General features: G+C 35.4%; 5 protein-coding genes and 1 pseudogene across 7 annotated transcripts in view; 4 read left to right on the top strand and 2 right to left on the bottom strand.

The window, feature by feature from the left end:
* The first annotated feature begins 22925 nt into the window (after positions 1-22925).
* LOC113765386 lies at positions 22926-30344 on the top strand. Of its 3 annotated transcripts, none has more exons than XM_027309545.1 (6): positions 22926-23152; positions 24063-24507; positions 26029-26339; positions 26438-26494; positions 27668-28140; positions 29565-30344. In XM_027309545.1, exons 2-6 carry the CDS (start codon positions 24134-24136, stop codon positions 29880-29882), a joined length of 1533 nt encoding a protein of 510 aa, XP_027165346.1. In that variant the 5' UTR covers positions 22926-23152; positions 24063-24133; the 3' UTR covers positions 29883-30344. The 3 variants fall into 3 exon arrangements, with proteins under 3 accessions (XP_027165346.1, XP_027165344.1, XP_027165345.1); XM_027309543.1 differs by having other exon boundaries at positions 26435-26494; XM_027309544.1 differs by lacking the exon at positions 22926-23152 and having other exon boundaries at positions 23715-24507; positions 26435-26494.
* Positions 30345-32982: 2638 nt separating this feature from the next.
* Positions 32983-35860, top strand: LOC113766883. The gene is made up of 2 exons (XM_027311048.1): positions 32983-33104; positions 35189-35860. Exons 1-2 carry the CDS (start codon positions 33073-33075, stop codon positions 35718-35720), a joined length of 564 nt encoding a protein of 187 aa, XP_027166849.1. The 5' UTR covers positions 32983-33072; the 3' UTR covers positions 35721-35860.
* A 9212-nt stretch (positions 35861-45072) lies between these two features.
* Positions 45073-50730, top strand: LOC113765351 (protein IQ-DOMAIN 14). Its single transcript, XM_027309493.1, has 6 exons — positions 45073-45513; positions 46733-46839; positions 47378-47845; positions 48505-48741; positions 49161-49292; positions 49818-50730. Exons 2-6 carry the CDS (start codon positions 46765-46767, stop codon positions 50538-50540), a joined length of 1635 nt encoding a protein of 544 aa, XP_027165294.1. The 5' UTR covers positions 45073-45513; positions 46733-46764; the 3' UTR covers positions 50541-50730.
* A 1629-nt stretch (positions 50731-52359) lies between these two features.
* Positions 52360-53208, bottom strand: LOC113764562 (annotated as a pseudogene).
* Positions 53209-62019: 8811 nt separating this feature from the next.
* On the bottom strand, positions 62020-63155 carry LOC113765185 (basic endochitinase-like). Its single transcript, XM_027309272.1, has one exon. It carries the CDS (start codon positions 63094-63096, stop codon positions 62191-62193), a length of 906 nt encoding a protein of 301 aa, XP_027165073.1. The 5' UTR covers positions 63097-63155; the 3' UTR covers positions 62020-62190.
* An 8518-nt stretch (positions 63156-71673) lies between these two features.
* Positions 71674-72089, top strand: part of LOC113766938 — a 734-nt gene continuing 318 nt past the window's right edge. Inside the window, exon 1 of the mRNA XM_027311095.1 lies at positions 71674-72089. This exon is cut by the window's right edge and continues 318 nt beyond it. Coding sequence (XP_027166896.1) covers positions 71699-72089 — 391 coding nt within the window. The 5' untranslated portion in view covers positions 71674-71698.

Genomic DNA, 72089 nt, shown 5'->3' with positions numbered 1-72089 from the left:
AAGACAGTTAAGGCCTAGGATCTGAGCATCTTGCCGGATGGTACACCAAAAGTACTCGAAGAGTATGGCCTTTTTGGCCAACATCCGATAGCCAATATGGACTCCACATAGTCCCTCATTTATTTTGCGGAGGACGTGTTCTTTTTCCTTTGTCGTGATGTATCATAGTCAGGGTCCGAAATAAGATCGTTTATATAATTCTACTTCCCGGAGTGCATATCGAGTAATTTTGCGTTGTATCTTCCTTGCCTCGACTTGATTTTCGGGAATGATTCCTTGACTTAAGAATAGGATGAGTGAACTCATCCACGTGTTCGCCGAGTGCATAGGGTAAGTCTTTTTTTCCAAATACCCCGACTCGGTAAGGTTCTTCACTAGAACCGTTTTATTGAGAGTTGAAAACGAAGTGGAGGCCAACCGAGACAAGGTATCAGCCCGCCTGTTTTGCGACCGAGTTATTTTTTGGATTTCAAATGATTCGAAATAAGCAGCAAGTTGATGAACTTTAGAGAGGTACCGTTGCATAGTTTCCTCCTTGGCTTCATATTCACCAAACACTTGACATATCACGAGTTGGGAGTTACTGTTAACTTGAATTCGCCGAGCACCAAGTTTGCGGACTAATTGCAGTCCCGCAATCAAAACCTCATACTCGACTTCATTGTTGGTTGCTGAAAAATCAAACCGCAGGGTATAGGAGCAAGCCTCTCTGTGGGGATCTTCAAGGAGCAGCCCTGCTCCGCTACCATCATTGTTGGAAGACCCGTCAACATATAATGTCCATTTTGACGGATTGGATGTATTCGAGGTGGCGTCTTAGCTCAACGAGAACGTGAGCTCGGCCAAGAAATATGCCAAAACTTGGGATTTGATAGCTATCCGAGACTCATATGACAGATTGTATTCTCCCAATTCGACAACCCATTTGGTAAGACGCCTTGAAACCTCGAGACGTATAAGGATTTGTTGAATCGGTTGATCTATCCTTATGGATATGGGATGAGCCAAGAAGTAAGGTTTCAACCGTTGGACAGCACGCACCAATCTTAGCACGAGCTTCTCCACTTGGGGTGTACCTAGTTTCCGATCCACGTAGGACCCTGCTGATATAGTAGACAGGTATCTGAATACCTTCGTCTCAAATTAGTACAACACTGACTGTTTCGTCAGCCGTGGACAGGTAGAGGTATAGTTTCTCCTCGATCCGTGTTGGCACTCTTCAACCCAAGAGAACTGGTTCGTCTTCTTTAACACTTTGAAAAAAAGTAACGCCCTCTTGGCGGATTGAGACAAGAACCGGTTCAAGGTGGCTAGGCGACCTGTTAATTTCTGGACTTTTCGGGGATTCCGGGGAGATGACATGTCTTGGATGGCTTTCACCTTGTCGGGATTAGCTTCTATGCCTCGGCATGATACAAGGTATCCGTGAAATTTTTTCGATGTGACTAGGGATGGCAACGGGGTGGGGTTGGGGCGGGGGACCCCTCCCCCACCTCCCACCCCGTTGCCTATTAATTCCTCCCAACCCTCGCCCCATCCCCCGCCTCCCACTCCCTCCGGCCCGCCCGGCTTCGCCCCATTTCCCCCGCGGGGGCACCCGTGGGGTTACTAAAATTGTTCTCGCGGGATTAATAAAATTTTATTATTGTTAAATTTTAATAAATAATCAAGTACTAAAATATCAACACATCATCAAGTTATTATTCATTGTAATTTTATAATTGAAACTCATAAAAATAATCAAACAAAAGTTATTTGAATACAATCCAATATGATGAAATAAATATAACTAAAATAGTCAAATTTTCACTTTTGGTACAAATACAATCACTAATTCATTATTGTGTTTGTACTTTTTTTTTTAAAAAAAGTGTTATTCTATTAAATGTAATTAGAAATTTAGTATAAATGTATTAGTAAATTTAGTATAACTAATTAATAAATTCTATTAGTAGACATGTCTAATTATTCATATAATTGATAATATCAATTATATTACATACACTAATATACATTATATAATACATCTAACTAATAATATCATTATCATAAATTTATAACTAATTAAATTACATATTATACTCCCCCGTCCCCCGCCCTGTTTCTAAACGGGGGAAAAAAATTTCCCCCGACCCCCGCCCCGTTTCTAAATGGGGGGGAAAAATTTCCCCCCGCCCCGAGAGCCCCCCGCGGGGCGGCTACCATTGCCATCCCTAGAAGTGACGTCGCTCATTCCTATCTGGTGATATCCCTTAAATACGTCAAGAAAGTAGAGGATCTCATGTCCCATTACCGAATCGACTAGGGCATTTATTCTCGGTAACGGGTAGCAGTCCTTGGGGCAAGTCTTATTAAAATCGGTGAAATCTACACACATTCTCTACCCACCGGTGTCTTTCTTGACCATGACATGATTGGATAGCCAAGCCGGAAATTGGATTTCTCGGATCATTTTGGCTAGCAAAAGTTTATCAATTTCGAGCTAATTACTTTCAACTCATGCTCCAAAATCCTTTTTAGAGATTGAAAACTCAAAATCACTTTCGAACTAATTAATTAATTTCAAAAGTTAATTATATACTGAAACCGAATCAAAATCGATTTCGTTGAAATCAGTTCACCAATTTTAGTTAAATTTGATTAACTGAATTCATGCTCATAATTGTTATGTGTATCAGAAGCGTGTCTATCTACCTCAAAAAATTAGAAAAAGAAAAAGGCCACCAGAAACCGTAAACTACTTCTATTAGTTTCATTTTTTTTGTTGTATTTGCAGATGTCTCGTGTGTTTCCACAAATAAGGTACTATTTGGCAAAGTAAATAGAAAGAAATTCAACATTTATGCAACACTCTTCCGACTTGCTAGATAAACCCTACAGATCTTCACCACCAATAACTAACTTCGGATACCACAAAAGATCTCAAAATCAACAATTGCTGGAAAAACAAAAATTGATGCTCAATATTAAGACCATGAGAGTGAATATGACTGGGATCGAAAAGCATGGGTATAAGGTGCCTTTGGATAAGAATTAAAATGACATTTGCTTTGAAAGAAAAGGAAAACTTAAATGGATCTGTCACAATCTTTATCTAATTAACAAGATTTATAATTTGACTGAGGGACTACTATATATATATATATCTCTCTATCTGTCCAGAAACTATTGAAGGTTCGGCTAAATCATCAAAATTTAGTGAAAATCACTTGCCTACTTGTGCCAAACCATGAATGTCAAGAGGTTTGGCTAATAAGGAAAAAAGAAATCACTTTAGGGCAAAAGAGAGGCCTATTCACTAATAATAATTGTATACTATATACTATGTAAGTCGACCCTAATCAAACTTAATCAGTAGCCTAGGCGCTACATATAAATGACTCTAACCAATCTTAATTAATTTTATTAGTACTACTTATAATTATTTGACAACCATCCAAAAAAGAAAATTCATGAAAATGTACAATGGCTGATAGCTGTAATTGGAAACAAGCAAAACTGAGCCATTGGTGGATGTGATGCGGGCTCAAATCAGAGAAAATTAATATTTTGCTGCAAAAAAGTGGCTTTTTCATGTGGTTTGTCTGGTTTACATAAACTGTTTTTCGACAGTTACAGTAGAAGACCAGCAAAAGACTCAGTTAACAGGCTTTTCTGAAGTTCTGCAAGTTTATTGCCGTTGCAATTGTTGACTTAACTCTAAAGTCTTTTCGTCTTTTCTTCTCCTTCATCTGAAGTACTCCAATAACCTCTGAACTCTGAACTTTGAAGTACTCCAACAACCTCATCGGCTGTTCAGGTGAAGACATCTCGGTGTTCTATTAGAAGGTTAATCATCTCTTCTTTGAGGGGCGAAAGTAAACTTGTTTCCACTCGAACAACTTGGCCTGGCTTATGAGCATCTAAGATTACTTTTTCGACCTCATTTTCGGTTTCAAACCTTCCATGATTCCCGGTCTCATGAGCATCAATACAATCTATAGAGAGAATATTTGACTTTTTCACCACGGTCTTTGGTTCGGCGCCTGGATTGGCCACGGCCTACATGGTGGCAAGGTAACATTCTCATGCAACACATACGTCGCTGCTCACTTCAATTATGTCAGTCGGAGAAGAAAATTTAAAATTCAGATGATAGGTGAAGTACACGGCCTTTAGAGCATTAAGCGTGGGTCGACCTATCAGCAAATTGTATGGAGAATCAGCCTTAACAACAGCAAAATTGACAGGAATAGTTCGACAGTGGGAGTGACGGCCAACGGTTACCATTAAAGTGACTATCCCCTCCGGGTAGATGACATACCCCTCGAACCCCATGAGATAAGTTCTTACGGGAGAAGCTGCTTCCTAGTAAGTTTCAACCTCTCGAAAGTTTGGTAGTACATGATATCTACCGAACTGTCAGAGTCCACATACACTTTCTTCACAATATAGTTATTGACCAAAACTTCTATCACCAGAGTTTCATGATTGCTAGAGGCAGCTGGAACTAGGTCGCTGGGTCCATAAGTGATGACCTCCAACAACCTGGAACTCGGTTAGGCTCGATCCAGGTTGGCTTGTTGGAAGGTCCTCTTTCGGGAGTTCTGACCGTTTCCTCCCGTCGGACCACCTTCGATGTATTGATGACTCCAGTTATATTCAGCCCTTAGTCAGGTGATCCATCTCGGAGAGGTATTCCATACTCCTTAGGGTCCCCGGGGGCTTGGCTATGCCACTTTCGCTCCCGTCGATCTTTCTGACGTTGATCTCTTCTATTGTCACGGCGAGAGTCACTCCGGTTAAAACCCCTTTCCCTTTGAAAGAACTACCTCAGGCATCCTTGCTTGATCAAATTTTTGATCTCATTTTTCAGATCATTGCAATCTTCATCTCGTGCCCAATATCCCGATGATATGTACAAAAAATGCTGGCGTACATCTTCTCTCTCTTTTCGATCATTTTCTGAGAAGTGCGATCGAGATAATTTTGTTCCATCACAGCAATAATGTGGGATCGACTGGCATTGAGGAGGGTAAGCTCAGAATCAGGGATAGGTTGTTTCTCTTTTGTAATTCTGTCGAAAACATTGCGGCGATCCCGTAAAAGATTTGGGAGTCCGCTGTTAGGATCTTGATCACCTCGACCGGATTCTTTCTTCCTCCTGAAATCCTAACCTACATGCGTAGTTTGAGCCTCCCTTTTCATGCGATTCATCTTTGCCCTGTATGCCTTTGTCAACTTTTTACTAGAGTTTTTGAAGTGTTCGAGAATATTTCCTGTGCACTTCGGTATTAAACACACCGGCCATCAGTCCTGTAGACACCAAATTTTTACTCGTTTTTGTTTTAATTATCTCAAAATTTTATCTTAGACATTTTTCAAGCATTTTGGACATCAAATCTTTTAATTTTATTCATTTTTGCTTATTTGTCTGTTAATTCTAAGATTTTTTGAAAAAAAAGAGAATTGCTCACAAAAAAAAACATTCTTTAAATTTTTAGATTCAAATTAGGAAGGTTTGTTGTTTATTTTGTTAAAAAAAAGAAAAAAAGGGAAACCCGATAGCGGGTTTTGGGCTGTTCTGAAGGGAAAAAAAAGAAGGGAAAAAAAGAAGAAAAATGAACGAAAAAAGGAAAAAAGATAGTTTCTGCGGTTTCTGACATTTGGCCTATTTTCATTACTGCGTTGTCTGGCTCCGTTAAGATGAGGTAAGTACAGGCCATCTAAGGGCTCCTATTCAAAACCATGATCAATGGTTAGGAGGGGGGCCGGGTGCTGGAATCATTTAGGGCCATCAAGATGAGTTTTGAGGGTTTTAGGGACTTGAGGTTCCCATATAAAAGGCAAAGGGATACGGCAAGAGGCACTTAGTGACGGCTGCGAGGGAGAACGAAAAAAAAGAACAAAACAAGAGAGCTGGACGGCTGATGAAAGAAAAAAGGGACTACGGCTGAAGGAGAGAAAGACCGAGAGAACCAGAAAACAGCGCGAAAAGCAGAGAGAGGTGACGGCAGAGAGTTGGGACGAGTGAAAACAGCGGGGAAGCATCGAGTGACGAAAAAAAGAAAAGATCCGAAAAGGAGAAGTAGGAGAATCTGGGAAAAACAGCAACGGGGGAGAACTGAGGTTTTAGCAAGGGCTAAGAGCGGAAGTCTGAGGATAGTTGACGGCTGGGAGCAAAAAGGTATTGAGGGCTGAGAGAAGGGGTAGGTTTTTTACGGCTGGAAGAGAAAACAGAGGGAAGGTCGGCTGTGAGAAAAAGGCTAGAGTTTTGAGAGAGGTAAAAGCTGAGGAAAAATGGAGAGCTGGGAGGAACCTGTTGACGGCTGAGTGAAAAAAGGCTGAGGGAGAATCTGGAAAATAAAAGAAACCAAGGAGGGAAGTGAAGAGAGCTTCAGGTCAAACCAAAAGAAGGAGAGGAGCTACTGGAGTCCTTTTTCATATTCGCTGCCAACTTCCATCGAAATAGCATTGTAAGATTTCTTTTTAGCTTTTCCTATAGATAGTTTCTATGAGAATCATGGGTTGTTTGTTGTTTCTAATGGTTATGTGTTTGAGTAGTTGTGCTATCTTGTTCGGCGATGAGTCTGCAAGTAGGGCGAAAAGATTTGCAGTAGCCATTTTCCTTATCATTATAGCTTAAAGCTGTTGCCTTTTGTTGATTATTTTGTATGACAAGTTTGTTAGGGTTCCAAATCTGTTTGGTGTTGTTAATTTCATTCTCAAGCTGTAGTTTAGTAGTAAAGATGTTAACTTTGAAAAGAAAATAACATTTCCTTGACTGATTCATTCGATCCTGCGTCTGAAGTCATATGTTGGATAGTTGTGAAGGTTCCGAGTTTGTACGTGTTTTCTATTCTGATGTTCATGCTGAAATCTCAATGTTTCACGTTCGCAAAGTAGGAAGAATGTTTGAAGATTGTGTCGCCTGGATTCAGATGGTGTTTAACTGATTTTTGCGCATAAAAAGAAATCTGCTGCAACAAGCTTGAAGCTTTCGGCTTGTTGCAGCAGCGTTAGTGAAGCTCAATTTTGGGATGGCTGAGGTTTTGGTTTGGCGTGAATTTGTTGATTAGGTCTGTTTTGCTATTGAATGGTGAGTTATAATATCTGTTTGCTGCCATTTAAAAGCAGAAATGTGTGGCATAATATCAGGCCGCAATACAGGCATTGTCTACAACTTTTTTGAAAAGAGTTAGTTGTTTTTCTTCTGTATTGGTTATCATTTGTTTGGCCGCAAGGTTTGATCCGCTGAAATTTTGTGTTTTGGCCAATAGCTCTGGGTTCATTTGAAGTGTTCAGTGTTAAGGGGCGTTCGGGGGATAGTTTAGTTGGTTCTGTTTGGAAGCTTCACATGAGCTTTCTGCATCAGAAATCGCAGAGAGTATTTGTTGTTCAAAATAAAGTTTATTCGTTGCTTTGTTATGGGTTTTTCTTTTCCAAAAGAATTCTGCACTTTGCTTGTGGTTTGCATGTGAACGGCTGGATTCATACCAGGTTTCCTCTGGCGGAACAGGCTTGCAGTTTGCCATTGTTGTTCATTTCTGCATTTTTGAATGAAAGTTGTCAGTTTGTCCCATCCGAAAATCTGGAGAGATGTTTGCTGTGAATGCTGAGTTTTTGTTTGTTCTTGTTTGCAAGATTATGGTTGAAATCTTAGGTTCTTATCTTGTGAATTGGTTTTGAAGTTTGGCAGAGATTTAAGACATTTTATGTTATGTTTTGGTAAGCTACAAGTTAGCAAAAACAGGAAAAAACATTGCAGAGGCAATGAAAACTTCGAATAGCTAGCAGCTCTCGTGTGCATGCATGGAAAACAAAAGGAAAAATTGCACTCTGACCCCTTGGCTTCTAACTCATGCTGCTATGACCCAGTCAATTGAATAATTTCCTCAATTTGGTCCTTGGCAGTTTTAATTCTACAACTTCATTGCTTGTTTGTTTCAATTAATTACTATGCTTTGTTTCAATTGCACTTAAGTCATGACTTTAGGGGCTTTATGACCAAGTGAGCTTGTGTTTGCCTATTTTCTTTAATTTTCCCAAATAAATTGGTACCTTGACCATTTCTTTTATTTTGGAGGATAAATAAGTGATTTCACTCTATTTAAGGCATCAACTCAAGAGAGGTATAACTTCTTTTATCTTTTTTGTCTCTCTCTTATGTGATCCAACGTGCTAAGTGAGAATTGCATGTCTACTTTGCTTACCTTGTTTTTTCCTTAATTCCTTTTATTCATTTCATTTACTTTTACTTTTATTAAGTTATTCTTTTATGGGGTATGTGTACACCTCTTGGCTTGTAATAGATGGGGCTTGGAGAGCATTTTTATTCACTTTTTCCCTTCCCCATTTGTTTTAGTTAGCCAACGTAATAGGTTCATTAGCTTGATTGCTTGCTTTTGTTGCTACGTGTTAATTTGCTTTATTAGGCTCTTGCATTTAGTCAAGCATGCTAAGTGTTATGTGCTACGTGTTTATAAGTGATTGGCATGTCTACTTGCTTTCTATAGTCGTAGATGAATGTGATGGATGAACGCGTCACCGTGGCTAGTTCAACGCTGGCCATGGTCTTTTCCCTCGAGCTCTCGCAAGTCCAATGCTTGTGAGAGAATTTTAGAAAAGGGCTAGTCCAATGCTAGACCCAATAGGCCGTCCCCTCTCGTTAGCACATACTTGCATGTTTCACTACATTTCATACATTTTTCTTAGTTTTCTAGCATTTGGCATGCTCCCCAATCCTTTCCCCTTCATCTTAGGTTTTTGCATCCTCATGCTAGTTATAGGGTACATTTGCTTGAGAGTCCCCTTTCGGTAAGGGAAACGAGCGAGTGTGGCTACAAAATAGCCTTAGCACGCTAGTTTTTCCTTCTAATCAAAGGGAAAATTAAAATCATGAAGTTAGGAGTCATTCCCGTACCCGACTTGATGCATTCCTCTAGGTTCATACACTCATTTTTATCATATCACTTCCTCACTTTCTTTATCCACATTTTCTCACTACTTATATTTTTCTCAATCCACATGCCATGTGCGCACATTTTTCTTCTTTTCCTATCACTTATTTATTTTTCTACCTCACAAATTGCACCCAATTGCACTTATATGCATTTACTACCATTATACCTTTATTTTCTCAATTTGCACACATGCACTTTTCTCACATTTGCACACATGCACCTTTCTCACATTTGCACACTTGCACTTACATTTGTGTTTTTATTTCTTTTGCATTCCTCTTACATTTTCACACTTGCACTCATATTTGGGTCTTCATTTGCATTACTCGTGACCTCTATGAGAGTTTTCCTTATTGGCCATCACAACTCATGTGATTGGGACCAAAAAGCCCCATAAGAGACATTTTAGATTTAGGATTGCATTTCTTTTCATATCCATTAGTCACATCCAACATGCAACACATATTTTGGGTAGAAGAATTAGGAAAAGTAGGGCTAAGTCACGCAACTAGCTTTGGCTAGGGTAAGGGAGTGTCTTAGGCTTTGCCTTTGCCTTCTCCCTTATCAAATGTGACCTCCGATCCCTTTTTTTGGTTACGTAGACCTAAAAGTTCTTTAAAAAGGGTTTGTTTGCTTTTCCTTTCAAAAATCACTTTTTCTTGGGTGACTTGGTACACCCTAACTCTATACTTGATCCCACGGCTTTTTATTTTCACTTTCACACACGTTCACATGCATATCCCACACATTACTCTCACACACTCAAAAAATGGGGCGCGACAAGTCCGTTTGTAAAGGCAGTTATGGTTACCTGTTCATTCGGGTCAGGTATTTGTATATTTTTCTCGTGGAACCTCTGCACATATGATCACAGGAATTCTCCTGGAACTTGCTGTATGTTCAGCAGGTAGGCCAAAATTTTTTTCATCGACCGAGATGACACAAAACTGAGAATAAACTTATTCACAAGTTCGCCCAGGGAAGATATGTTCCTAGGTTTTAAGCTCCAGAATCATTTTCGAGCAGTCTCTTACAAGAAGACGAGAAAGGATCGACAAATGATAGAGTCGGGGACGCAGTATAACCGAAAATTCGAGATAAAAGAATAGAGGTGGTTCGCCGAATCAGCTTGTCCATCATATAGCTGCAGGATCGGAAGCATGAAGTTGGGGGGAATCATTTTTCCATTTTATGTCATCAGTGAAAGGTGGGACCCTCATGTAATCTATGGCCAAACCTTCAAGTCGTCTCGGGGCCTCTTCGGACTACCTTCCAAACAGCCCTCGGAAAACGCTTTCGAGATAGAAACAATCTTGGACGTGGTCTTAGATGAGGCACGTTTAGAGTTGCTACGAAGAGAATGCCTGTCATCAGATTCCTCCTCAGAGGGGATTCGACAGACCTAGGGGATTTGACAGACCTCCTCTTGGAGGATTAGGCCTTTTGCTTGCCTTGTTTTTTGAAGTACCTTCTCAGTTCTTCAAAAATATTCAGATTCTTAGCCACAAACTCAATCATTCGGGCGATGACTTCTTCGTTTGCAGGTTTAGTCCTCTGGGACTCTTGCTCTTCAGAGATGTTATCTTGTTGAATGGCTGCACTGGGCTTAGCTCCAGCGAGAGGAAAGCTCCAACTTCTAGAGCGCGTAAATTTCATGTTTCAAGAGTATCTTCGGTTCCCACAGACGACGCCAATTAAAGAGGTGATTTCTGGTTAGGTACTCCTACGAACGATTCTGGCAAGTTAATTAGTTGGGCAGTAAAATCGGAAATGGTCTCAACGATAACGTATTCAAGGTGTATAGTTATCTCCAGACACGGTTTGCCTTCTCTACACAATTCATCAAATTTCTTTTTCATAAACTGTGGCAAATAATTTTATCAATCTGTATTTGAGTGAATGTTTTAAGTACTGGTATTAATTTCAGCACTTGAAATCTTCAAATGAGTTGAATTATCGTCTCCTACTGTTTGATATGGATTGTCAAGGTCTTTTGCTTGTACGTAAATATTGAATGGTATGTAAAAGAGCAACTGTGTTTTATCATGATAAACGCTAACGCTCTTGTAATTCATTTGTACAGTGTATTGTTGCTTCTGCCTGTTTGCGCTAAGCAGTAATGGTTAGTCAAAATAGCGAAGAAAATTGTAGTTGGCGATACACATGGGCTTTTCATTCGAAGAAGATTTATCAAGGTAATTCGCACCTTTTTAAATTTCACCATAATGGAAAAAAAATATGTAGAGAAAGGCTGGAAAAAAGAAAAGAAATGAAAAACTTGAATTCATTACGATGGCAGAATGAAAATGCATTAACAGTACCATATCAAACCAACAGTTCTATGAAACAAAACGACAAAGGCATTAAGATTGAACAGTAACAGTCTGAAATAGCCATATACTGTATGATATATATATTAACCCCCTCCCCCCAATTTTATTTCTCCCCAGAACGAAATAAGGATGCAGGCAGATTCAACTAAAGATACAGAAATAACCCCATGATATATATATCTTACCTTCCCCCTTTATTTTTCCCCGGAACAAACTAAGGATGCAGGTAGATTCAACTAAACATGCAGTAATAAATATATAATATATACATGGTATACCGTATCCATAGTAGTAGTAGTACTATTTCAACGTCGTGCATCCAACTCGTCAGCTGGAAAGCCCAATGATCGAGCTGCAAAGGTGACTTGGTTGTTGTTTTTGCTAAATATTGATGCTAAATATTAAGACCATGAGAGTGAATATAGCCGGGGTCGAAAAGCAAGGGTATAAGATGCCTTTGGATGAGGATTAAAATGGCATTTGCTTTGATAGGAAAGGGAAACTTAAATGGACCTGTCACAATCTTTATCTAATTCACCAGATTTATAATTTGACTGAGAGACTATTATATATATCTCTCTCTCTATCTGTCCAGAAACTACTGAAAGCTCGGCTAAATCATCAATATTTAGTGAAAATCACTTGTCTACTTGTGCCAAACCATGAATGTCAAGAGGTTTGGCTAATGAGGAAAAAAGAAATCATTTTAGAGCAAAAGAGAGGCCTATTCACTAATGATAATTGTATACTATACTACATAAGTCGACCCTAATCAAGCTTAATCATTAGCCTAGGTGCTACATACAAATGACTCTAACCAATCTTAATTAGTTTTATTAGTACTACTTATAATTATTTGACAGCTTTCCAAAAAAGAAAATTCATGAAAAGGTACGATGGCTGATAGCTGTAATTGGAAACAAGCAAAACTGAGTCATAGGTGGATGTGATACGGGCTCAAGTCAGAGAAAATTAATATTTACTGCAAAAAAATGGCTTTTTCATGTGATTTGTCTAGTTTACATAAACTGTTTTTGGACAGTTACATTAGAAGACCAGCAAAAGACTCAGTTAACAGGCTTTTCTGAAGTTCTGCAACTTTGTTGCCGTTGCAATTGTTGACTTAACTCTGAAGGCTTTTTGTCTTTTCTTCTCCTTCATCTGAAGTACTCCAACAACCTCTGAACTCTGAAGTACTCCAACAACCTCATCGGCTGTCCAGGTGAAGACATCTCGGTGTTCTATTAGAAGGTCAATCATCTCTTCCTTGAGGGGCGAAAGGAGACTTGTCCCTACTCGGACAATTTGGCCTGGTTTCTGAGTATCTAAGATTACTTTTTCGACCTCATCTCCGGTCTCAAGCCTTCCATGATTTTCGGTCTCGTGAGCATCAATACAATCTATAAAGAGAACGTTTGACCTTTTCAACTCGATCTTTGGTTCGACGTCTGGATTGGCCGCGGCTTGCATGGTGGTAAGGTAACATTCTCGTACAGAACATACGTCGATGCTCACTTCAATTATGCCAACCGGAGTAGAAAATTTAAAATTCACGTGATAGGTGGAGTACACGGCCTTCAGAGCATTAAACGTGAGCCGGCCTATCAGCAAGTTATATGGAGAATCAGCCTTAACAATAGCAAAATTGATAGGAGCAGTTCGACAGCAGAAGTGACGGCCAACGGTCACCATCAAAGTGATTGTTCCCTCCGGGTAGACGACATAACCCCTGAACCCTATGAGAGGAGTCCTTACGGGAGTAAGCTGCTCCCTAGTAAGTTTCAATCTCTCGAAAGTTTGATAGTACATGACATCTACCGAACTGTCAGGGTCCACATACACTTTCTTCACAATATAGTTATTGATCAAAACTTCTTTCACCAGAGTGTCATGATTGGTAGAGGCAGTCAGAACTGGGTCACTGGTAGAGGCAGTCGGAACTGGGTCACTGGGTCCATAAGTGATGACCTCCAACAACCTGAAATCCGATTTGGCCCGATCCAGGTTGGCTTGTTGGAAGGTCCTCTTTCGGGAGTTCTGACTGTCTTCTCCCGTCGGACCACTTTCGATGGTATTGATGACTTCGGCTATATTCGGTCCGTAGTCAAGAGATCCGTTTCAGGGAGGTCTTTCATACTCCCTAGGGTCCCCGAGGGCTCGGCTATGCCACTTTCGCTCCTGTCGATCTTCCCGACGTTGATCTCCTCTATTGTCACGACAGGAGTCACTCCGGTTAAAACCCCCGTCCCTTCGGACGAACTGTCTCAAGTGCCCTTGTTTGATTAAATTTTCGATCTCATTTTTCAGCTCATTGCAATCCTCCATCTCGTGTCCAATATCCCGATGATATGTACAAAAAAGGCTAGCGTTCCTCTTTTCTCTTTTCGGCCATTTTTTGAAGAGCACGACTGAGGTGATTTTGTTTCATCACAGCAAAAATGTGGGATCGACTGACGTTGAAAGGGGTAAGCTCAAAATCAAGGATAGGCTGTTTTCCCTTTTGTGATTCTGTCGAAAACACTGCGACGATCCCGTAAGAGATTTGGGAGTCCGCTGCTAGGATTTTGATTACCTCGGCCGGATTCTTTCTTCCACCTGGAATTCTGACCTGCATGCGCAGGTTGAACTTCCCTTTTCATGCGATTCAGATCTTCACTCTGTATGCCTTTGTCAACTTTTTATCAGAGTTTTCAAAGTGTTCAGAAATATTTCCTCTGCACTTCGATATTAAACACACCGACCGCGAGTCCGTTTGTAAAGGCAGCGATGGTTACCTGTTCATTCGGGTCAGGTATTTGCATATTTTTCTCGTGGAACCTCTACACATACGATCGCAGGAATTCTCCTAAAATTTGCTGTTTGTTCAGCAGGTAGGCCGAAGTTTTGGTCATCGACCGAGAAGTTCACCCAGAGAAGATATGATCTTAGGTTCTAGGTTTCAAAATCATTTTCGAGCAGTCCCTTGCAAGAAGAAGGGAAAGAATCGGCAAATGATAGAGTCGGGGAAGCAGTATAATCGAAAAGCCGAGTTAAAAGCATGGAGGTGGTTCTCGAGATCAACTCGTCCATCATATAGCTGCAAGACCAGAAGCTTGAAGTTGGGGGGGATCATTTTCCCATTTATGTCATCAGTGAAAATTGGAGCCCTCATATAATCAATGGCCAAACCTTCAGGTCGCCTTGGGGCCTCCTCAGACTGCTTGCCCAACAGCCCTCGGAAAAACGCTTTCGAGTTAGAAACAATCTTGGACGTGGCCTTAGATGAGGTACGTTTAGAGTTGCTACGGAGAGAATGCCTATCATTAGATTCCTCCTCAGAGGAGATTTGGCCGACCTCCTCTTAGAGGATTCGACCTTTTGCTTGCCTTGTCTTTTGAAGTACCTTCCCAGCTCTTCAAAAATATTTGGATTCTTAGCTACAAACTCAGTCATTCGGGCGATGGCTTATTCGTTTGCAGGTTCAGTCCTCTGAGACTCTTATTCTTCAGAGATGTTACCTTGTTGAGTGGCCGCGCTGGGCTCAGCTCCAGTGGGAGGAACCCTCCTGCTCCTAGAGCGCGTAGATTTCATGTTTCAAGCGTATCTTCGATTCCCACAGACAGCACCAATTGAAAAGGTGATTTCTGGTTAGGTACTCCTACGAACGATGCTGGCAAGTTAATTAGCTGGGCAGTGAAATCGGAAATGGCCTCAACGATAACGTATTCAAGGTGTGTAGTTAACTCCAGAAATGGTTTGCCTTCTCCACACAATTCATCAAATTTCTTTTTCATAAACTGTGGCAAATAATTTCGTCAATCTATATTTGAGTGAATGTTTTAAGTACTGGTATTAATTTTAGCACTTGAGATCTTCAAATGAGTTGAATTATCGTCTCCTGTTGTTTGATATGGATTGTCAAGGTCTTTTGCATATACGTAAATATTGAATGGTACGTAAAAGAGCAACAATGCTTTATCATGATAAACGCTAATGCTCTTTTAATTCATTTGTATCGTGTATTGTTGTGTCTGCCCGTTTGCGCTAAGCAGTAATAGTTAGTAAAAATAGTGAAGAAAATTGTAGTTGGCGATACACATAGGCTTTCATTCAAAGAAGATTCATCAAGGTAATTCGCATCTTTTTAAATTTCACCATAATGGGAAAAAAATATGTAGAGAAAGGCTGGAAAAAAGAAAAGAAATGAAAAACTTGAATTCATTACGATGGCAGAATGGAAATGCATTGACAATACCATATCAAACCAACAGCACTACGAAACAAAGCGACAAAAGTATTAAGATCGAACATTAACAGCCCGAAATAGCCATATACTGCATGATATATATATATACATATTTTTTATTTCTCCCCAAAACGAAATAAGGATGCAGACAGATTCAACTAAAGATGCAGAAATAGCCCCATAGATATATATATATCTATCTTACCCCCCTTTATTTTTTCCCGGAACAAACTAAAGATGCAGGTAGATTCAACTAAACATGCAGTAATAAATATATAATATATGCATGGTATACCGTACCCATAGTAGTAGTACTACTATTTCAACATTGTGCATCCAACTCATCAGCTGGAAAGTCCAATAATCGAGCTACAAAGGTGACTTGGTTGTTGTTTTTGCTAAATATTGATGCTAAATATTAAAACCATGAGAGTGAATATGACCGGGGTCGAAAAGCAAGGGTATAAGGTGCCTTTGGATGAGGATTTGGCTGACCTCCTCTTGGAGGATTCAACCTTTTGCTTGCATTGTCTTTTGAAGTACCTTTCTAGTTCTTCAAAAATATTCGGATTCTTAGCCACAAACTCAGCCATTCGGGCGATGGCTTCTTCATTCAGTCCTCTGGGACTCTTGTTCTTTAGAGATGTTATCTTGCTGAGCGGCCGCGCTGGGCTCAACTCTAGTGGGGGAACCCTTTTATTTCTAGAGCGCATAGATTTCATGTTTCAAGAGTATCTTTGGTTCCCATAAATGGTGCCAATTGAAGATGTGATTTCTGGTTAGGTAGCCGAGCTATCCTAATCCGATTCCCTCTTAAGCGAGGTGAGTTTATGTGGTAGATTTTCTGACCGAAGTAAAAGGCGGGGCTTTGTCCCCTAGGATCACTCCGACAATCAAGTCAGTTTAGTGAGAGGAAATAAGAATAATAAGTGATTTGAATGTAATAGTACTCCTACTTGTGTTAGAGGAGGGAGATGCTATTTATAGGGTGCCAGTTCGAGGGAAGGACTAGGATTTCAAGTCTTAGGGACAACAACTTGCACGTACGGCCCTGTCCTAACATGTAGCAGTGGTCTAGGCTCTCTGCCATGTAGGTTCATGGTTTCCCGATAAAGCACGTCCATGTGCCTTCCCGATAAAACAACCTTTATTTTTAACCCGACAGTCGAAATGATGAGGGGTGACCTGGCTTTGACAACATCTGCGTGGTGGCGAGATGACTGACATCGTACAGGAGTTTGGTGTTGTCAGGTACGGGAGTTGAGGTGACATCGGACCGAGATGAGGAAAATAACCGTGGGCTCGGGTTTGTAGGTCGGGGCAATTATCGCTGAGGTGACCGTCCTCAAGATGCATGACACATAATTCGAATTTGAATTTGAAACTCAAATTTTGCAGATGTGTCATATATCCAATCGAGATAGTGTATACATCGTCAGTGTATGTAAGATTTATTCTATTTGTTAATTAATTGATAATCTAGAATCTCACCTAAAATACTATGCAAGAAGGAAATGACTCCACAGTTTGTTACGTGCAAACCACTTCTCTTTCGCTTTTGTTAATTTATGAACAAAGAAGTTTTATATCCATCACATGGTTTTAGATTATTAATAGTTTCATTTTTAGGATTCGGACAAGCAAAGCGAAAGTCACCAACCAATCGTTTGGTTCTAGTCTTATTATTCAGATCAACGTTTTGGTATTGAATTAAAGATATTGACTTTATTTTAGCCAAAATTAAGATGCAGCTGTAAGTGCTTAAATGTTTCAATTTTTTTTTGTAGACAAATGACCCAAATAGTCCTTCAACAATTTTTTTTTTTTACTTTTTACTTAACTAAATTTGGTCCTCCAACTTTAATTTTTATTGTTGACTAATGATATTAACACTCCTCAAAAATAAGATTTTTCTCTTTTACTCTTTTTTATGTCAAAACTACCCTGAAAGATAGTTAAATAACCATCTAGTTCCACAATATCAATTCGTCAATGCTCCATCAGCAGCCAGAATACTCCCTCTCCCTCCAACAGTGGGACTATCACCTCTTTCTTTTTTCCAAATTAAGACTTTTAGTCACCAAATTACTGCCTTTTCTCAACAATTGGTGCATAAATTTTGTTTTGATTTTGAAGAATCAAATACCATTTACTTTTGCTAAAGCAAAGTAGCAACCTAGTGAATTTGTAACTAGTATAGCAAATAATCAAACTGACAATGGCAATATACTAGGATTAAACCCAATTAAACACTATTGAGAATGACAACAAAAAGTCAAACAAAAAATCAGGCAAAAGAACTTTAAAAACTAGAAAATAATTTCAAAACATAGGCAGGAAATTCTTCTCACTTACATTTGAGGTTTTACTTATGCTGCTACCTTGCATCTTTTCTCTCATTATAAAAATCAAGATTTGATTGTGTCATCGTATAAATAAGAATATTTCTGACTATCACTTTCCATGGGATGCAAATCAACAACTAAATTTCAATGTATAAAGTTTAATGAGACAAAAAGGAAGGAAAAATCAATGGACGATTTATAGGCTGAACTTTTATCTCTAAAATTAAAATCCATGAAGTTGGCTCCAAGTTCAAATTCTAGTGTTTTCGGGAAGAGACATGGACCAATAGTTTAAAGGGTTAATCACAATTAATTCCCTTGTGCTCCATTTTTTCACTTTACCCTTAACATTTTCGTTGTGTCACTTTATCTCTTATTGGACAAAATTACCCCTCTATTATTCTAAATTCTTTTTTCTTTTCTTTCTCTCTCTCTCTCTCTCTCTTCTATTTTTTTTCTTTCTCCTTTTTCTCTCCTTTATTTTCTGTCTCCATTTTCGTTCTTTATTTCTTTCTCTTTCCCACAAGAAACTTCATCACAACGATTGAAGCTAAAAAAGGAATTGCAAACATCTATTTTCTCCTCAAATGATCATTAAATATTCAAATTCCTTCCCCAGTATAGCATTTTTTACTTTTCATTTTTTTACTTTTTCCCCTTCTCATCATATTTTCTCATTTTATTTTAAAAAAATCACAAGATGAATTTGTGACTTGATTAATGATCATTAATTGCAATTTATGACACATTACATTGTACGAAAGATTGAAATTTGCTTTTGATGCCTTTCCAATCTTCACCCATACATCCAATTACAAACTCTAAATAAAGTTTTCTATTAGCAAGGATGGAAGAGAGGAAAAAAAAAAGAAAGAGAAAAATTACACTAATTTCAATCCAGGTTTTACTTGTATATTTACATACAATTTAGTGTTACAGTGTATTTTACTGTGTATATTTACATTGCCTATACCAGATATTATTGCAGCTATGATACATGCATATCCAAAAAACATCAGAGCCACAACAGCCACAAGAGACATAGTTGTGATTGACCAGAGGTACGTAAACATTTATTTCCATGTGCAATTCAACAATATAAGATTATGCATGACATGTCTTTTAATAATTGTAGTGCCAAACCAATGTTGTTGACTCTATGGGGTGACTATGAAACTGAAGAAGGCCAAACAATTGTAGAAATGATCCACACACAGTCAATCACAGCAGCACTTCGAGTTAAAGTTACATTTTACCGTAGTAAGAAATGAACACAACCCCACTTAATATTCCATCGTCCTCTTACATAACATAACAGTACTAATAATAGCATGAACAATGTGACAGCCTTCAATCTATCAACAAAGTTCAACAGTTGCATACTTATTAATCCTCCAATAACTCAAACTGTTGAACTCAACAAATGGTTAGTATCAATAGTTACTACTTATTAACTTCCTCAATTCCCTCTTTATTGCCTTTTACAATTACAAATATCTAATCACAGGTGCCAATAGGACCAGGATGCAATTCTCCAAATGGTCCTTGATAGATCATATGAGGATCGAAATAAGTGGCGCCCTCCTCCAATTGACAATACTGTTATTACCATGCAGACTTTGCTACTGACAGATGAGATAAACGTATAGTTACAGTTCCCTTAAAAAATTTCCATTCATTTATCATGTTTTACATATAACCAAACTACTGCACCACCATAGAGAAAAGCTTTTGGGTGAGCGGCATTCCAAAGCTTGTTGACACAAACCAAAGACTTTGGTACACAGCACATCCTACATGCAACAAATATCTAAAGTCAAAACCAAATTGGGCTATTCCCTGCACATTATGCAACAAACGTATACATGTTGTTACAAGGTATAATACACTGCTAATGAAGATCAACTTTTCCAATCAAATTTTCTGTTTTACATAACATAATTGAATAAAATGTTACAGGTGCAGGATGACAGTAGAACTTAGTGATCACACTTCCACAATAACATTGGATATCAATGGTTTGGATGGTAAACAACTGTTACCATTCAGTCTAGCAGAAATTCAACGATAGGAAGCTCAGGTATAGTTCTAATCTATTACAACAGAAAATGAGGCAGGTCTCACATATTTAATACATATAGCATGCTCTCAGCTTTTTCTAATCTGTCCTAACCTTGTGCACAACATAATGTCAATCGCGAGAAGATACAAGAAGCTATCCTCTAAAAGAACAGGATCATGTGCCTAGTGAAGAAGCCAGAAAACATCTACTACTCAACAGCTTTTGACAAACACACTGCTGTCATTGTTCACGTGAAAAACTTCACCCCAGAAGAGAAAGATGCTATCATGAAATACACCATCAATTACGCAGAGACATCAACAACATGGAAACCCGATCACAGCAATATTACCAAAAAGGAAGGAGATGTGCTCAATGACCAGCCAACAAAACTTGACCTCGCTATGAAAGCCAAGTCTTCACAATCAGCAAATACAATTCCACAAGAAGCCATTACTGTCACTGACATTGAGGACTCCTCAAAAATTGCCAAGACGACAGCAAAAAAAAGCCACACCTGAAGAAGAACACATCTGCAAAAATATATTAAAAGTACTACCTATGTAAATGCTACTAGCTCCAATAAAATAGTTGCAGTATTGGCTATGATGCAAGATGGCCTATACCACCTGCTTATACAAGGAGCCACCAAGCATTTAGCCAAATGCTACAGCTGTAACTAAGGTCGTGCTGCCTGAGCTATAACTCTCTACCTATAGGCGATTACACCTTTACTATGCTTCTTATAAGACTATGCCATCTTTACTTATACTATTTTATGAAACTATGCTGTCTTTACTTATAAGGGAGTACGCCTTCGCTTTGCTCCTTCAAATATTAATCCCCCTCACAGATTACAACTCCCCTGCCTCACGCGGGTGCCACCCCTAGTTGTCGTGAAAGGGAGAAAGTTTTTCAAGTGAAGTGTCTTTGACATTTTTATAACTGCCAATATCATTTGCCTTATTATTTGGTCAATTTAGTCCCTCCACTTCAATAATGTAGTTCCTTAACTTTTATTATTAGGCCACCTGGATTCTCTAACTTTTTACTAACTAATTTAGGGATGGGCAAATTCTTTAACTAATATTTTTGCCCCGCTTGCCATAGTCTGAAAAACTTTTCTAAGAACAAAAGAAAAAACTCACAAAATATACAAATTGGGAAATGAGGGAGATGCTCCAACAAAAAATAGCCAATCTTAAAAAAAATACTTTTTTATACACTAATCCTCTATAATATTGGGCCAAGTAGATGTTGAGAATTTGCAGCAGCTAAGATAGGCAACTTTTTTATCATAAGCACATAAACATTTTCTTTTCCTTCTTTCTATTTCTATAAGTTTTTAGGTTATTTTTCTATCCACGATCAAAAATATGAATTTATGACTTTGTCCCAATGCTTTTAAACTCAGATCGGAGAGTGAATCGGAAAAACCTTCGAGTTTGTGGTTCAACTAGCTCAATCCTGGTTCGAAGATTTAATAATTCTTTTGTTTATTTTAGAAAATACATACCAGTTGACCTCCCAATTTTTATCGATTCAACTAGCTCTTGATATGGTTTGACCAATTCAATTGATTCTTTGAGTTATTCATTGAACTGGACCGAGGCATGGCTTGTTTGTGGTTCGATTGATCGAGCCAGCCAGTCCTCGACTAGTCAAGCGGGGCAGTCTGGTCCGATTTTCAAAATATTGCTTTATCCCTTCTTAAGTTGGTTAATACAAAGTTAAAAAGAAGCCAAAAAATGAAAGTTAAAGGATGACAATGTCCCAAATTAAAGTAGAGATATCAAATTGATTCAATGATAGAAGATAAGGGACAGCATTATCCCAAATCAAAGTAAGAGGTCTAAAAGTGGTTCAATAAAAATGTTGAAGGACAATTTGGGTCATTTACCCTTTTTTGTTTTATTTTGTTTTTTGATATGACTTGCCTGGAAATTTGAATCACATGATGTGTGGGATTTCTAGGACAACAAACTTATGGATGTTACTAATGACAAATCAGTCCTTGATATGTTCAAACTCCATAATAAAGATCTTGTTATAAACTTGTATGTGCTTCACCTGGGCATTATTCCTACAATAGAGGAGAATACCTTAAAAAACAACTAAAATTTTGGCTATGCATTAGAGTAAGGCAACAGTGGAGATACTTTAGAGAATATTTGGCTATGCACATCTTCACCTTCATTTTCTTCATACCAATGGAAGTAGTTTGCATTTTGAACAACTAAAATAAATCTTATTTGGATTTCTTTTGCTCTCTAAAATTTTTAATGCAGCCTTGCAATTGCATCCACAATACTAATTCTTGACGCTCAATGATAATGGTGATTTTTACAAATGCCCTCAAAGGATGAACTAGCCATTTTCTTCCACCAATTTTCTATCAATTTACCCATATATTTGAAGGTGTTTCCACCTTTTATTACTGCTGCAACATCTCGAAGTAGCCATTGCCTTTCAAGAAACCATTAGTTGCTCATTGCAACAAAATTTTTTCCTTTTCACACTTTGACTTCCTTATTTCCAAAAATTTTTCAATTGTATACTTTTTTACCTTAGTTTTTGAAAATTTTTTTTTGGGACAACCTAAGGGTATTAAGGGCACCAAAATACTCTCTCTCCTCCAACATATATTTTATAATATTATTTTTGATTAGAGGGCTGACATTGGTAACAAACTATCAACTTGAAGGGGGCTAATTGAGATTTTGAAAACGTCGGTAGAGCAAAGTGATATTTCATAAAATCTTAGGGGAGATTTCCAAAATTATTCCCTGAAACATTGAAGACCAATCCAGTCAAAAACGGATTTATGAGAATGAGAACTACATTCGTTTGGACTCAAATATTATGGACCAATTTGGTCCAGCCCCCAAACTTTCAAAACTAAAAGTGCATCCTCAAACTATACAGCTCGCCCTTGCCAAAAATTCCCAGCATAGATGCCATCGAATATACAAGTAGACCCGGTAGTCCGGTACCATCTAAAAGCGGGAACCATTATAGAGGAAAAAATTAAATACCAAAAAGAATAGTATTAGATTAAGAAAAGAACTCATGAGATGTTAATTTAGCACTTGTAGTATTAATTTATTGCTAACAGCACAGACTTAGGTTATGCTCATGTTCCTAAGTCCTAACGTTAACTGCCTCCGTACCCTCTCATTTCACACACTTGTGTCGCCGCCCCTGTCTGCTTAACTACACCTCTGCTACTTTCATTCCCGGCCCAGGTACCCCTTTCCTTTTCTGCCTGCATTTTTCTCTTTGTGGCTAAAAATTTGAACGCTTTTAGCTTTTAATTCAGTTAGCTTTCTCTGTATGTTTAAATGTTGTGCAAATGCTGTTGTGGGATTTTTTTTTTTGGCCTCTATTTTTGTTTCTGATTTTGAGCAGCTTTTCTTTCTTGAATTTGAATTGTTTCTTTGTTCTTTTGCATGTAAGAAATTGCTTGTTAGAGAGTTGCTTTGTGGTTTGTTAATTTGTTGAGCGATTATTTAGTTGGCTATGCATGCTTAGCTAGTTAGCTGGTTAATGATTATTCTGTGTGTTTGATTTTGTGAATTTGCAGGAGTTTTTGACTGCTTATTCTTTACTTCATTTTTGGGTGTTGTGGGTATTTGGTTCAATTTTGTTTATTTTGACATAATGCTATAAACTTGTACAATCATGGTGTATAAATCCCGTTTTAATTCTGTAAGTAGTTAAGCAGCACAAGCTAGTAATCTTAAATTTTCTTAAGTTATGCCTTTCTTAATTTTGATTCCATTTTCCAGACATTTGGCTTGGACATTGAAATTTTGCAGTCAAGCACTAAACTTGTTAAATCATTTGTTGTTTTTCCCTCTGTTTTGCGTGGATTTGTTAACATTTTTATTGTTTTATAAGCCTCAATAGCTTGGTAGTCTCATGGATAGTTTGTTGATGGTAAAACAATCTGCTAGCTCTATCGGTTTGTATGTGCTTCTTTAGGATTTTTATTTAAAAGATATCTTGTTGAATTGAGCGAATTTGTTTGTAGTTCAACTCATTATGAGTATCTCAAGCTTCACCTCCTGGTGGATGTATTATCATTATTTGGATGATGTTTATAGTTTGTAAGTTTAGTAGCACTAACATGAGCCTGGTTGAATGTGGACTCAGGCTATTTATTTCTATTTTCCTTTCGTAAATTAGCCAAGAGAATGAGCTGGAATTGATGAAAGCCTGTGATCATGTCCCCTGCTCAACTACCGCTCGAGTCTGATTCAAAGGGTATAGCAGGTGTCACAGCAACTAACACATCGAGTAGAAAGGCTGGTAAAACTTTTGCAAGCCCTGACGGAAAAGGCTTAGGTGAACAAATTAAACTTCCAAAGGTCACTGAGGATGCAGCTGTTGATGTAATTGGTTCTAAAAGGAATCCTGACAGTAGATTGGCTGCAAAAGAAGATCCTGATGCTACTGAATGCTCAAGCTCATTTGCCGACACTACATCTGGAGAAGAGAATTCTTCTGGGTTCAGTGATGCTGAAGTTGAGTCACAACTATACGACCCTGGTGGACTGGGATCTCCATTTGATGGATTGAGCAGTTTCTTTCCAATGAGGTATAGTTTTGCTTCTACAAGATGTTTCTCTATGCCATTGTTTGCGTTGCACAAGGAACAATTTTAGCTTTAGAACAGTATCCATTACCTGGTATTCATAATTGTTGTAATCACCGATATTCATTAGTTGGAAATCCTGACAGTTTTAAAGCTATTTCCCTTGTTGCTTTTTTTGCTAGTACTGATAGTTAGACATCTTACTTCCTTTACCCCTAAGATCTAGGAAATTGTGTACAGGCTCATCTGCGCAGATCAGCTTGTCTAATGAAGCTCCGTGTAACCCAGGGGAAGTCCTCCATTGCCTTAGACTGGCTTGGAAGTGATAAGTTGGAAAATGGCATTCATTGTTATGTAAAACCCAAATATGCTGCTATCCGAGCTTCCAGCATGTACATAAGGGTCGGAGAAATCTTCTTAACTAAATCTTTATTTATGTACCCCGTCTGTTGGAAACCCCTAAAAGCAACATTGTAAAGCTCAGCTTGAGACTCTCAAGCTTGTACCATGCATCTATAGGTGAAGCGACAAATATGGAATAAAGGATTTTTGGCAATGAGCATGAACTGAGAAATAAGTTATAGAGTTAACAGATGCAACCAGACCAATATTTTTGAACTCAAAGATGCCACTAATATATTTTTTTTTATCTTGCGTTCCCAAAGTTTCGTTTCTTCTGTACCTTCTTCTGTGCAGTCTGCTCTTTTCTTCCTCTCAATTCATTACATGATGTCCTTAAGGTCAGTTTCTTTTTCCTGGGCTAGCATCATCGATTTGAATTAAGAAAAGAGAAGGTGAACCTTGAAGACAGGACTGAACAATCTGTTATTTCTGGGTTTATTTTCTTCTACCAACTTTGATCTGGCTCTTCGTTGGTTAATTTTGTCGAGGAAGGGCTTAGTGTATTAATTTGAAGGTTGAGAATGCACTTTATGCTTGAAACAGTCGATGTGAAAAGCTATAACAATGATTGGTTAGCATGATTCTGATTGCTATTTCAGATTCCTCTGCCAATATTTTCTTATCAAAAGCCCAGTTTGCCACCAAATATAATTACCTGAAAAGGTGTGGAATTTATATGTTTATTCTTCTAGAAATTGGCTCATATATCCTGTTACAGTGATTCTTGATTTGAGTTGGATCCCATATCCAATAGTTAACAACTTAACATTGCAGTGTGACCATTTGCAGATGTAACAATTGCCTTTGTGATTCAGTTAGAACTTTTTAATACTAGAGGAACCATTGTTTGTAACACAACATTTTTATTGTGAACTCTTGTTTTTTTGACACAATAAATGTACTGCTATTTAAATATCATCCTCTTCTTTTCTTTCTCCCGAGATCCTTGTTTTTGTTTTTGTTTCTAGGTCTTTAGAAGGCTTAGGCATATTATGAATGGAAAATAGTTGACAATTTGATTCATATATGAACATTTGTGTTGTTTAGCAATGACAGTAGCAAAGCTGGTAAATCTGATTCTATACATGACCTATCAGTTCTATACACTTCAATATTTTGCAGGAAGAAAAGGCTAACTAGTCACTGGAGAAACTTTATACGCAATCTGATGTGGAGGTGCAAATGGACTGAACTGAAAATAAAGGAAATTGAGTCACGAGCGTCAAAGTATAGAAGACATATTGCAGCATATGATCAGAATAAACTTATGCCATTTGATCAATTACAAGTAGAAGAATTTGGCTCTAAGTCTCTTCCATATACGTCACAAAGCCACAGAAAAATGCCCTTGAAAAGGAGGAAAAGAAAGAGAGTTGAATCTACAACTGATACGACAACATATATGGCACATCATAATCTTTTCTCTTATCGTGGTATGTCTTTTGCCTTTTTTTTTGGGTGCTTGGCATGAAATATTCTGTTTTTCTTCGATATGGCTCTAATTTCAGGTCTGGCCTTTGACATGTAGCAGAAAGTAAGAGATCTGATCAGGATGGAAATTCTGTGGCTGATGATTTTGGTAATCCAGGTATCTAAGTCAGAATAAAAACATAAAACACCAATCTGATATTTCTCATTACTTTATGTTTGGATCGTAACTTTCATAGGCTTGTCATGGTTATTGATCATTTTCTTCTTTTAAATATGTCTGTTAGAATTTTCCAAGCACTGAAGAAACGACCATAAAGCTATTTGCCTTTTCGAGATAAATTTTTTCAACATTACAAGGAGATTATCTGGGATTTTGGCTTGAAAATTTTCTCAGCTAGCTACTAAAAATTTAACTTATTATCTGAAACTTCTAGAAATTATTACATCAGACATACATTATGTTGTCTACCCTTGTTTTCTACTACCGAAATGTTTCTTTGCACAGAAGAATATTCTTTTGCTCTGCGCAAAAAGTAACCTAACAGATACAGCAATTGAATTGGGAAAGATGTTTCATGTTGATATACCACATTGATGCAAGCAGGGATCTACCTTGATGAGATTAAAGACTAAAATTTATTTTCTTTCATAGCTAAATATTCAAATAAATACTTGGATCAAAAAAAAATTGTGAAGAACCATGAAACATCATCTTGGTCAAAGTTGTTTCAATGTACGGCCAATAGGAAGCCACTCAGAATCTTAGTTAAGCAGGTGGATACAGTAGATTAATTGCACATTTTAGTTTACACTAATGGAAAGGAAACACTTTGAATGCTAAACTGTTTTGCTAGATGAGTTAGTTAAGTTTTAGACTTTTTATTAATCGCGATGAAGACAAGTTGCAATGGTAAATGAAGGAAAGAAAAACAAATATGTCTGTAAATCAATGCATGTATGTTGTGCACATTTGAATCTCTATATTTCTTCATTTATGAATCTTAAAGATGCAAAAAAAAAAAAAAAAGAATCTTAGGGATGCATTAATATAATGGTTCAGGCTACCAATGCTAAAGCTGAAGAGTAGTTGCAGGAAAGAGAAATGAATTTATGCAAGAATAGGTGTTCATTTGTCCTGTAAAATGGTTCCTTGTATAATGTGTATATTTGTTCCTGGAAATAATATTGATTCCTTGGAGCTATTTTCTTATTATCTGTGTTACAAATCCTACCTCCTTTATTTCATATACTAGTAAACACCTTCGAACATGAAGTTTCTCTGTTATGTTACCAACTTTGCTGCTTCTTATTTAACATTTTTCCATGGCAGTGTTTCCTGGAGAGAATCCTGCTAGCTGTGATGAGTTTGGCTTTAATAATGAATGGTTAGTTAATAAAGTAGATACTGAATTCCAGGAGCGCATCCTTCAGAAGATTGATATGATACATACTCGAGTTCACAAGCTGAAGTCCACACTTGATTCAATAATGACCAAGTATGCTGGAAAATTTTCTTCTTCTGAAAGTATAAACCATCTTGTGCCCTGTGATCTACTGAACAGTTCTGTTCGTAGCCCCACGTTCTCCGCCTGCAATGGAGATACAGTCTCAGTAGGAGGTTTATATTCATCAATTCAGCATATGCCAGAATATGATCTAGGAGATTTTGTTTTGCCTGATACTGCAGTTTCGAATTATGGCGAGGGTATTCTCATTCCTGATATAATTGAGAGCACAGTAGGACTTCTATCGTCAGCTGATGTGACCCATCATCAGGCACAAGTTGCTGATTCATGTGAAAAAGTAAGGCTGATTACATGTATATGCTTATCAATCTTGCTTGTTTCATAAGTTGCTGGTATGGTCGGTACATATTTGTGTAGCATGTACACTCACAGACACAGCCCAGACAGGACACTTATATAACTGAGTGTTGTTTGTGGTAATTGTGCTGATATGGCATTGAGTGGTAGTGGGACGTTAAACTTCTCTTAGAGGATTTTCCAATAATCATTGTCTTCAAGTTTAAGAACATAAAGTGTTTTCTCTGGGCCAAGTTCTTTGTAGAATGTTTAACTGCTACGCAACCGAATTAAATCTTAACTGTAGGAAATGTAGTTGTTTCAGGCATAAAAAGATTGAATTGGTTGTCCTTAGACGTATTTAGAGTATTTCCCATTCTTCTGCATTGGTGTGCTGGAGATAGTGGAAGGCATCATTCCTTTTACACAAATCAATGGAAAAGATGCTTTGAAACATCAAGTTCTAATTTTGAATAATTCAAATTTAGTGAACCTATTTGGGCTTGCACACTTCGGTCAGAGTCTTTGTTTCAAATTCCAATGAGTTTGTCTAATTGTTTTTTTTCATAAGAGTATGAGGAATTTTTGCAAAAGGATTATCATTTGTGTATTGGGGAAGTTGTAAATGTGTTTCTTAGTCTTAGGGTCTTATTGCCGTGTGGTTTTGAGCATTTCATTTCTCTGCTCTTTATGACAGTGAGTGAATGGAAAAAGAGTGATTCAATAATTTGCTTGTTTAGAGTTGTCCGATGTATTTCTGCCCTGGACATTATGTATATGATATTTTGTTGCATAGATTCATTGGACTTTCTTGTCCTTTTGAGCAGCATGGTTGGAACTTTGAATTCAATTATTCTTTAATAACTACTTGATCTTTTCCCATCTATTGCACTGAACCAGTTTCTTCTTTTGTCTACATGCTTAAAACACCTCAACTTCTCTTAAAAAGCTCATGAGTCATGGAACTGATAATCTGCCAGAAGACGGTTTAGAAGACTGTGATGTATCCTATTTATCATTTGACGAAACAGCTTCAAAACCACTTTTGGCCACTTTACATGGAACATACACAAAAATTAAGATTAATCGTCAAAAAGTTTTCTTGAGAAGAATGGAGGAAATCTATCACAATGGTGATACCGGTTGTGTAGTTTTACTAACCAATCAGCTCGTGATCATCCTGGTGGAAATCTTACTTAAAACTTGGTATTCTAAAATTTCGAGATGGTCATCTATTAAGTTGTCATTCTTTATGACTTCACTGAACTAGGATATTTCCAAATACAAATAGCAACCTTGTAACTCCATTCTTTTGTCTTCATTTTTGTTATGTTGTGTGATGTTGTTTGCTGCAATGATAAGTTTGTATCATTTCGCTCAGGTAGAACTGTGTGTGGCATCTATTTTCTAACTCTGATATTTCAGATTGTGGATAATATTCTGATACATAATGAATCTGTCGGAATGGAGATACAAACGTTCAAACAAACTCATATTGCCTCGGCAGACAAGCATCAAGATGCTGAGATTAGTGGAGAAGAGGAAAGTACTAATCCAACCTTTCCAGCATTGGAAGATCTTGATAAAGAGACAGAACCTGCCATTTCTCAGGAGCAATCAACTCTAAAATCATGCTTAGCCACGGAGATTCATTTTCCAAAGAATAAAAGAAAGCGGGGTGAACGCAAAGCTGGTTCTGGCGGCTGGAGTCGCCAACTTCCTGGTGAACCTGATAGCCAGTGAGGGAGTTCAAAAACAACTTAAAAAATTGCAGACAAGTTACCTACTTATAAATGGCGGAACTTGGAAGGTTCTGAAATCCAAGTTCCAAACTCGAGGACAAAACATTGTCATGATTCATGCTCTGTTCAGAATAAGCAGCCCAGCTATCATTCAGCTGGGAATTAGATAATATCTTTGTAGCAGAAAGGCTAAGCTTTTACTTGCACTGCAGTTTCATCATCTCGAGATGTACAAATGAGCAGTTTGACTACCAGCTGAAGTGGCAGACTTCTTCTAGATTTGAATGTAGCATTTAGACCCAATGCATGGAGTTTTGAACATGTATTGTAACATCATGGTTTTTAAGCCTTGCTGGTTTTTGTTTCTATCGTGGCATGTTTAATGTGCTTGATAGTTTGTGACTGATCATTTGGCTTGGCAAAAGAGTTGCTTGTAAAAAGTGCTTCTTTCCTTTCCTTTTAACTACTTTGATTGTGTTATGGAATAGAGATGTATTGAGGTTGGCATTCAGCTGTTTAACATTTCAAAATGTTGAATTAATCCCCAGACTCACATAATTAATTTTATTAAAAAGTTGCGAAATTTACGTGGAAAACCTATTTAAGTTTATCCCAAGCTGTGATGTTGTGGTTGAGTTTTGGTTTATCCTTACATAACCTGTTAATTAAGTGCTAATGCTTAGAATTTGTTAGGAGAACAAAGTGTAGGAGATGCAGTATTCTAAGGGCAACCTTAAAAGGGTGTGGATTCAAACAGATCCTGAAAGTTGTCCTCTTGTTTAATTCCTGCTATTACAAAGTTATGTCACATGAGAACAATAACAAGTATTAGTCTATTAGTCTTGGAGTTATGCAAAAGTTCCTGATTTGCTCAAAACTGATTTCTTATGAATTTTATATTTTTTTTCAACTTCTTTTCAACCCGTGCCCAAACCTTTAAATTGTACTAATCATTACGAAAATTAACTCAAAATAAGTAAACAAATCATATCCAATCTATTACAATCACAAACAGTAAAACATAAACAAAATTCAATTTGCATAATTTATGAAATAAGAAGGTGTTTTTTAAAAAAAAAAAAAATTTGGAGCTCTATTTATTTGATATGTGATTACGTATTAAGTGAGGGATAATATAGTCTTTTTACAATTACTAGAAGAGGTCAGTAATATTTTTAAAACCTCAGGGGTGCCAAGTGATATTAGGAGAATCCTCAAGGAAGGTTTCTGATATTATCCCAAAAATAAATGGATTTCTTTGTTTTAGTTTCTCAATGAAACGTGTAAATCTACAGCAACAATTATTCACAGGGTGTTCTACATTTGCATTTGCCTGTCAAATAAAATAAAACTAATTCTTTCTTCTAACCTAATAATTTAACTATAGAAACATAAGATTACAACGTGCTGTAATTTGAGTTCATGATTCATCTACCAAATTGTTCCATATGTTCTATTGTCCTGTCTTTGTTTGTTCTTTTCACTTTCTGCACCTTCCTAAATATCACAGCAGATGGTGACAGATTTCATATGAAGGTCGTTTTGTGCATCATGACAGATTAGGGAAATTTTGCTAATCACGTTTAAAATATTACTGTACAATATAAGTGGATAGATGACTATTTTTTTTTTTTTTTTTGCTTCCTTTTTTTGATAAAAGAAAAGGCAGGCAATGTAAAGAAGATTCGCATCATGTGTATTCATAGTAAGCTAGCAACATTATCTCAAATCTCTGCACAACTTTACCATACACTTTATTAAAGGATCAAAGATAGTCTAATCAATGCTACAAGGCTGGAAGCCAAGATCTGAAACATGCAAAGTAGAAACAATCCCAGAAAATATATAATGGATTAACTCTACTTTGCATTCTCGAATTCGTAATACATTCTCACTTTGTACCATAAATTTCAATTTCAAACACTTTTGCATCCTAACATTTCATATGTGTAATGCTTAAATCGAATTGATTACGGCATAAACAAAACTAATGAAATAGAGAACGGTACAAATTAATGACAGTATACTGAAAATGGTCAAAAAGAGCAAAGAAATTGCAGTTGGAACAAAATAATACATAATATGAGTGTTTGGATACCAAAATTATTCCAAATAATATTTCGCTTGCATCACAAACACATTTCCCAACCTACCTTTTTATATTCCCAATCACCTTTTTATCTCACATACATCATATCACAAAAAGTGTTACAGTAATTATTCCAAATAATATTTCAAATAATACACTATCCAAACTGTTATTGACATTTGTACGGTGTTTTGTTCCACTAGTTCCACTAGTTTAGAGCGTACAAGTGAGAATAGGTACGAGTTTGAGAATGTAAAAGAGAAATTAGTCCACATATCATTTATTTCAAATGTGGAATTGGCATGTAATGGGTAGTATTTATTTTTACCCTTTACAGTACCTGTTTAATTTTAAAAAAAAAATAGTGCTAGCTAGTACCATGGTCCTATAGATTTAAGAATGAGTACTTACTAGTGCCATATTTCAAGAATGTGTAATATAGAAAAGTTAGATTAGTACCATAAAGATTAAGAACTAATAATGTTGGACATATGCTGTTAAAGCATGAAGAATTTCCCCAAACAAGACTTCATCCTCCATGATTGTTGTAAGCCACACTTAAGCTAGGAAAAGAAAGATAAGAAAAGGAAGATAAATGGCAGGCTTTTAGTACACAAAGTCAGTGTTCCAACTGATCTTACATGCTCACAATGATTAACATAATAGTAAGGAAGTGAACATGATGATTACAAAGGCACTACTGCCATACATACTACGAATTCAGAAAGAAATGCATCATATCATGCTATAGCTTTATGGTAAAGTGAATAGGGCGTCCTTGGAAATTTGACTAAAAAAGCAGCAATTGCACTTTTGCCTTTGTAAATTTGAATATCTAAGAGTGTGTGTGATGTGTGTGTGACAATATCAATAGGAATCATGTCTGCCAAAGCAAAAGGAGAAGTACAGAATAAAGAATTAAAGGGAAAGGTTTAAAAAAATAAAAAGGAACCCATATTGCCAACACATCTTTCAATCACATAATCCGAACCAAAACTGCAGTAGAGTTTGCTCATTTTAACTCAGTTCTAAGTTCTAACCAGATGAGCTACCTTGCTGCTCTCTTTCTACAGCTCTCTCATACTCATTATCTGGTTTGTTCATGCAAGATCCGAAGAACTCATCACAAGCAAGGTACGTAAGATTTAGCCCATGCATATTATAATCACTTTTACACTTTCCTGCTCTGTATTATGCAGAATCTGTAGCACTAAAACGGGTTCATTTTTTTTTCTTTCTTAGCTCCTGAATTCAGCAGTTCCTTAGTTGTTTAGAGTCTCTCTTCTTGAGTTGTGCCCTTAACTGATATCTCTTGCCTGCAAAGAAATGGCTACCACTTTACAGCAGAGAGAGTTGAAGTAAAAAGGATATCTGAAATTGCAAGAGAGTTTTTTTTTTTTTTTTTTTAATGTTCTTTTCAGCTGTTGGTTTAGTAGAAAAAATGAATTTCACCATATAAATGGGAAGATATGAAGGCCAATATTACAATTACAATTTTTCATTTTTTTAATATAGGCAACTAATCCCCACCCCCCCCACACACACACACACACACACAAAAACAACAAAAACAAGGTCACAAGGCCCCTAATCTATTTGAATTTCACAAATTTACATTAACCCATTTTTTTTAGGTTATTCCTGGTCAGTGTTGTTATATTTTCATTTTTATTAGTTCATTTTAATTACTCAGTTCACTTTTAGAATGAAAATACTTTCTTATCAAACAACTATAGTTACTTTTCAATCAGTTAAACATCATATGTTGGAGAAATTTGATATTTATAGCTCATGAAGTTATGATTTATAGAGAGTTACCTTACTTATTAACTTATAAAATTCTTCTCTTTCAATAATAAAAACATGATTTTTTTTTTCCTCAATTTGTTAGCAACTCTTTATTCATGAAAATGATCAAATTTTACTGAAAACAAAAGCATGAAATTGCTCAATGCATTTTCCTACTTAAGTCCATTACGACCTGGCCCATTAATACAATTTTCTTTACTTAAATGTCTAGTGGGGTACTCTTACAATTGTTTGTCAACTTCAGGGCCTACTATTTAACATGTGGGCCTGTTAGAAAACCTAAAGTCCAGTGGATTTTAAAATTCATAACGGCCACTTAATCTTGAATCTCACACCTATGTGTTAGTTTATGGGCTATAACTAGACGTGGGCTTCAACTTTTTTGGCATCGATGCTTTTCTTTCTATTTTTTTTTCTAGTTTTTTTCCTTTTTCTTTTGAGTGACCAATTGTAATGAATTTGTTTCTTTTTTTTTTTAATGGTATTAATGATTTGGTCATAAATCTTGACCAGAGTCTTTGGTCTTTTGCCTATTTCTCCCGGCATGGCTAGAAAGTCAGTTCATTTTCACGCTGATGACTTGACCAATTCTAGAATGCTTTTAAAGAACTCTTCATTCTACTTTGCTTTAGAGTTATAGAATAATTTCTTTTTTCTTTCTTAGCATGATGGTAGTTTCCATCTTCACTTTTTCCCTCAGAAAAGAAAAGAAAGATTTGGTGAAGTTGGGTGTCTGTCTCTTTATCTCCTTAAGCATAATAATTACAGGTGTATCTAGAAAAGTATAAAGCTTTGGAACGTGTTGAATGACTTTGATTTGGGCAAGAATATGAAAAGCTAACAATTTCTTGAAACTGATGATGTCAAAAGCAACACAGAAAAGTGTGCACTGTGGTGATCTGGATTTATGGTTTCTTTCCTTTTTTTTTCTTTACTTTCCATTTGGTTTTTGTGTCAAGATTGTGGAATTAAATAAAATGTTTCTGTTGGGGCTTGGTGGAAAATGTTGCAAGGCTGATTTGTCAAAAGCAATTCAAGAATCCAAGGCTAGAATATTTTTAACTATTGTAATTGGGGTTGAGGATCCAAAGCAGAATCACCAGCATTAGATTACACATAAGCATAAGCAAATCTTGTAGGTTAGATGAAGAGAGAATGTGGACAAGAAAGAATATTTTTATGCAATAAATTACACACAGACACACAGTAATTATTCAATACTTAAGTATAGATTATGTGGCTAATTATATCCAAGCACATGCTTAAATAAGTTCAAACTCTTTTTGCATAGTTCAATTTGTATTTCGCTTATTATCACCTCCAATTACAAGTCTTTTTTTTATAGCACTAGTTAAAAAGAAAAAAAAAACTTATACCTAAATTAAAGTAATGATCATGCTACATTGCAGGAAGCCCTGGTACCAAAGAGCAATGCAGATGGCTACAGTTTGGAAGGGTAGTGTAGCAAAACCAACTGAAATTCCAACACCAAATGCTAGTATATGGAAAACTATTTCGAGATCAACAGAAATTCCAGGTACAAATTCTAACAGGCACAAGCTAAGGAAATGCACCTCTTTGAAGGTTGCTTCATCGTTTACTCGAGTTTGTTTGTGTGCGCCAATCTCCTCCTACACTGAAGTTTTCCATGGTGATGTTCCACCTAGAAGGAGTAATAGTTATCCAAGATCAAAACCAGTTCCCATACAGCAAGAAATTAGAACTCCAAGCGGGAGAATTAGCACGGAAGGGAGGAAAATTTTTCGCGGAAAATCATTGACAGATGATGTGCTAATGAGGAGATTTGTGATTGAAGAAGAAGCAATGATGCAACTTAGGAGAAGGAATGAAATGGAAATTATTAGAAGAAGAAGTGCCATGAGAAGGAAAAAACTTGGTCCGAGTCCTCTTAGTAGAATGGTTTTGGCTGAGGAAGAATGACCTCAAATAAAAATTTGCTATATCTTTATTCTTTCTTTTTGCCATCTTTTTGGCTTTGCAATTGTGGTATATTGCTTGTGCTTTTGGATGGAAAATATTTTTCCATGTAATTCTCTTTGCGATTAAACATTTACTCGAGATTTAATTTGTAGCTTTAACTTTTTGAGCATTTTTTTATGTGCGAAATGTAGACACATTTAAACAGAGAACAAACAATTGAAGAAACTCATAGCACAAATAAAACTAAAAGTTCAAAAACAGCAATATTGAAAATATTCAGTTTCCATTCTTTTCCTTGATGGTAGTGTCCTTAGGTGACTTGTTATGGGATGAGCAAGGATTGTAACAATGAAGAAAAAACAAGTTGTTGATAGTAGCACAGCCTAAATACAAGTGGATGAGACTTGGGAAAGATTGAACATTAAACTAATGGATATCAAATGATCATGGTCTCATGCTCTAATGCACATTCTTTCCCCTTTAAATTTGGGTTCTTGTTGCTCCATGGACACTAGGCTAACAACCCTTTTTAGGTCACCCAAGATTAACAAACCTAAAGATCCTAGACAGAGTGTACTTCCATTTTTAGAATGATTATTTTGCTTGAAAGGCACTCCAAAGTATATTAATATGCAATGAACTTGTAAAACAAGGATAGTTGTTATGTTATCGAAATCAGATGTATTAGAAAATTGTTGAGGTTGTTCTCTAACTACTAATGTCAGTTCAACCCTCCTCATTGCCAACTACACCAACCCTTTAGTTGCAATATTCACACTTAATGTTTTTTTTGGTCATTCATTTTCATAATTGGCCCTCTGCTTAATTCCTATTGCTTATTAACTTTAACACGAGATTTTTATATTCTCTATTAGACAAAAGGAGATATATCATTTTTGGATGGTTTTGCTCAATTCAACAAAATGTAAGTTCATTTGCTCAAAATATGAATCACTTTCAATATGATGTAAATATAGAACAAAATTCAGTGAGATCCACACAGGACATTACAAACCTCGTTTGAAAAGGGATTTTCCATCAAAAAATCTTTACATTTTTCGTGAACATATTTTGCAATTAATTTTTTACTTTACATATATCAAATCGTTACATACATTTTCTAAAAAAAAACTCTAAAAAATTGCAATCCAAACGCGAAGTCTTACATTTTTTTGGCAAATGTTAACCTTTTACCTTTCAGGGACAGGAACTGCAGCAACCGACCCTATCCCGCACTCATGTTAGGAAAGCATTCGGACTAATTTGAATAGCATCTAGGGGACAAAATGTATACTGTTGAATTGACAGTACCAAATAAAGTATCCAAAGAAAGAAAAAGACGAAATTGGGACTGATAGAACGACTAAATATCTGTTGGATTGCTATTTCTTTTACTCAAGGAATCTTCAAAAAGGCTAAAAGGTGATGATATTGAAAACCAATGGCAGAGTAGATTTTGGACTTGGCAACACTTGTTTGCGGTTTATGACACAACGTGCCTGCGTGTTAATGAAAGAGAAATAGAGGGACAGGGAAAGGGAAGAAAAGCTTGGTGGTGTTGCTATTGTTCTTTGTCTCGATAATAAATCCAACATGAGTTCTAGTACTGATTTTGTACTCTTTTTTGGTTATGGAAGATACAACCCTAAATTGATGTGCTACATTTGAGAACCCTGCAACACTAAGATTTGTATTTTGTTGTTGAAACTCATGCAGTTGAAACATTTATTTTATTGGTACAACCATTGTGTTGATATTTTGCTTTTTAAGTTCTAATCTATCTACCAACTCTATTACGTAAGTGATGTTTATCTTGAAAGGTAACTATTAGATTGGACATCAAGAATTGTTAGCAGCACCCTTCCTTATTTTCATCTTCTCTCACTCTCCTATTCAGGAAACGAAAAAGAATCAAATGCAAAACACATCAACCCTGAATTTCATTTTGCTTTGTTTATTTTTCTCATAAATTTCAAGCTTGATTTCTATTGAACAATGTTGAATAAGATTGAAGTTATCGAAAGCTTAATAAGAGTCATATTTGGTCGAAGGTGTCTTTACTTTCCCTCCTCAACTGCAAAAATTTTGTAGACTAGGCAAGAGAATGAACAACTTCTTTTTTTTTTTTCCCAATTTGTTCCAAATTTCTTCCCCTAATTTTTTTCCTTCTAATCTTTCACGATTCTCATTAAACAATTAAAATTTCAGTAATTATCACTAATATAAAAGGTCTTCTCCTTAATGTTTAAACCTATTAATCCTTGGTACTTCTCTACTCGTACAAATTCAATAATGAATACTACTTGGCCAAAAGACAATGAAATGACTTCAAAGTCAGATAGCAAAGAATGTAAATAACATTATTATCTTAATTAAACAACAATTAAACTCAAGGGATAGATAATTGCTCATTAATCCTGGTTCTGCCACGTCCCAATATTTTTCCTTCCTAGGTAAACAATGTCGGAAAGTGCTTCTGAGTTTTTCTTAATCAACGTCCTCAATTTTGATTTTCCAATCTGATGATGTTTCATTTCTTGCCTCTTGGGGTTTCAAGCAGTCGATGTTTGAAACTCAATGTTTTAAGTCTAACCAAATTTTGCCAAATGGAGGTCATATATTAATGGTGGATCAGTTTTCAAAAGTCTCGAAGGATCTTGAAAGCTTGAAGGAAATACATACATATATATATATATATATATATATATATTCAGATTGTGACAGAAAAAGGACCTTTTTGATGAATGTACGAAACCTTAACACTAATTTCAACATCCTATGAGTAGTCAACGTTCATATAATTAATAATTCATCCTCAAATAAGAAGTTGACATCGCTATTTCCCCACTCAGGAAAAGAATGGAGTATTTTTGTTTGGATAGAGTATTATTTGAAATATTATTTGGAATAATTACTGTAGCACTTTTTGTGATGTGATGTATATGAGACAAAAATGTGATTGAAAATATAAAAAGGTGGGTTGGGAAATGTGTTTATGATGCAAGCGAAATATTATTTGAGATATATTGGGTATTACATTTCTAGATTTGACATTTTCATTTTCTTTTAGACAGGTTCATATGTATGTTGTCTTTCATATGAATCTTTTACTTCTTGTTATTACAAAACAAATTAATGTTCAAGTTAAACAAATCCCTTTTTAAGACAAGTTACAAAAATACTTATTCATGTTGCAGACATAATTAGTATTTCTTGTTCTAGCAAAGGTTATATCACATGAAAAGATTATATATTAGAAAGGAAAGCCATTTTTTTTTAGGCTTGCTCAATTTAGTCAATTTTGTATAAATTCTCTCTACGGATGTCACCACTTGGAGTTTTACTAAACAATTTTCTCATATGTTGTTTGATTATCTCCTTTCTTACTTTTTAATATGAATCCCAACTAAAACATTCATTTTCCTCAAAAAGGACTAATAAAATCTAAAACACCATTACTCATTTTCGTTTTTATGTCATCATACATGGATATCTTTAGGGAGTCCTTGACAAAAAATATTTGCAAAATACCTCAACATTTTTATTTTTTTTCCATTTTTAAGGCTTTGGATATTTCATTAGTATTATCTCAAAACTAAAACTCTAAACAATTATGAGAGATATTTATTAAAAAAAAAAAACACATTGAATACAGTGGTAGAATGAGATAAAAGATAAAATATATGCTCTTTTGATGCAAGAAATTCTAGAAATTCCTAGGGCTATGCATAGTTCCTGAATAAACCATTTAATTGTCCTCTTAAATGAACAACAACCAAGATTTCTGTTTGGTAAACCTTTTGTATTAGGGGTCTGTTTGGTTGGAAGTAAAATGTTTTCCTTGGGAAAATATTTTCCGTGGAAGTAATTTTCCATGAAAATCATTTCCCTTTCATCATTTTCAGGTGTTTGGTTAGCTTATTGAAAATATTTTCTTACTTCATTTTTCTGGTGTTTGTTTAACTTTTGAAATATTTTCACTTTTATCTCTATCTTTACTTTCTACACATTATAACTACATACTTCTTCCCATGCAAAATAAGAAAATTTATCTCATTGTTTAACTTTAAAAAATCTTGGAGAAATGTATATATGAATAAAAAATATCTCCTTAAGCAATAAACAAATTGCTGGTCATTTAGTGTCAAATATCAATCACATGCAATGCTTATTGTGACATATATCTTGCACTCTCACTGCTGAAAGTTTCTCTAGAAAAGAATGTCCCTATTATACATAATTAATTACTAGCATAGGATGAGCAGGATGAGATTTTTTTTTTATTTTGAATATACTAGGGGGAGGGTTGGGTTGGTTGGGTTGGGTGGTACGGGAGAGGGAGTGTAAGGAAGAGGTCTTGGGTTCGAATGCTCCTTTTTACACTAAAAAAAAAAAAAACATACTACAAGATGTTTTCAGTAAGTTTGGAACATACTACAGGCGGGATGCATGCATTTCGGAAAACAACTTCAGTAAGTTTGGAACGGAAGTTGTTTTCCATAAGATGAGTGAAAATATTTTACATAGGAAAATGTTTTCAGTAACTTTTGTGTAACCAAACACGGGAAATTAGGAAAATATTTTCCTGGAAAACATTTTCACCCGAAACAAACGGACCCTAGATGGGAAATCTACTACTGCAGGTACGTATCGACTAGGAAAACAACTCTGGTCCCAAAAATAAAAATAAAAATAAAAATCCTCTGATATTTCTATATAAATGGAGTTTGCGTTAGGAATAGTTAACATTAGTAAACAATTCCCATGATGAAAGCTACTCCCTCTACTCGAAAATGATAGTTTGTCAATTTATTACCATGCCCATATTCAATATAAGTCTTTATTAACAAATGTGCTATTCTATTGGTGAACCATTCTAGGAACCACTCGATTTTAGTGTTATCTTTGTTTGGACAGCCATTTTTCGCAGAAAAATTGCATCGTTTTCCGTGATCACATTTCCCTATTACTTTTTTTTTTTCACATACATCAAATCGCTACAATAATTTTTCTATAAAAAATCCAAAAAAATGCAATCCAAACAAGGCATACTAGTTTCAGAGCTCCATGCATGGTAGAGCTGGGATTAATCTTCTTTTTAATCTTATCAATTTCTTAGGCACCCCAAGCCACATCGGAGTCCAAAATCAGGCATTTAAATATCCATTGGTTGGTAGCTGATCATCTTATGTACTATTATAAATAAAATGCATTCTGCTGGCTAGTTAGGGAAACTAATGTCAATTAAAAGCAAATTGGGAACTGAGTTTAGAATGGAATTTTAGTCTTGAGATTTTTTCATAGTAATTCTGGTAGATTATATATAGAGTAGTAGACAGGGAGATATTGCAGAAAGTAGTAGATAGGGAGACATTGCTTAACGTAAAGGATGTACTGCTGCGTAAACTGATTCGTAATCATCCCTTGTTTGGAATGCTAGTTTTCATTAAAAAAATTTTACATTTCGTGAACACATTTTTCAATTATCTTTTTATCTTACATATATCAAATCACTATCGTACATTTTCTAAAAAACTTCAAAAAATTACAATCCAAACAAAATCATTTTCGCCCATATAAATGTGACAATGATTTTTTTCTTCAGAGGTCTTAATTGAACACATTTACACTTGTAGAATTATTGTTCTATATTAAATGCACCGGTTTTGTTTTGAGCTGTCCTCTCCAATAATAAAAAAAATAGTTATAGTTCTGTCTTCACGCAATAATAGTTTGACAAGCTAAGTCACTACAACTTGAAGCAAGTCAACCATACTTGACACAAGGGACTGAAAGGCTTTTCTCAATCTACATTCTTTTTGCAGAATTCTGTCTCAAACAAAACGACAGGTGTGGGCTTAGCTATTGCTAGGATGACAGCCAAAAAATAATAGTAATAAAAAAAAAAAAAAAAAAATAAAATAATCCCACAACACCCCCAACAAAAAAAAAGAGAGGGCCTCTTTTTTTTTTTCTGTTGTTTTTTGTTTTTGTTTTTGGTAGAAAGAGAGTGACAGATGCAAATTCATTAAGAGGACTTGGGATTGGACCGAGTCATAATGTGATGAACTTGAAATAGACTCAAGTCAATTTCTCTTGTTATCTATGTGAGAAATTTTATACTTTCTATTATTTGACACAAAATCATACTTCTCATGCATGGATACTACAAAAAAATATGTAATTATTTATCATAGCTTGAAATTTGAGGCACATATTCAACTAACTCTAGTCTAGCATGTTAATTTTTCTCTAAGTTTCCAATTGGCTAATACTTAAATGACTTATCAGTCACAACTTAACAAATGATAAATACACATTCATCTTCGCAAATGATGTTCGAAATGAACAAAAAGAGCGCTAGTTAGGGGACTTAATTTATATTCAGTATAATACCTAAATATATAAGACCTTTTAGATTTTATTCTTTCATAAAATTAACTCTCCTTCCTTACCTGTAGTAATCATGCAGTCATCAGACACCTGTAACTAAATTGCTTTAAGATTTTGTGAATGTTTTCCATCTGTTCATTCATGGTTCAACATTTTATGCCCTCTAAAATTCCAAAAACAAGAAAACAAAAAAGGGCTTTAAACGTTTGTAGCAGGTCTAAGATTGCAACGGTCATGTGCAAAGACTGTGTGACATGATGGTGAAGCAATGAAAGCATTCAACAATTTGGCAAATAAAATATTCAAACACAATCATGTTTGGAATCCAGTACTAACTTTCCAGAGGGCAACTTTTCTTGGGATCCAATGGCTGGAATTACAAGGCTCTAGCTCCATTTGAGTGCCAATCATGTCCCACATTCCTCATCAAAATACATGACCAGCTTTATGCCCCTTTTTTCACTACTATCTATCTCTCTGTGTGTCTCACTACTGTGTGTCTGCGTGAAAGAGTAAAGAAGAAAATATATGATTATGTGTTTGTGTATGTGTGTTTTTCTATATTTTATTCCAAAATGGTTGGCCGGTTGGGACTAGGAGCTTTCTTGTTGGTGTTGGCCTCCGTGGAGGACTAAGGGTATTCAATTCAACAGGCATGACAAGTCCAAAAGCAAGTTTCTTATGCTACATACAAAGGGTTAATGATGATAATGAAGCAGAATTATATATAATTGCCGTTTGAGGAGCAAGGATTGGCTCAAGGAATAAAGAATTAAAGATGCTTTTCTCTTGAGCAACATGTTAAGAATTACTCTTATTTTTACTATTGTAGTGTTCCATTTTCCCTTCTATAGATAGCGATGTAACGTACGTGAAAAAGATTATCAGAATATTTTGCATTTTAAATTTTTATTTCGCCGTGATTATTATTTAAAATCCTTGCACGTCATAACTTTGATCCAAATGAAAAACGGATGTTAAAAGTCTGGTTGAATTTACGAAATGTATTATTGGTCTCTAAACATTAATGAGGCCATTATCCTTGATAATAAAAGGCGTCACGTACTACAACCATGTCATTAATGTGTTGCCTAAGTACAAAATTAATGATACAGAATCAAATGTTCAAATGTCAAAATGGGTCAAAGTAGCATAACCTAATAGTTTAGGCGGTACATTGTCACAACAAAAAGTTAATACGCTAGCTATAATTATTGCCTGATATGATCTTTGCCTTGCTTCCATATTCATTGAATAGTGATTTGTGAATTTTAATGCATAGGCCACCCTAATTGGATCTATTATAAGTAACATTTTTGCTGTCCACTTATATTGAGACGTATAGATGCAATGTTACAATCAAGAATTGCTTTACGGATGTGCAATTCATATCACTTAGACTTGTGACAGCATGGCGCTTTGTGCGTTTAATGAAGTGATGAATAATCACATAGCAAAAGTTGTTGAGTCCAAATGATATATAGGCTATTATATTTGTATGGAGGTTAACTATTTCCATTGCCACTAAAAAAAGGAGATAAAGATTTTCGCACCAATTTTCAAGAAAAAAAAGTGTTGAATTCATCTACAAAAAAAGCGATTGAAAATCACGATATTTCTAAACGATAAATACAAATATAAAAATTTCTGGCGGACCATCAATTTAGTTTGTGTTTATTATATAACTCATATGTCAGATAGAATAGAATTTTTCAAAAGTATATTTTTCTTTTACTAAACAGGGTGAAAATTATTAATACGAAGTCCTGTATATTACTAATGATTGAAAGATGAATATCGTAGTTGTTAGACATAATCTTAATTTATGTAACAAATCAAAATATAATATAATGTGACTCTGCAGGTTAAATTAAAGTTTAAATATATACAAAAATTAGTCGAAACATAACATTTCAGTATTTAAAAAAAAACAAAAATAATAGTCATTTTCTGGAAAAGAAGAAATGTCATAATGATTTTTTGTCTTTTTTTTGGGACACAAAATTAAATTTTGCTTACAATACAAAATTGTTCCTTTGGCGCAAAGCCATATTACAGGAGCCAAAGGCATGCCCTGTTTCTTTGGGTTGTCCAAGGAATCTCCAAGGGGCATGTGAGAACTGGGATGCCAAATATCAGAGAGCCAATACATCCCTCCCAACATGTGGGGGCCAAATGGGATTTTAACTCTCTCTGCTGCAGTCCCTCTCCATTTCTTTACCCTCTACCCATAAAACAGGGGAAAAAAAGAAAAGAGGAGGGGGAGCGTCCTTCCACGCGCCAAAATAGTAGTGGGTTTTCCATGCCCTACCCCCTTTTTTATTGTCTAATAAAAATTTATTGTGTTGTTAATGTTGGGTTCAACAAATCATCTAATTACAATGCTTCTACTACCTCCCATAATCAACATTTGCCTTGCTCAATTTGGGATGAATCTCTAGACTCTAATACCCAAATTTTTTTAATGAAATACTAGGATTAGCCTTCTCAAATTAAATAAGTGATCTTCTTGTCGTATTTGATGTGACATTAAAAATTTAGCTGCGATATTATCATTTATAAAATACTTATTAAATTTAAGATTCGAATCTTGTCTTGTGAATTCGCTTTGTGCAAATTTTCACTCATTTTTATATTTTAGTATAATAACATGTTTGTATGGTCCCCTTTATAAAAAAAAATCTTTGAAATATAAAAAAGTTCATTCCAAATTAATTACTACTACAAGAATGATAGCAAGAAATTAAAGAGGGAAGATGGATAGAGTAAAGAAGGTACCTAACAGTTGATTAAATAATTTAAGTGGTGGATTGCTATCCTATCTATCTGCTGTTGTGTGCTGAAAATAGTCTTCCCATCCAAGTAAAGGTAGTTGAAAGGTGGCCAAAGCCATTGAGTGAGAAACTGGCCAACCTCCCTCATCCATCATCCACATTCCACCCACCCCAGCCCCCTCCCCTCTCCCTCCCTTCCCCTTTTTTCACCCCACTGCTCTTCACACTCCATATGCAGCCAATACTAAATGAACCCTTTCATCATCAATGATCAAACAATCCGAAAGTAAAATTATAAAACCACAAAAGTTGTAACAAAAGTGAAGCCCCTCCAAGCAAGAACCAGATTCTCCAAACATAGGGGGGAAAAAAATTAAAGAAAGTAAAGGAGAAGAGTCCTAGTCCTTCCTCCTTCTACTTGTATAATTCTCTCTAGTTAGCCCATTATATTTCTTTTTTTGAACCCAAAAAAGGTATGAGGAAAAGAAGCATGGTATTATGCAGCAGTAAGGCTGAGGTTGGCTGAAATCTTCAAGAATTCTTCTTTCAAAAAATTTTAGAGTACTTTGTTGGTTTTGCAGCTTTTTTCTTCCGAAAGTTTGTGGAAGGTTGGAGAGAATTTTAAGGTAAAATAGCAATAAAAATGTGTTCTTGCTTGCTAATTGTACTTAATTCTGCATGATCTCTCTTGGGATTGTGTCAATTTGGTCAGTATGGTGCAAAAAAGTAAGCTTTTTTAATTGATCTTTGGTAATGGTAGCAGAGCTTACTGTTTTCTTGGTTTCTGGGCAAGTTGGTTTGTTTATTATGTCATAATTGTTGATTTTGTTGACACTTTTGCCTGAAATATGGGCTTCAGTCCGTTGAAATTGGTGAAATTTGCACGTTTAGTTCAGTTATACCTTGGTTTTTCACCTTTTTGGACTCTTAACTTATATTAATTTGGAAAATGAAAGTAGATAATTTTCCTATATATATAGGGAAGGTTTTACAGGGTTTGTGATATATATCTTTTATGGCTTTGTTTCCCTCTTTTTTTACCTAAGCAAGCTCAAAAACAGACAAAATATTTATATGTCATTTCTCTCTTGTATGTATTCGCTTGGACAGAATTTGGCTTAACTGTGTTCTCTTGTGAATTTTTTTTTAAAAATAAAAAATAAAAAATCCAATTTTGGCTTCTATTGAGAGATAGAAAGAACCATGACAATGGATAATTTTATCTATTGCTCGATGTTAACAACTGCAAAGATGTGTGTATATGGAAAATCTCTGTTTTCTCCAACCAATATTTTGCTCCAGAATAGACCTCTCCACATCCCCAAATCCCCCCATCCCTGCCAGGGACCCGCCTCTCTGCTTTTGTTGAGGCCCATTCTGGTTAATTGCCTTAGATCAAGCTGAAGTCCCTTGGTAGACCTTGTGATGGACAATTGCGTGTGCTCTAGCATGTAAAATGTGTTGTTTTGGTCAGAAGAGACTTGGTCAGCTTGACGTTGTCAATGTTTTGACTCATATTCCTTGATTGTGTATCCTGTTGCTTTATTTATTAGATTGTTGGCAAGATAGAGGCTGATATTCTTCGGCTGCAAATGGAAATGTTGGTAAAAAGAAAAGAAAGACCAAGACGAATATCATGTTTTTATTGCTGCATAGGTAAATCGTGGTCTATCCATGACAAGGAACAAATACTTTATTTTCCAGCTTCGTTGTGGAGATGGTTTCTAATTGTATCTTCAAGATGATGACATGCTCTTATTACAAATGAGATTACTTGTGATCTAGAAATTTCTTGATAAGATGAAACTGCAATTAAGCAGTACTAAACCATTCTCTGTGTTTCAGCTTATCCAAGGGAAAACACTGATGCTAGAAATATGGGAAAGAAAGGGAGTTGGTTTTCAGCCATCAAGAAAGTTTTCTCATCCAGCTCCAAGGAGAAGCCTAATGATGTAAGTGGGTCTTTTCTCAAGATAAGCAGATTTCTCCTTTCTAGTATTTCCTGTCAAAGCCAAAAGCATGGTGTGCATAATGGCTCCTAGTCTGATGGAGAACATAAAATTGCTTCACAGGAGGACTAATAAGTTGCTAGTGGCATAAGTGAAACTATGTTCGATTGGATTTAGGCTTTGAATTGATAATATTGAGAAAATGCAACAGTTTGTCAGGAGCTATTCTCGTGTTATATCTTGAAAAGCTAATTGGGTAATGCATTATCATTTTGGTCGCCAACAAAATGAAAATGTACAGTTATGTTCCATTTTCTGGTGCTTGATCCTAGATTTAGTAAAAACTTTACTGAAAGAAATAAAAAGTTTTGTGGTAGCTCAGAGCTAGCTCAGTTAGGTAAGAGCAGCTTTAGCTGAGGTATATGACTCATGTTTATACTTCGTATCTTTCCCTACACCACTCAATTGGCTTGAAAGTATCATGAATGTAAGAAAGCGCCTGTCTTCTAAGTGATTTACAAGCTTGCTTCGACTGTTGCAGGGAACAGATAAGAAAAGTTCGAAGGAAAAGAAGAAGGGACGAGGTAAATTGAAGCATGGAGAGAACAGATCATTAATTCCCCTCTTCAGGGGACCAAGTAGCATTGAGCAAATCCTTGGTGAAGCAGATGAATTATTTATCAGACCTACTACATCTTCTGAAATTCCGAGAACACCACCAGCATTACCTGTGAGGCCAGTCTCTCCACGAGTCTCTTCACCTAAAGCTGCTTCTCCCAGGGTTACTTCTCCCAGGGCTGCTTCTCCAAAGGTTTCTTCTCCTAGGGCTCCATCCCAAAGAGTGGCTTCCCCTAGGCCAGCTCCTCCTTGTGCTGCTTCGCCAAGGGGTGCTTCTCCTGTGGTTCCCCAAATCCGCAGGGAAACCAACTATGTTTACAGGCCTGAACCTACATCGAAAAACGTTCACCTTGCAGCCACCAAGATCCAGGCAGCTTATAGAGGCTACATGGTAATTTTTCAATTTAATCGGAATTTGAACTGTTTGTTCCCCTGCTATCAGAAGAATTGAACTATTTGTCTGTGTCCCAAATTTGAAATAATTTAATTGCATTCGGTCATTAAATTTTCATGGTAGCTTCAAGAATGCCGATAGAATTGGAGAAAGCCATGATTTTCCACAATCTAGTAGGACAATGTGTTCAATGCTCATGCAATTCAATAGTTTACTTGTTTTAGTAGCCTATGGTGAGTACTGGACATGAGTTCTGTCTAGCGTATAACTTGCAAAGCTAGATCTCAAGAAACATTGCTTGTGTTTGATTTAGTTATTCTGGCATTTATCTGGAATAGTTTTGCCTTAAACCAAAGGGGAAATATCATTCCACTTGATTACAGTACAAAAATGATCAGGACATACTATATAGCCTCGTGACATTGTGAACAATTATGAAGCATTTGAAGTACTTTGTGCTTTCTGACCTCTCCCTAAAAAAGTTTTCCACGTGCCACTGTGATGTAGAGTGCAACACTTTGTTTTCTACCCAGTTTTTTTTTTTATGTCTACTGAAAATTTTTTTTTTGGGGTGTATCTAAATTTGCCTCTTGAGCATTCTTACTTTATAACATATTCTAATAGGAATAAGATCACAAAACAATTTTGTTATATAGGCAAGGAGAAGTTTCAGAGCTTTGAGGGGGTTAGTGAGGCTTCAAGGTGTGGTGAGAGGCCAGAATGTGAAGCGACAGACCATGAATGCCATGAAACAGATGCAGCTTTTGGTTAGAGTTCAAACGCAAATTCAGTCACGCAGAATTCAAATGTTGGAAAGCCAGGCAATGCAGCGCCAATCTTGTAAGAATGACAAGGAAGCAGAGAGTACACTGAGCAAATGCACCTTGAACCAGGTAGTGAAAGTCATATATATGGACAGAGTCTTCATTTTCCCTTTCTTTAGATGGCAACTCATTATGAATTGTTTTACATTGTTTCTTTAAACTAGTCAATTATAAGTTTCATAACATCAGTATGTGTTCCTTTATGCTTCAGTCCATTTTGATGTTGTATCTAATGATCTGCTTCAAGAGAACTTACTACAAAGCAAAACTATGAAAGTTTTGTCGTTTGCTGAACATGTATTACCAACCCATGACTGGTTATACAAAGAGCTGCTTACCTTTGCAAATTATGCTGCGTCTTTTATTCTGTGTGGACCGGTGTTGAATGATACCATTTACAAAATGGACGTGTGGCTCTGTGATAGACTTCCATTTTTATATACTTCTTCTTACTTGGTTGTATCATTAAAGAATTGTACTTGGTTTAGTCTGAGGCAGGTAACAATGAAGATTGGGATGATAGCTTACTAACTAAAGAGGAAGTTGAAGCAAGGCTCCGGAAGAGAGTAGAGGCAGTCATCAAGAGAGAGAGAGCTATGGCCTATGCATACTCTCACCAGGTGCAGTTGGCTTTCCTAGTTACAACATAATTAGATTTATTTTCCCCTCAATTCCCTTTTGGAATTGTAGTCAACTATTTATAATGCGGCTTTGGTTTTGTTTGGTGGGGGGGGGGGGGGATATGTTACAATTCAAATTTGCTTCTGCTACTCCCAAGTCCATTTCTATAGCTTTTTTCAACTTTTTATTCTTGCTAGTATGTATTGTCAAGTTATTCATTGAAATTAGACTTTAGAATCATGGATTCCAAATAATAGACTGGACAAGAGACCAGAATAACTGTTAATTTAGTTGGAATGCTGAGCTTGTAAATGGACACCCTATCACATGAACTTGCATGCTTTAGAAAGGATGAAGATGTGCAACTCTAGTATGTAAATAAGGATAAATCTGCTCAGTGGGTCAACTATTTTTAACTTTAATACAAGATTAATTGATAGACGTCAAATTGCAGGAAGTAATCAATATCCAGGTATTAAATTTCTAAATTTCGTAATCCATTTCCTCCTCCCTTTGTGCATCAGTTGTGGAAAGCAAATCCAAGGTCATCTCAAGCAGCTCTTGACATCAGATCCAATGGGTTCCCATGGTGGTGGAATTGGTTAGAACGTCAGCTTCCTCCAGCAAATCCTTCAGAGAACCAATCTGTTGCCAAGAATGTTCATCTAACACCTCCGAGGCCAATTTCAGAGTACAAGCGTAGTCCGCGACCTCAAGCAAGCAACTATAAGCATCATAATTATGCTTTTGACAATCATGAATCAGTGACACCAAGGTCATCGAAATCAGCTGTCCCAGGTAGAGGCAAGCAGTTTCACACTCCAACGAGAACACCACCACCAAACAGCTCAGGTCTTATGAAATATACAAGACCAAGAGCCAGTGCAGCTGAATCTGCTTTTGATCTTCCAATGAATGATACTGATAGTCTTACTAGCTGTCCACCTTTTTCTGTTCCAAATTACATGGCACCTACTGTCTCGGCCAAAGCCAAAGTGAGAGCAAGTAGCAATCCAAAGGAGAGACTTCCTGGTACTCCAGGAAATGACTCAAAGAGACGATTTTCGTTTCCTTTGACTCCAAATATAGGTTCTTTCAAGTGGAACAAAGCATCTAGCAAAGAAGCTACTTCTCAGAAGGTACTGGAGAAACATGAATCGATGAGATCTATTGGAGACGTAAGTGTGGAATCAACAGTTTCTATGCCAGCTATAGTTGGGAGGAAGCCTTTTAACAGATTTGTGTGATTGGTTTTATTGTCCGTTCTTTGTTTGTTAACATTCATATTAACTTCTTCTTGAGGCTGTTTTCCTTTCATTTTATTCATACGAGTGTACGGGGTGATGATATTCTTCATTATAGGATACTAATGTACGACAATAAAGAAACTATAGGAAATGATGGTTTGAATGTAGATGATTTATCTTGTGAGGGTTATATCTTCTTCTTTCTCAATGATGACTACCAAAATACCCTTACCACCCACCTCCTCCCCCTCTTTAAGTCAAAGGAAGAGATTAAGATTGAACTGGTAAAAGTGGGATCAATTTTGTAACGTTTACATGCGCCATCTATATTCAGACGTATCTCGCTCTAATTTCTGGGTGACAGGACCTAATAGATCAACCAGCTTTAAATGTTATTTGTGACAGGCAACATTTAGGTGTTATTCATAGCTAAACAAGATCCTACCTAGATTATGTCCTATCACATAAGCAGCAGTCATTCAGTTTAGATTCCGTAAGAAAACCAATATGTCTTCTTGGCAGCAAAAGAAAATGCAACATGTATGAATCAATTTGATGAAAAACAGGTACAGTTTGATAATGCTATTAATAGTGTAATATGAGCTTTCTGAATTATTCAACTGTGGTGTACTTTAGATCTCAGAAGGAGCTAGGATCTTATGAAGTTGATCAGTCAGAAAAGCATCTTCTTGGCTTTGCTCAACAAATGCCACACTTTAGGCTCAATTCTACTAAAAAACGAGTACAATTTGATCACTGTAGCTGGTGTTACAGTATAAGCCTTCTGCACCATACACCATACATATTGTGGTGCTTTAGATCTCACAGGATAACCAGGATCCTACCTAAAATTGGTTCTGTTTCTTATGAACTAACTTGTATTGTTAAGCAGATGCTACTCTGAAGTAATTTGATAAGGTAAGAAGTACAAGTAACTTGTTGCAGGTGGTCTTAATGTAAGCTATCTGCAACCATTTTGCATTGGATCTTATATGAAAACTAGGATCCAGCCTGGATTGTCGTATAAAATTAGTGTGCATGGTATCTTCTTGGCTTTGCGATGCTAATGTTAGCACATTCAGAACAATTTGATCACCCTAACAGGTTTCAAACTTAAAATCTACAATCAGAACAAGTGACGCTTATGTTCTTGGTATTTTGGAACTGAAGTAGGACTCTGCTTTTACCAGAATTCTTCCAACAAGAAAAACTAGAAAAACTGAAGAGAAGGGAAACCCTAGTTTGTTGAAGTCAGCAATTAGTAAAACCTCTGCATGTTATCATCAAATCTACAGAGCAACAATTTTCTGTTATGAGTATAATGGGTATCAGTGTGCTAATTAAATGACTAGTTTGGTGCAGTTCTTCAAGCAACTCTCTATAAAACAATGTGGAATGCCTAATGCAAATTAATAAACAACTGCAGAAAAGGTACCTCTCGAAAAAATGACGTGTGCTTTTTAGTTCTCAATGGTTGGAATAGGTTATCATTTATGCAAGAGTTTCTGTTTCCAGGGGATCATACTTGAATTGGATGAAATTTTGTGAAATTGAAGAAATCTCATTATGATGAAGTCATTATTAATTTGACAGGGTGGAAAACTCTAGGCCCTCTCAAGCTCTAGTAATTTGCTAAAATGGTAAAAACTTTGCTACATTGTAAAAGTAGAAATTACCTTTTATGATCAAGGTTCTTATTAAAGGTTAAAGGCGCATACAGAAGTTTAGGCCTTATTTGACTGATGCAAACATGGTTAAAGGCACATAGGGTGCTCTGTTTAGGCCTTATTCAACTGATTCTAACATGGCTCCACACGCTTTAGACACTCCTCTTCACAGAGGAACTGTATCCAGTCTGTTAACCATAATATCGATTCCAAACCATAATGCCACCATATTTTGGTGACCCTTAGGCAAATTTCAGAACCTGTGATGTTAGTACTTGCTTTGGGACATAACCATTTGCAGCATCTGCCTTTGCCTTTGAAGCTGGAGGACCAATGAAAAACTCCCTTGCCTGTACTGAAGATGTCCGTTGCTTCCATGAGTTTTTGAAGTTGTCTGGATTGCCAGAGTTGAACTCACCAGATGGGATTGTTGTAGAACTGGATCCATACATAGTCAAAGAGTCCAGTACTAAGAGCTTTGCCTAGCTTCCGATCAGGGAAAATACATTGTGGTGCTGCAGTTAAGTAATCTTTTTTACCTTGTTGGCTGTAACTAGACAATCGTTGAGCCATAGCAGCATAATGAGTTTTGCCTTGATCAATATCAAAGTCTATACCATCTAAAACAGGATCACATTGTGGTCTGAAATTTGCTGGACCACCTAAAAAATGATGCCACAAGTAATCAACCAATTTCTGGGCATCATCATGTGATGATAAAGAATAGCTCCTACCGCTACCACCAATTGATACCATGACCTTAATTCCTCGATTTTGACAAAGGCGAATGCTATTGCTCAATTTTTGGCAGTCAACAGATGATGGCGTACAATGACCAGCTAAGTTGAGTTCAGGAGTTTGGCCATGGCCAAATTTTGAGAGGAAGGCTATGTTTACAATCTCATACAGTCCAGATCACAAGTCTCCCTCAAGGTGCCTTCCCTCGAGTCTTGGCCCGAATAGACCACAATCTTTCCAGATTGTGATTTCAGAATCAGGGAAAAGATCACATAGACACAACAGAAAGGAAGAAAAGTGTTTTAAGCTCATCTTTGGTTTAAACAGCTTTCTCTGTAGGCTGCAATGTGACTAAGAAACTGAGCATCTGTTTTATAGGTGCAAAAACGCTTGACAAGAAAGCTGTAAAAATCAAAAAGTTGGCACTTGCAAAGATGCTTCACTAGAAAGTTGGAAAGCCAAAACGTTTGCACTTGACTTGCGGTTGACTTGTAGTCGACTTAACTAAGATGTAGCCATGGTTTCACATAATCAGCTCAAGCACTAATCTGCCTTTTTCTTCTCTTGCAGCCATGGTTCAAAGTCGCGGTCGCAGTTGGGGTCGCGGCCTGGACTGTTCCACATCGGTCTCGGCATATCGGTCGCGGCGAATTTTTGAAATATTTAATATTCTAAAAATTATAAAAAATATGATAAACAAAAATAAGTAAAAAATTAGTAAAAATAATAAAAATTCGAGTTGACTCGAGATGACTTGGTGTGACTCAACCGTTTCAACCCTTCACGGTGACGTCTCGACGAATCAAGTATCTCGAAATCATATCGTCCCGGCATCGTCTTGGACGCTCCCGAGATGGTGATGACTCGGCTGAGTCATCTCGGACTCGGCCGGTTCAACCATGCTTGCAGCTGCACTACGCCAACGGTTCTGCATTTTTGTCCGCTGATTTAAGTATGATTTCAACCACGCATGAAAACATCGTACATGATCTATCTATTGTATCTAGAAAGACAGCTACTTCTTCTGCCCTTTTTCTTTTACCAAGACAGATCTTTATATGCAGTAAAATTACCAAAACAAATCATCCTTCGAAAGTGTAACTTGCAACAACTGATTTATCTTATATCCATTGTTGGTTCCTGAAACGCTAATTGTAAGTCTTTATACTGTTTTAAGGCGGGATGAACAGCAGTCGCTAATAAGTAAGATAGTCGATACATTTTGATTTGCTTATTTTTATGGAAAGGTTTACAGTACACTACTCACAGCAGTACATTAGACATCTATGATGTCGGGTTTAGTTCATTAATCTCCAAAAATCGCACGGATAGTTATTATTTCAAATTATTTGTTTCCATCTTGTTTTGATGCAATAATTATGCATCCATCGAATTCATGTCATCTCTCTAGTCTTCTTCTTTTAACCACCTATCCTGTTATAATTAGGGGTGCAAACGAATTGAATTGCTCGTGAGCAACTCGAGTCCGAGTTCTTCTTGAGTTCGGTTGAACTTGAGTCGAGTTTGAGTTGACCATGTCGAACTTCAACTCAAAGATATTCAGTCCGTTAACTCGCGAGTCGACTTGATTATATATATATATATATATATTATTTTAATAATAAAATTACATATATGTCCCTAATATTTTATTATTTGTTAAAAAAATATTATTTTATTTATTTTTTAAATATAAAATAATTATTTTATTTTATTTTTTTCAAGCTCGAATTCGAGATTTATATATTGAACTCATGAAGCTTGAAATTCATAAAACTAAGTTGAGATTCGATTCAATTAAGCTAAATTTCAACTCGACTTGACTTGTTTGCACCCCTAGTTATAATTCATTATATATTTCCATCGCATGGTTTCCAGCAAGTTGTTAACAATTCGACTAACACTAAAAATCTTATCAAAGAAACCTCCTATAATTTCATTAAAAAAAAACTAATAAATAAAGTGTTAAGATTACCTCCATTGTGAAGCAACTAGAACTGATTCTTTCTTTTCTTTCCCTCTCCTTAGTCTGGCATAAGTTTTCTCCCTCACTTTTCTTTTGATCGTCTAAAGAATAAAATGAGTCTATAAGTTTATTCTCTTAATTAAATGAACTCAAATTACACTTAAATTTTATTTATATGACTTTATATTCAATTAATTGCACAATAAACACCTATTATATTTAGGTTAGGGACCAAAATTGCAACTTAGGGGGGCCAAGTATTTCATGCTACCCTCCTTACAAACAGTTTCGAAACTCAACTAAGATAATCCTGCAAGTTTGACAAAATTTTGATGTACAAATAATTACCTATGACCACAAGGCATTAATCTTACGACACTTATACTAGCTGCCTCTCTAGGCTGAGTTGCCTGACTAAGAAACTGAGCATCACTATTATAGGTGCGAGGACGTAAGCTTGAATAGAAAGTAGGAAAAAAACAAAAAGTAGGCAGTTGACTTGCAAGGTAGCTGTACAAGAAAATCTGGAAAAACCAAAAATTACTTGGCACTGAGGTGACTTCCTTAATTACTAGTTTACTACACAATTAGCTAACGTAATGTGCCTTTTACTTTTCTTGCAGCTGCATTACGCTGAGAATTTTGCTTATTTTTCCACTAATTTTTTTATTTTTATTTTTATATTTATTTTTAAAGATTTCAGCCACCAACGGTGAGATCTTACATGATCTACTGAGTGTAGCTGGAAGGACTGCTAGTACGTTTTCCATTTCCTTTTTCTGTGACCAAGACAGATCTCAGCATGCAGTGTAAATCCTTAAAGAATAACTAGTCACAAATGATTAACAAAACTTGAACTTAGGAGGTGTTTCATTTGCACTTCGGAATCGGCATCTGAATTGGAATGATAGGGAAATGAAGTGGGGAATGATATCATGATGAACATATTTTTCAGACAAACTCCACTTTGCACCTTTAAATTTGTATCACCTTTTCACTTTGCATTCTAAATTTTACTTTTGGATATTTTGCACCATAAATTCTCAATTTTGTTGCATTTATGTCCAATCAATAACAATGTTAGCAAGATTAACGGATATAGAGAACTCTGGAAATCAATGATAATTTGCTGAAAGTAGTCTAAAGGAGCTAAGATATCACTTTTACAACAAAATGATATATTGACATTAATTTGCACTGTCTTTTATTGTATAAATTTTGATAACAATGCTAATGTTTAGGACAAACAAATCAATAATAATATACCAAAAGTAATCAACAGGAACCAATAATCGTCCGCAATTAGAATAAAACGATATATTGTCATTAATTTATACCATAATTTATCTCGTTAATTTTGCTAATGTTGTTATTGATTGGATTTAAATGAGACAAACTTGATAATTTAGGTGTAAAGTATCTAAAATTGAAAGTATAGGATGCAAAGTGTTTAAAATTAAAGTTTAGAGTGCAAAATAAGAAAGTGGTACAAGTTTAGTAGTGCAAAGTGAAATTAGTCCTATTCTTCCGTTAGTGTTAGATTTTAGAGGGGATTGATAGATAGGGTCTTCCAGCCTTACAGGCAACATTAACAGACTCCCTGCCAATCTTCATGATTGAAATCTAATTTAGAGGGTATTGGTACATGTTTGGTTGAATTTAAAAAGCCGAAGTAGGATTATGCAACTTCAATCGGTTTGGAAGATGCACAAGCAAAGCGTTGTCCTGTAAATTGTACAGAGTGCTGGTTGAGTGGATGGTTGCTTATTCTGAAACATGGCTTTATACCATAAACCGTTTCAAGAATGTCAGTTATATGGATTTTTTTTTAGTGTAAGCAGAGGACTCGAACCCGAGACCTCTTACTTAGACTCTCTCCCCCGTACCACCCAACCCATCCCTCCCCCAGGTTATATGGACTTGGTTGAGACGTACACAGCAAATTATACCAAAAGCAGGTTTAACCAGACACTATATATCTCCACATACAAAACTGGAAAATGAATAAGAAAATTCAAAAATATGTGGAAGAGATAAAATTGTAGAATGTCAGCTTTTAAAATTACATGTACCAGGAGAATAATGCTGCAATTCTACAGAATAATCTTATTTCTCTCTCCCCACTAAAAAAATAAAAATAAAAATTAAAAAAAACCATATTTCAATTCTGAACCACATATGGATTGTGATAATTTCAGAAACCTCCCCTGAGAATTTTAACAATTTCACTTAGTACCTCTTAAATTTTAAAAATTACACCTACCTCCCTTACCCATTTAAAATGACAATACGAACCTTAATATTTTAATAAAATTCCGTTGTTTCCATGTTTATACAAGGGATGGATTTTATAATTTTTTCCTTTTTTTCTTCTTATTCATTTCTCTTATATTTCATTAGAAATATAGAAGAACTATGAATGTTGCCTTTAACCTCTATCCAGATCAAATGTTAAATAGTAATTTTTTTGATAACTTTTAATATCATCCAATTTTTTTGTAACTCTTATGTTGTGTCAAAATCAATAATAAATAAAAAAAACTAAAACAAATGGCTTAAAATCACTACCAAACTACGGTAGTTCCATTATTGCACTAGTCCATAAGCCTTTTTTTAAAAGAAAATAAACTAGTCGATAAATTTACGATAACACTTTCTTCTCTATTTTAAAAAAATCTATATTCCTAATAAAGCAATATAGAAAGTAGCCTATTATAGTAAAAGATTATTATTATAATGGATTACAAACAACAAATATTGGCATAAAAAATTATGCTCATTCCTTTTATAATTGTGCCAAATAACTTTACAATTGTTTAGAAGAATAAATTAAACTTCATAAGATAAGGGCATTTTAGAATATTCACTAAAATTTTGGCCTATTTTAAGGTTTGGATAGCCAAGTGTCAAACCAAGGGAGGTAAGTGTAATTATTCCTTTATTTGGCATAAACTATTAATACTTCACGTGATTTGTTTGTGGTTATATTATTTGAAATTCATTCTTTTATCAAATATTGATTGTCAATGTCATATTACAATATTTGCATCTGAACTAACTAATTTTTTAATAGTTTCTTTTAATGTTTTAAATTTTTTAACAATTGATTGTTTTAATTTTTTTAACAATTGATTGTTGAAAAGTCATAGGTCTAAAAATTTTCAAACTTCTCTAAATTACGAGGATAATTAATAATTTGAACTTTGACATACAAATACTAATAGTATCATAATTTATCAAGTTCATTTTAGATTCACAATATCATTACGTTTATTAAATCATAAAATTATAGTTTGTTATACACAAAACAACGTTGTTAAAAGTCGTACAAGGAAACAACAAACAATGTTTACCTATAGTAAAGGCTTAAATTGTAAATCAATTTCTAGAGTGATTTTAGAGCAAATTAATTGGCCTTTCAATTCATGCCATTCCTGGCTACTGGTTACGATGTGTAATCTTTGGATTGAAAGTAAAACTCATAAAGTCTATGATGAATTATTGAAAAATAAAATATAACCAAAATACCAAGGACTTTGCCACAATAATAGATATTTTAAATGGTATATATATTATTTATACCTCTATCTACTTTTTTGGCTAAGTGAAAAATTAAAACAATGTTAGTAAAATGGGGTTATAGATTTTTCTTTTTTCGGGACTTGGGTGGCTAGAAAGGGTCTCAAGGATCTCAGTGGCTCTTTTAGCTCTGTTACTCCTGTTGGCATGCTCAAACGCATCTTGGCTAGCTTATCAGTTCTTGAGTTACTCTCCCTCCACGAATAAGTTACCTTGCGTTCTCATCCTCTATCCAATCTGTCCTGCGCCATCCCAATTAAATTGAAGTGTGGGCTTTTTCGATTCACTTCATTAATCAGCTGAATGCGCACTCTGGAATTTGTTTATATTATCACTTTTTTCACACCCTTCTCCCATGCTAGATCAAGGCCATGAATTATTGCCCAAAGCTCCGCTGCAATGTTGCTGGCTATTTTAATATTTACTGCAAATCCACCTATCCAACAGCCTGAATCATCCCTTAGCAAACCTCCTGTTTCCTAGGATTTCTTGCTGATGCCCCATCCACGTTTAACTTAGTCCACCCATTTGGAGGTTTTTCCCATCCAATGAATCTTAGTTCTTTTTGGCCTTCAGGCAGTATATTTGTTTTAGAGTTCAGCACCTGTCTTGTCTGGTCCTGATCCTTAGGGCATTTGCAACAGAGTGTAATGATGCGTGAAATGCCTGCCATGACACGGGTCCATTACAGGTGGCCGTGTAATGCCCATTACAATGACAGGTGCAATGACAAAATTTATACCAGTAATGTTAAAGTTAGTAACGTTCATTTTTTTTCCAATGGTTATGTTTTAATTCTCTATATTAACACACAACACACTCCCTGATTTTTATATCCTACTATTCTACTCTATTATTTCTTTTACTCTCTCACTAATTTTCCTCTACCTCTTTGCACAATTTTTTAAAATTTCAATATTTTGTGATTATGGATGAGAATTTTAGTAGTTTTACAAATATGTTAAATGCTCCAAATATAGAAAATTCATCCTCCTCACAAAATCAAAACCCCCAAAAATTTTCAAATAACCCATATTACCCATTTTCTAGTATTCCTACAAATGTGCAAAATCATGCATATCCCCTAAATTTATCCACTTCCAATCATCCATCAAATTTCCAAAATCTACCAAATTTTTCATATCAAATTCTGATGTATCCTCCACCTACTTATTTTAATATAAATATGGGAAATCACTACACATCAGGGTATTATAACCTTAGTATGGGTTGTGGAGGCTCAAAACTCCGTCGGAGATATGGAAGGATTTTGATTTTGCCGGCCAACAAGAAAATGTTGCATCAACGCAATCAATGTCGGGCTCTCAATTTCTACCATATTCAACACAACATGGGGTGGATAACATTACTTCCACCATATTCCTACAATGTCGGACTCTCACCAATGGGGTGGATAACATTATTTTTTTAGAAAATAAATAATCCAAAAGGTACAAAATTTAATGAAAGTTAATACTTTATTTTTTAAAAATAACAAAATTATTTTTAAAAAATTACTTTATTTATTTATGGGATATGAGTTATGCATTATTAAAATAAATGTTTGATTTAATTGTGGACCCATACTATTACACCTTGTGGAGTGTAATCCATTGTGAGTGGAAGTATAATAAAAGAGGAGAAAGTGAAATACTGACGTGGCATGTGGATTACACTCTAAAGAGTATAAACTATTGTGGATTCTCTTAAAATGAAATTCTCCAGACTCAGCATTGTTTCTTGACGTATTGCATAATACTCCATCTGCTGAAACATGATTTGCCAATTAAGTTCCTCATCTATTCCCCAATTTTGCCCTTTCAAGTTCCAATCAATCCATTCCTGTATACTTCCCCTTTGCTTAAAATCTATCTAGTGCTTGGGGTGTACTAATTTTTTCCATGCCTCTGCAACCCATGTGCTTGGAGTGTACTAATCTTATATATATTTTGATAGTATATATACACTAGAACCTTTGGATGCATAACATTAAAAAAAATGAAATGGAGATTTAAATGGAAACTATAAAGATGACCAAATGGAAGACCAAGGAAAGAAAGAAGAGTTCCACTACATGCAGATACCGACGGAGTGGGTAACCAGTTCACCAATTTGAAAGGGTGGAGTACACAATAGACCAAAGGAAATTCAGCACGGAAGACAAGTCTAGTTCCAAACCACTTAAAATATTTATACTTGTAAAGAATAGAACTAAGCATGTTGTAGAAATTAGATAACTATACAGAAATACATTATTCTTTCTTACACTATCAGTGTAAAATATTTTTCTACAATTGAAGTTAGATGAAAAACACATTGCCGTTATTAAAATTTAAATTCTCCTTTTTCATTTATTGGTATGTATTTAGTCTCATTAGTATATTAAAAAAATTCATGTAAAAAGTGTAAGAAAATTAACTCGAGAAATTAACTTTAAATTGGTCAAGGGGGTATGGGGAAGGCAAGAGAGAGATGCTAGAAGTCAGGTTTATATAACTTGAAGCAGTTAAATCGAAATTAGATCTAGTTAGGTTTGTAATTTGTATCATATTAATTGCATTAGGTAGCACTTGCTGTTGCCTTTTGATTTGAGGAAAACCCCCATGAAATTAAACTACAAAGTAGGCTCATCATGTTCCTTGTCCATTTGTAAACCATAAAAATGGATCGCACTTAAAATCACTGCTAAGTTGACATTAAATCGATCTGTCGACATTGGTTTTCTCTGTTCAATATAAAATTGAAATTGGAAATGAATTTATGTAAATCGGTTCATCATTCTATTTATTTTCATATTTGGTACAGAAACTTAAAAATAAATGTGGTTAACTCAAAAAAATTGATTTTCTCCATCTTGACTAATTAAATTACTATTAATTATTTATATCATGTGATTTATTAAGTGTATTCATGCAAACACAAATCAACTATTCATAAACTCTAAAGAAGTACCATCATATGAATATTATGACATGTGTCCATATAAATTGTATATGGTAAGAAGTAAGCACACTAACACAATTTGTCATAAGTAATAAAGTAGTAGACATTATTACAACTTTATCTATATTAATTTGCATTATTTAGTTTTTTTTTGTATAAGAAAGGTAGTAATAGATGTATTCATAATTAATAACATAGTGAATATTTATTAATCAATTTGTATATGTAAATATATGTTTTAATAATAAGTTTTTTTTAAGCATGTTTTAATAATAAGTTGTAACATAGGCATATAATTCATTAGGCATAAAAATAAACAACATCAATATTATGTATTCAAGAAAAAATAAATAAGTAAGAATCAAAATCGGTTTCTGTTTAAAATTGAAGTCGAAAATTTGATACCAAATTTGGAATTGGATTTTAAACAAAATTATTTTGAATTGAATTAACTGAAATCGGTTCACCAAGATCAACTTAAGTCAATATGAAATTCTTTTAACCTTACCGCTGTTCTTCAAGATCAACTCATGTCCTCATAAACTCCAGTTCTTTATTGACATGCTTAAACAAAAATACTAGACTATAAAAGTACAAGGACAATTATTGGTGTATTATTGATAATAAGGTTTTTTAGTGATTACACAAATAACATGCTCACAGCAGAAGTAGTAATAACATGGTGGCTTCATTATTAGGCCACATTACTCTTCTGGGTTTTTTATTTAGTAATAACATGGTGGCTTATATATTAAACTCAAACACTGCCCTTCACAGCAGAACCATAGTTGCTCTGCTTATCATTGCTTCGATCGTAAAGCATGATGCCACCATATTTTGATGATGATGTTTTCACGAACGGCAGGACCTTCGATTTTAGATCCTGTTCTGGAACAAAACCACTTTTAGCAGCCATCTTTGAAGCCGGAAGTCCAACAAAAAATTGATTTGCTTTTATTGATGATGTCCATTTCTTCCATGAATTTTCGAAGTTGTTGGGACTGCTAGAAGTGTACTCACACATAGGATTATTGTAGAACTGGATCCATACGTAGTCAAAGAGTCCAGTGCTAAGGGCAGCATTGAGTTTCTTATCAGGAAATGGACACTGTGGTGATGCAGTTAAGTACACTTTTTTGCCTTGCTTGCTGTAACCAGACAATGCTTGAGCCAAAGCAGCATAATAAGATTGGCCTTGGCCAAGTTCAATATCGAAGTCGATACCATCCAAAACAGCATCACCTAGTGGTCTTGAATTTGATTTTCCCCCTAAAAAGTTGTTCCACAAATAATCAGCCACTTGCTTGGCATCATTGGCTGATGATAAAGAATAGTTCCCGGTGCCACCGCCTATTGAGAGCATGACCTTAATTCCTTGGCTTTGACACTGGCGAATGTCCTCGCTATATTTTTTACAGCCCCCAGATGAAGGCTCACAATGACCAGCTAGGTTCAGCTTAGGAGTTTGACCACTGCCAAAAGTTGGGAGGAAGGCTATGTTAACAACCCGATACAATCCAGAGGAACATGTATCGCGCAAGGTGCCTTCCATTACATTTTGGCCCCAGTAGACCACAATGACTCCACATTCTGAAGTCAAGACGAGGGAAAAGAGTATAGAGACTATTATTGAAGCAATTGAATGAACTTTGAGACTCATCATTTGGTGGAATATGGTTTGTGAAGACTGCGATGAACCAAGGGACTAAGGTCTGCGCTTCTTATAGGAAGGGATTTGAAGTACTCTTGAAGTGGTTTGACGAATTTGGATCCTCCGTCAATTTTTTAACGTCACACTCCATATTACACCATGTATAGAAGGTTTGTGAAATATTGAAAGCAGGTTCACCTTGATACATAGTGTAATTGGGGGTATAATACTAGAGAAGACGGTATTTTGACAGTTTTTCAATTGAGAATTCTTGTTCAAAGTTTGTGATTGCGAAGTGCAATTAATAGTGGCAATAGGTTTAATTTGAAAGTGGGTGGATGTATGGATTTTGGAAATACTTTTCAATGATTTGATTAGTTGTATGATTTACACTAACCGATTTGTGTTGGACAAATTTTAATTCGTGAGGCATTGATCCTTGCAAAGGGTGTAAAAACGATTGACAAAAAAGTTGTAAAAATCAAAGAGTTAACGCGAGTAAATAGGGATAGCAACGACACGGGTGCCATAGGTGCCGGCTTCGCGGGGATGGTAATGGGTAGGGACAGCGCATGGGCAAGGGAAATTTTTCTCTACCCTACCCCATCCCATACTCCTTCCCTCACTTAAATTTATTAATATAAATAAATATAATATAATGCGTAATCTAACAATAATACTTAGGATATTGATTATCTGTATTATTTTATTTTATTTTGTTCTATGTTATATTGGAATGAAAGTTTGACATTTTTTTTTGGATGTTTCTTGATTTTTTTTAATAACCATTGCTGTAAAGAATGAAATTTAAACAGAGATGTTTGGAAATTATTTTGAAAACACCAGATTCATAGTTGGTATTTGGCACAGGCATATTTTGGGCTGCATGAGCATTCCCAAGGGTTATTTGTACAATTTGATTAAGGTTTCTATTTTTTTTTTTTGGTGCTTTCTTGACTCTTGATTCTTTATTTGTTCATTTTTTCCCTTTTCACTTTTTCAGTTCTCTTTTTTATTTTGTTCATGAAATTTAGTCTTGATCTATTGGAGATGGATTTGAGAGTTGGGTTAAGTTTCACCCTATCAAGATGGAATAAGTTTAAGACAATTAAAAAAATAAAATTGTCACCCTCAAGTGCCCACATAGGGTGCGAGGCGGGAAAGGAAAGGGGGATTTGACGGAACAGGGGTGGGGGATGGGGTGGGGACCAGAGGAATTTTTTGGCAATGGAGAGGACTCGAGAGCAGATCCCTCTCACTCTAAACCGACAATGTTGTTAGAGGCAGACCAGATCAGTTGGTCCGACCAGTCTGACCACGAACCAGCCTTCTTCCTGAATTGATGAGTAGCACAAAATTGCTCTAGTTAAAAACCGGCCAAACCGATGACCCGATTTGACTACTTAATCCGATTCTCAATTTTTTTAATTTTTTTAAACATAATTTGAATTACCTAAATTATAAAACTTTCATTTATTAATGGGAATAAAAAAAACACCACCACTTAGTATAAATACCAAAATCACTCTCACCCCTAAACGATTTCTAAACCAAGAAGTTTTCATTCCTATCACCTTATCAATTTATTATTAGTGATTCCTGTATCAAAAAATCATAAAGATTTCGAATTGGGTATAATTTGTTTTAATTTAGTTTTTCGAGGAGTTTTGGAGAATAGACATATTTTAAACATGAATTCATATTTTTATATATAATTTTTAGGTGTATATTTGATTGCAAGTCTAATATTTTTAAAACATTTTATATAGTTGGTCAAAATATAACCAAGAACTTAATTTCAATATTTCTAAAACTCAAAAAAAATATAAAATAATTATGACATCATACTAATGTTAGCAAATTTTTTTAGAAATTAACCTCTAACCTAACAATTTCGCCGGGTTGATATCCGATCCGAATTTAACAACATTGCAAACCAGCCCATTGCAATCCCTGCTCGCAAAGGTGCTTCACTAGAACATTGGAAAACCAGGTTTGCACTTCACTTGCAGTTGACTTAAACTAAGATATAGTCATATGGTTTCACAGGATCAGCTCAAGTGCTCATTGACGTGCCTTTTTCTCTGTGGTGGAGATGTCACCATATGGTGTAAAGCTGCTCCATTTAGGCAGAAAGACCCACAAGTCCATTGCTCAATTTGATCTTGTTTGCTAGCCCAACCGTGGGGAATAATTCAAGTTGATGTTGCTTGCTAGCCGAGCCGTGGGGAATAATTCAATTTGATGTTGTCGCTAGCCGTGGGGAATAATTTGAGGCAGTCTGGCACGTCCACTAACGACATTAGTCAATTTTAGAACTTTTAAAACTTGTGTAGGTTTTAGCTAAAATTTATCAACCATACCTCCAACGCACTTATCTTAAGTGATTAATTGGGTTCCTTTTAATTTTTTTAAAAGTTATTTTGTGTAAAAAAAAAAAAATTCCCTTTCAAAGTTTCCTGCAAGAAATCAACTGCTAGGCAACTTTTCTTTCACAAATTTTTTGAAACAAACTTTACAAAATAATAAAATTATACAAAATGAAACAAATGTTAAACTAAAGGAAATTTAATTTCTATTGGGATTTTTCATAAAGTTGATCGAATCCAATTAACAAGTCAAAGGAAATTTGCTTTCTATTAGAATTTATATAAAATAGATATTTGCATTAGGATTTATTTATAGGCTATTCACTCCAATTAACACACTAATAATCAAGACTTTAATTGACAAACATAGTATTATTTCCTCCAAAGTTCATTATTGTGATTTTAATGATCTAATTCCCCAGATTTCATCATTATCTTTTGAAGGATGGGTGTTCCTTCAAACTCCATTGTTAAGAGGCAATGCTTTTTTCTTCCTTTTTTTTTTTGGCTTTAAAATGTCTTCTATTATATTTTTATGTATGTATGATTAGTCTATTTGAAGATACTATCGTAATGATTATTTATTAATTAATTATTTAGTTTTGGTTCTTAATTGCAGTCCGTAATTTAAAGGTAGAATTCATTATTTTTATATCATAGACGGCAGTAGGAACTAAAAAGTGAAACCTTTCCATGTTGTCCTTAAAATTGTTTTAACAATCCAATTCAATTTTTTATACCTTTATTATGATTACTTATTCTTAAGCATCTATTATTCGTATTCAAGAAATTACTATTGATTCAATTCATAGATGCCTCTGATCAAATGAAGGAGTGACAAGCATAATTTAGTATGCTTTAAATTGATAGGAGATAAAATGTTAGATAAACTAATCATTTTATTTTGTTTTGAATTTTTTTATCATTTTTGTTATCATAAAAGTAACCTTATACATGTATGTATATGCACATGAAAATATGTTAAAAATTTTTAACATAAACACATTTTTATGTGCAAAAAATTTTTTTCGCACACATAAACACATTTTCACACACTAAAATAATTTTGGTCCAAGTTGGATATAGCATGAAAAAATGGTATATCAATATACAATTTTCCAAGTCTTGTTACTTGATTTAGCATTTGCCATACCAAACATATTTCTAATATCATAAAAGATCCAATCACAACTTAATTAAAATGAAATTTTGATGAGAGAGATGTAATTCTCAACAAATTAGTTCAAATATCACTATCCAATTCATTTGAAAATTTTTGGGAAAATTAACACAACATTAAAACAGGTCCAATGACAACTCTATCATTCACCAGTCACTAATAAAGCACATTCTAATGCCTTTGGTCCTACATTTTTCTAAAAATTTTAAGTGATAAAAATTTTAAAAAATGATAAAATAAAGGAGAAGATGTCCTACTTTATAATTATAGAGGAAAAGTTAATCTATGATCCACTTTATAACCATTCTCTATTTTTCGAGTACTCAGCTTTGGATTTTAACTTTAGAATTTGGTATTGATATTTCATTCAATACAGCAATATTGATATAGGTACATATTAAATCATAACATATAATGGAATCCGTTGTTCTTTACCAGTATTGTTTTTTCAAAAAAACCAGAGTATTGTTATGTGACAAAGGGATTATTACATCAGGAACTGTTTTTAGTGAATCCATGGTTCTTGATTGATATCGATATGTGATAAGGGGATTATACCAGGAGCTGTTTTGATATTATTTGCTGCCAAACAAGACAAGAAGTTTTGGGCTAGTTGAAGTTGCCGGAAGGAAATGAGAGTTGTATTACTTGAATTTAATTTCTTTTTTTTTTAATTTAAGTTGGGTAATGGGTGTCCAACACAAATGCCCAAACCGCCCAAAATATATTTGAATTTTTATTCCCCAATCCAAAATTGACCCAACACCCAAATTACCCAACCCAACCTCTCAAATTAGTGGGTGGGTTGGGTGAGTTGTTGGGTTTTGGGCATAATTGCCAGCTATAGTTAAAATGAATGAAAATGTGGTTAGATACAAATGTAAATATATGCTTATGACCACAATCCACAACTATGATGTATAATTCATGAGTAGGCCTCTATTGATCTAAAATAATTAGAATTTAAGATGAATCGAAAATTTGCAACATTAATTAATCTAAAAAAAGATAGAAGTTATAAGATTTATGAATACGCATTAATAAATAAGTAGGTATAGTAATTAAATGAGTATAAAGGAAGAATGAAGTAGAAGACAAATAAATTAAAAGTTAAATGCATTATTAGTCTCTAAGGCAATATTTTGAGATTTAAGTGTATCATTGTCCGGTTAGCCCAAAGGTAATGTGATGTGATATATAGAGTTGGATATTAGTATGTTAGGTGCACAATCGATATCTAGTGAGTAGATAGTAGCATATATAGATAACACTATAAAATGTGGTCTTTGAAAATAAAATTAGGGAGTTCTGTAGATTAACAACAAGAATGATCACAAAGGTTAAGTGAATTAGAATAGTTCAGAGAAAGATACTTGAAAGCAGATTGTTGGATTTTTAGAGTAAGTCGGCAATAGATCATAGTGCAGGTAAACATGTTGAAGTTTCAAATGTTGAAATCAACCAATAAGAGGTCTTATTATAACGGAAAACATAATTTATTTTTGGGCAAATTACATTTTACTCCATTGTGATTTAGCATTTTTTTACATAACCCCCCTATGATTTCAAAAGCTATACATAACCCTCTCATGGTTTTGATTAAAGTGTCAAAGTGACGGAAATAGTCATTCGTAACGGAATTTCTAAAAATATCGAAATTACTCTTATAAATACATGACACATGAACTTCGTATGATTTTTATATTTCACCATATAACCCCCTTATGGTTTAATATTTTACCGTATAACCCCCTTATGATTTTTAAAATATACACATAACCCTCCTTAGTTAATAAATAATTTTCAACTTTACATAAGGGTATTTTTGACATTTTAGGTAACTCCGTTAAGAATGATCATTCCCGTCATTTTGACACTTTAATCCAAACCATGAGGGGGTTATATATAGTTTTTGAAACTATAGGGGGATTATGTAAAATAACGCTAAACCACAGGGGGAGTAAAATGGAATTTGTCCTTTATTTTTCAAATTGGGCGGATATGAAATGTGGATGTGATGTAAATCATTCATATAATAAAGGTAGTGATTATTTCTCAAATTTTAGATTACCACCCTTGAAATAAAGATCATTTTTTTGTGCAAAAAAAAAAAGTTCGAATGGGTTCGCTTTTGATAATTACCACGCGTCATGGCAACTAAAAGAAAATTTAATTAGTGAAATTATCTAGTAAACAAACTAATTATCGATTAGGATGAAAAACCTTTTAATATTGGAGAATAGGAATTGGACTATCGGTAGTGTGTTTATTTTATCAATCCGCTAACAAAACGCGTCCATAACTTGTGTTCGTAAATAGGGCTGCAAACGAGCCGAGCCGAGTCGAGTTTTGAGCTAATCGAATCGAGCCGAACCTTGACTGAATTTTACCAAGCTCGAGCTCGACGAGCCGGCAATTTTCAAGCTCGAGCTCGACTCGAATCAAGTCGAGCCGAGCTCGAGCTCGAAAAAAATAAAAAATAATTATTTTATTTTTTAAAAAATAAATAAAATAATATTTTTTTCTTAATAAATAATAAAATATTAAGGATATATACGTAATTTTACTATGAAAATAAAAAATAAAAATAAATATATAATATACGTAATTTTATTATTAAATAAAAATAAAAAAATATATATATATATACTCAAACTCGCGAGCCGGCTCGTGAGCTAACGAGCTTAATATTCTGAGCTTGAGTTTGTCGCGAGCCGGCTCAAGCTCGACTCGAGCTCGATATTAATCGAGCTTGACTCGAGTGGCTCGCGAGCGGCTCGATTCGTTTGCAGCCTTATTCGTAAATGGATTCCAATCCACGAACGAAGTATGTGCGTGATTTTTGTTGGGCATGGGAAACAAGGGAATGTAAAAGGAAGGCGGGAACAATAGCCACCATCAATTGCATCGTTGTACTCACGCTGTGCATCCATTTTGCATTGCAATGTTTTAAAAGGTGAGAGCGCTACGCAGGACATTTTATGTTCGTTCAAATAGGGCCAAAGTCTCAAGGACGTAAGTCTTACAAACTTTAATTTTTTAAATATATAAAATATAAATGTAAAATAATACTATAAAATTATAATATTCATACATATGTGTGTATATATGTTACTAATAAATATAAAAATGGATAAAATTATAAAAATATTATTGTTGTCTAACAAGTAAAATCACAACATTACCCTAACTCATACAGTAGCCATATAGAATCATATTAATAAAAAATAGTTATAATTTGGGATCCAAGAAAAGAGAAAAAAAAAGGAAACAAAGTCATAGTTGCTTTTATTTTGTATTTCTCCCAAACTATTTCCAAAAAGAAAATAAATAGAATCATTTTTTAAAATTATTAAACAATAATAAGGGCAGGAAACAAAAATACGGACAATAAAATAGTAAAATCAAAGTTCAAAATTAAAAAAAAAGAAAAAATACAAACGAACGCCCCCAGCGTTCGCTATGTGCAGTGAATACCAAAATAAATCATCCTTCAGAAGAACAACAACTAGTCACAACAGATTAACATAATTTACATGAATTTTAATTGGCTGTGTCCTAAAGGAAATACTTTAAGGCCTAAGAGCATTATTCTTGTTAGAATTGTTACGTACTATTATCGTGAGAAAGAACGACTAGTTGTCATGGATAGTATAGTGAAATTTTAAGTTGTGGATTCAAAGCACGATTTAGCAGAATCATTTGTACAATCCCCCCTTTTTCCTTTTCTTGCCTCGTATACCATTCTGATGGCACTCATAAAATTTCTCCCAAGTCTTTTGCAAAGAGAGCGTGCATATATGGGGTCACGGGCTGGTGCTGTTATGCCATCGAAACATGCATTTGACGGTCCAAAACAGGCTAAGTTGAGTTCGATTGATCTAAGCCGTCAACTATTCAGTGACAGTCCTACAAGTTTGACAAGATTTTCGATGCACAAATAATTGCCTATAACCACAAGGCATTAATTTTACGACACCTATCCTATAGCTTCCTCTGTAGGCTGTATTACCTGACTAAGAAATTGGGATCAATATTACAGGCACAGGCAGAGCCAGGATTTGGTCCTCGGAGAGCGGGGCAAAAGTGATGTGTATCACACTAGTGTCTAATGAAAATTACAACAACTTATTACGGGATTAGTATAATTGATAAAGTTCAAAATTGTAAACAGATTAATTATACATAAATCTTTTCTACACTGACGGTGTATACACTATCATCGTTAGATTCATAACATGTAAGCAAAAGTTGAATTTCAAATTCAAATTTTGCATAGTTATCAATCATCCAACGCTGATAGTGTATATACTGTCAGCGTAGGAAAGATTAATCCCATAGCATAATATTTAATATCAAAAAATGTTATATCTAATGAGATAAGCATAAATTTATTTATGTTATCTATCAAATGTAGCCATCTAACTTGTGCATCAATGGTAGAATTTGTCTCGAAACTTGTGCATTAATGCGTTAATGCGTTTCTGGCAGAGAATGCACGCTTCTAATTACAGTGGACACCGGAAAAGTAAGCATAACCAGTCTATATATCTATATTAATTATAAAATAAGAGACGAAATGGTTAAGTGGATCTGCCAATACAATCTTTTATTTTTTTATACTCCCTCAGTTCCAATATTTTTTGTGCACTTAGTAAACCTTGTTTTTTTAATCAATAATCAATTTATGGTGGGAGAATGAATGCAACTGTGGTTCCTTAAATGATTTAGTAATTTGTAGATAAGCATTCAAAGTGTATGTGCTTTCAGACGCCAGGGTCATAATAGCTTTGCATAAGGGACGCATTGCTATTTTAGCAATTTTAGTGGAGATGAGATACATCATTTGGAACCCACAATAAGTATTAAAACCTCATTGCTCCGTGGTGGCACTACGAATGAGTCAATTTTTTACTCGAGTGCATTAGCAAAATTGGCCCGTGATACCTGCTGCTTCTGCTTCTGCCTCTGCCAGTGCTCTATATAAATAAAAGCCGTTGTGCGCTTCAAATGCAAAACATACCGACCAAAACTAGATAGTAGATACTTCAAAATCAACACAGCGATGGGTCAACGGAAAACTTTCTTCCTCTCGTCTTCGGCGGTCATCCTCGTACTCTTAGCAGCGGTCATCCAGGGAAGCCATGCAGTGGAATACGGGGTAACAAACACCGCCGCGTCCACCCCAGGTGGTGCCCGATTCGGGAGGGACATCGGGGTCCAATACAGCAAGCAAACACTCGACTCCGCCGCGAATTTCATATGGAGGATCTTCCAGGAGAACGCTCCTGCCGACAGAAAAAACGTCCAGAAAGTTGACATGTTCGTCGATGACATGGATGGTGTTGCCTATACCAGCAACGATCAGATTCACGTAAGCGCGAGGTACATCCAAGGTTACTCGGGTGATGTTAGAAGAGAGATTACTGGGGCTCTCTACCATGAGATGACGCACG

Source organism: Coffea eugenioides, chromosome 3 (genome assembly GCF_003713205.1).
Source record: "Coffea eugenioides isolate CCC68of chromosome 3, Ceug_1.0, whole genome shotgun sequence".
Taxonomy (NCBI): domain Eukaryota; kingdom Viridiplantae; phylum Streptophyta; class Magnoliopsida; order Gentianales; family Rubiaceae; genus Coffea; species Coffea eugenioides.
Note: the sequence above shows the minus strand (reverse complement) of the source record. Positions and strands in the feature narration are given on the sequence as shown.

Coding starts and splice junctions, on each gene's coding strand:
- LOC113765386 (XM_027309543.1), top strand. CDS start 24,134: ATGTCCCCTGCTCAACTACCGCTCGAGTCTGATTCAAAGGGTATAGCA. Junction 24,508..26,028: donor AGCAGTTTCTTTCCAATGAG/GTATAGTTTTGC, acceptor AATATTTTGCAG/GAAGAAAAGGCTAACTAGTC. Junction 26,495..27,667: donor TGATGATTTTGGTAATCCAG/GTATCTAAGTCA, acceptor TTTCCATGGCAG/TGTTTCCTGGAGAGAATCCT.
- LOC113766883 (XM_027311048.1), top strand. CDS start 33,073: ATGCAAGATCCGAAGAACTCATCACAAGCAAG. Junction 33,105..35,188: donor AAGAACTCATCACAAGCAAG/GTACGTAAGATT, acceptor GCTACATTGCAG/GAAGCCCTGGTACCAAAGAG.
- LOC113765351 (XM_027309493.1), top strand. CDS start 46,765: ATGGGAAAGAAAGGGAGTTGGTTTTCAGCCATCAAGAAAGTTTTCTCA. Junction 47,846..48,504: donor CAGCTTATAGAGGCTACATG/GTAATTTTTCAA, acceptor TTTGTTATATAG/GCAAGGAGAAGTTTCAGAGC. Junction 49,293..49,817: donor CCTATGCATACTCTCACCAG/GTGCAGTTGGCT, acceptor TTTGTGCATCAG/TTGTGGAAAGCAAATCCAAG.
- LOC113765185 (XM_027309272.1), bottom strand. CDS start 63,096: ATGATGAGTCTCAAAGTTCATTCAATTGCTTCAATAATAGTCTCTATA.